The sequence below is a fragment of the Amblyomma mixtum genome, chromosome 8, assembly GCF_055824585.1.
Source record: "Amblyomma mixtum isolate Tamu chromosome 8, ASM5582458v1, whole genome shotgun sequence".
Classification (NCBI taxonomy): Eukaryota; Metazoa; Arthropoda; class Arachnida; order Ixodida; family Ixodidae; genus Amblyomma; species Amblyomma mixtum.
Genome location: NC_143019.1, coordinates 58,146,925 through 58,219,013, shown reverse-complemented (window position 1 = coordinate 58,219,013; position 72,089 = coordinate 58,146,925). Strand labels below are relative to the sequence as shown.

The window sequence follows — 72,089 nt, the reverse complement described above, 5'->3', positions numbered from 1 at the left end:
AAAACAACATGAAATAAAATAAACAACAATGTCTGTGTCCGCAAACTAAAATGCAGAGAAGCACGCGGGCCGCAGAAGGAAACGCTGTCTCGTCGTACCCTTAAAAAGGATCTTAACTGTCCTCAAAATTAATCGTGCGCTACATTTTTCATTTTCGTTTGAGCGTTTACCTTTTGTGTATATAAGCGCTTCCATTCGTAAAGTTCTGAGTTGTGTCGCAAGTGCTTACATGTGGGTGCGTTTTTTGCTGTACCGTATACGTTTTTTTCGCGCTATGGTTCAAGAAAAGTGCCTGCAAATTTCAGCTAGGCCACTCTGCACTGTGCACGTAACAACAAAATAAAGCGGAATGGAGAAAGTGCGGAATAACTTCATTTTTACCTAAGCGTGCACTCTAAGCTAGAATTAGCCTACATGGAAGCAAGAAGGGAGTAAGGTCCCATCTAGCTCACTCAATTTTAGAGGCAGGGTAGTCTGTCCAATCCTTGCGGCGACTGGGGTACCGTATGACTGGCAGCCTCAAATAGCCAGAACAGCAGCCTCAGATTGAAGCTCTCATATAGGCATTGGTTCATCATCGACGGCGTGTGCAGTTGTCTCCCTTTCAGCGCTGCCCCTCCTCCGCGCTTATCGAGGTTCTGCTTCCGATTTAAACCAGCCGGCACACGTGCATGAACCAATCGACACTGCTGACCATCGGTGGGCGTTTGGCTGGCGGCCTCAATGGCCACTTTTCATTACCTGCCCGGGGACGCCAAGTTGTTTAGAAAGGTGGGCGTGGGTGTCACGGAAGCTAGGAAACCCTTTTCGGTCTCCACGCTGGTGGAAAACGCGCGTTTTTCGATTGTTGGTTGAATTTACAGCGCCTCCTCGTTCGTTATAACCGAATCGCGCCATCAGAGTCATAACGGGTACAGCCATCATCACCACCATCAGCCTGACTGCGCCCACTGCAGAGCAAAACCCTCTCCCATACTTCTACAATTGGCCGTGTCCTTTGCCAGCTGCTGCCACCGTATTCCAGCGTACTTCTTAATCTCATCCGCGCACCTAACTTTCTGTCGCCCCCTGTTACGCTTGCGTTTTCTTGGAATCCGCTCCGTTACCCTTAGGGAACGCTCCTTCACGGTGGCTCAGTGGTTACAGCACTCGGCTGCTGGCCCGAAAGACGCGGGTTCGATACCGGCCGCGGCGGTCGAATTTCGATGAAGGCGAAATTTTAAAGGCCTGTGTGCTGTGCGATGTCAGTGCACGTTAAAGAACCCCAGGTGGGCGAAATTTCCGGAGACCTTCACTACGGCGTCCCTCATAGCCTGAGTCGCTTTGGGACTTTAAACCCCAATAAACCATAAACCGAACCCTTAGGGAACAGCGGTTTTCTTTCCTATGCATTACACGCCCTGCCCAAGCCCATTTCTATTTACTTATTTGTTTGTTTATTTATTTATTTATACAAATACCTCACAGGTTCCAAAATTGGAACATTGTTTGAAGGGAGGGGTTACGATATTTTCCGCACAAAAATGGTACAAAGTAGAAAAGCACAAAAGTAAGCAATATTAAATACATTGGGCTGGAAACAATTATTAAAATGTACATGAAAGAAAAACGTGTTATAATGACGCAGAAGAAAAAACAGTAAACGAATAACGGCACTGCGTGGATTCACTTTACACTTTACGAACACAATTTATGTACTACATCATCAATGCATAACGGTGGTCAATTTATTTTTGAACATTAATGGGTCACGTGTGGTAGCAATGCAATCCGGAAGACAATTCCAACAATTGATAGCACGTGGCAAAGCATAAGAATTAAACGCGAGTGTTCGGTCTAATAGACGTTGGAAGCTAAGACTAATATGTAGGCGACGTGAAGTGCGCATTGGGCGTGTAAGTAGCAGCGTGGACGCGTGACGACTGTGTATTAGTTTCTGTAGTAAGCAAGGAAGTGCGATATCTCTACGTGTCTCTAAACTTGTCAGGGATAAAGATAATTTGATGCTTGTTACGCTGAAATGACGGTTGTTAGTCGTGAGAAATAAAACGCGCTGCACTGTTCTGATCTGCTTCGAGGGAATGAATGAAATAAGCTCGATGTGGTGACCAGATAGCGGATGCATATTCTAGTTGGGGACGGACAAATATTAAGTATGCCAGCTTGCGGGTAGAAACAGGTGGACTATGAAGATTTCTGTTCAGGAAGCCAATCGTGCGCGATGCATTGACAGTTATGTTTTGTATATGTTCCGCCCATGATAGATTTGAAGTCAGATAAACGCCAAGGTATTTATAAGAAGACATGCGGGATAGCGTGACACTGTTAAGGGAATAAGTGAAAAGCGAGGTTGAATGCTTCCGGCTAACTGTCATGAGTTTACATTTTTCAGTATTATGCGTCATTTGCCATGAAGTGCGCCAGTTAGTTACGCATTCAAGGTCCTGCTGAAGAATAACATGGTCAGTGGTTTAGCGGATTTGACGATAAATTATGCAGTCATCGGCGAACAATCGGATTGTTGATGTAATATATGCGATGGGAGGTGATTTATCTAAATTGAAAGTAATAAGGAACCGAGAACACTTCCCTTAGGAACGCCAGAAGTGACGTCACGAAGGGGTGAAGAAAAGTTGTTGATTACCGTGAACTGCTTTCGAAAAGATATGAGTTGCGGACCCAGGAGACAGTTAGCGAGTCTAAATTAAGAAACGATATTTTAGCTATAAGGCGACAATAGGCGACACGGTCAAACGCTTTGGAAAAGTCAATGAATGTGCAGTCAGTCTGGTAGTTTTCGCCCATGTTCTTGAACATGTCACTAGTAAGTTCAATTAGTTGTGTATCACAGGAAAACCTTTTTCTGAATCCGTGCTGGCGTGGTAAAAAGAAATCGTTGTTCTCCAGATGTTACGTAATGTTAGATGCACCGATATGTTCAAGTAACTTACATGGCATACTCGTTAGTGATATGGGGTGGTAGTTGCTGTCTTTTTGTCGCCAGATTTATAAACAGGGATTATTTTGTCGATCTTCCAATTATCAGGAAATTCGCCAGTTGCTAATGATTGCTTGAAATTATGACAGAGTAAGACTAGAGGGATGTACAATGTGTTTGAGAATTTTGGTATTTATTCCGTCTACCGCTGATGAAGTTGATACCTTAAGACTGTTAATTAGAGATGCTACGCCTTCTGTTGTTGTGTCTATTGTAGTCATGAATGAGTAACTTAGTTCTTGTGGTTAAAGTAGGTTGGAATAGTCTTCGGTAGTGAATACTGATGTGAAGTAGTCATTAAACGTTGCTGGACAGTTAGTTCTCTTGAGGTTTTGAACATCTGTTTTGATTAAGTAACGAAATAGTGTCCGACGTGCGTGACGGAGAAAATGTTTTCCCAAAGTTTGCGGGGTTAGTTTTTATGAGCGATTGAAGGTCTTGGGATAAAAGTTTAAGTTTGGCCTTCCGGATGACATGGCAGTATGATATTTCAAACAGTCTGCAGGCAGCTTACGCAGAATCAGTGCTTAATCGCTTCGCGGCTGTGATTGGATTGGATTGGAAAACGTTTATTGTCAGCACTGAGCCCTAGTGGGCATTATACTAGGTGGCTTCGAGCCCATGGCTCTTGGCGACCTTGTGAGCCCACTCAGTGGCCCGGACTTGCGTCAACGGGTCTGAGCTGGCCAGTATAGCCTCCCACCGCTCTAGAGAAGGCACTGGTAGTAGGTCCGCCGGTGGCGGCGCCTTTTTGCAGCTCCATAAAATGTGGTCATATCCGGCTATCTCGCCGCATTGTTTGCAAGTAGCGTTGTATTGTGTTGGATACATGTGTGCTAGTCTCGACGGGCTAAAGAAGGCTCGCGTCTGGAGCCGACGCCACGTTACCTCCTGGCTTTTGTCGAGCTTTTTGTCTGGTGGCGGATAGATCCTCCTTTCCAGTTTAAACTGATTGGTGTATTCGTGAAATAATATGAATGCATCTCTCGTGAAATTTGGGGACTCAACCCGGCTCACTGCTCGGCTGACATAACCTCGAGCTATACTGTGAGCCAACTCGTTTCCCCTGTTCCCCGAGTGTGAAAAGGCGTTTTTTCTTGTTTTTTTAATGCTCATAAGGAACTGTGATACCAACGTTTAGATAAGTTGACCCGTGATGTTATTCGCGGAGTGTGTTTGCGCACAATTTTCGATATTTTTTCCTTTATCCTATTTTTTCCTGCCTGTTGGCTTCGACTAGAATGTCGATAACCCGCGTTTGTTCCCTCGCCCACTATGTTATCGGCACGGGTACAGTGCCATTACTCTAATACACATTTTCGCGGTACGTCCACTCGTTCGTAATAAGCGGGTGTTCGTTATAACTACTACGTTTTTAAGTGTGGTTCACCGTATTGCGAAGTATGAAAATATTAAATGCTTTTCACAAGAGCGCACATATTTAGAGGCAGAGGAGAAGCCATGCTGTTTGTTACCGCGCTACTGGACGCTGTTTTTCTCGGCGTCGCCGCGCCACAGGGGCGGGGAACCATCGAGAGTTTCTCGGTTGCGCCTCTCCAATCGGAACGTCATTCCGAAGCGTAAGAAGTGCTCGAAATGGTCCCACTCACGCATGTTGTCTAACGTGAATGCGCAAAAACTCAGTAAATATTGAATTTCAACGTGAAATTAAGACCGGGAAGGTAAGCCTCAAACTCGCGAAAGAGCCGAGCTCTCGGACAATGCACTTCGGCAGGCGATAGCGCCGCAGCGCCGCAGCGCGGTAGAAGCGAGCAGCGTGTGAAGCTCTCTGATAGCGTTAGGGAGAAGTTTCATCATCAGGAAGCATTCAAGGACTGTGATGTACGCATAGCTCTCAAAAACACCCTCCATTTACTCACGGTACGGCTTCCAGGTTGGCCACCGACGTCTGTCGTAAGGATCAAAACTGTCGCTGGCGCCGTCACCACTCCCACCTTCCACCGTCTTCCCGTAGTCGTCATAGCTGCTGTCATCTGCGAAGTCACGGGCAGTTATTATGCATTCTCTGCTCTGCGAACCCATTTCTAATTCGCTGTCTAAGAGAATAATTTTTAATCGAGGCAAAAAAAAATACATCAGGAAGTGCGCAGAATGGCTCCCTGGGTCAGTGGAAGCATGAATCGTGCTTATAGGTACGTTGGCTGATGAGAGACAGGTGTGGAGGTCAGGCATTGAGAACGTTGTGCCAGAAATGCATCGCAGAAGCCACAGGCCGTCGGCGTTCATTGTGTTCATTGACACTCCGATCATTTTAAGGAAAGAAAGAACGCATAACTGGCGCCCTGGGTCACCGTACGCCTGAATCGCGCGTACAGGTACGTGGGGTGATGAAAGGGAGATGTGGACTGCATGCGTTAGCGCTGAGAATGGTAAGCGAACTCTCGCGACCAACCATTAACTGCAACCTGCCAGAGTGGCAGTGTGGGTGGGGACTTTAATGTACGTATAAAGACAAACAGGAATTCTTTACCATTTATGAGAGAACATCCCGTTCCTCTCCCACGTAATATTTCATTATAAAACCGGTATCAATAGAGAAACCTATCTGAAAGAGCCTCACTATGTTTCCAGACGCACAGACCATAGTCCCAAAATTCGTGAGTATCACTCAAGGACTGGCACTTACGCAAACTCTTTTTTTGTTAAAACAATTCGCGAATGGAATCGACTCAGTGAAATGCAGGTGTGCTGTACTCACGAGGATGTATTTTTTTCAATGCTGTAACCCCCCTGCTGTAACGCCTATGGGCGCTGCGGGGTAACCTTTGAATAAAGAATAAAGAAAATGCCTCCTACGGTTGTGACAACCTCGCGAAATACTTCCGTAGACCTCATCTTTAGAAGAAGGCATTGGTGCAGCAATTTCAACCTATATCTATTTCTCCGGCCACAAAGCTTCCTTCAATGACAATCAACAACTGTTCGTGGAGTTTCTTGAAGAAGGATGATGCGCGAAAAATAACAAGTCTGTAGTTGTACATACATGTATTGCTCGAAATATCTGCGTAACTCTATTGAAAAGCTGAAACAGGTGATGAGCTGCGCTCAAATTTCGCATTAGGAAATAACCTAATTGTCGGCAGTTTTAAGCTGTAAAGAACATGCAGAACCACTGGATATTTTTTTTTTCTGGGTAAAGTTAGGTTTTGCTTTTGTGTGGAACTCTTGGCGTGAAATTCCTGACGTTCATCATGACGTCTACTGAATCGAAAACCGCGTGATCGCCTTGTCGAACTGCCTGGCGACGTGGACAAGCTGCAAAAATTTACAAAAATAGCTAAGTTCAAAATCGTAGGAAGTATCGAAAATAGTACGTGGCGGTAATACCATTTTTTTTTTTCAGAGTAATTGAAACGCTCTCTTAAATGAAAGTATCCTGTGCCGCAAGAAAGTCGTAATTTATTTCGTGTTGACACGTGGCTTGGATGAGATGACAGCAAGAATCCAGACTTGAAACTTACAGAAGAGACTAACGTAAAACTCGAATTATTTTTTGAACGAACATAAGCACGCATTTAATGAAACTCAGCGGCTGCGAAATTTGCTTCGCAGTCGACGAAGAGACAATGCCAGCTGCTCACCGTCACGCTCAGTTTAAAGGTGACGGACAGCAACCGAGATAATGCGCCTATAGCACCTGCGAAAATCTCGATCAAAGCGTAAGCAATTGGTCTCTTGCTATTATTCCAGAGACATGTGGTGAAATCTCGCGTAACAAAGTGGTAATGCGCCCACGTTTATCACAGAAGATAATCGCTGAAAGCGACGTCTTACGGCATCAGAAAGTTGAATTCTTGAGGCCCCATAAACGAAATTGATTATTTTTAGCAGCCTAAAATCACTTAGGCATTTACTTATTTTCTTTATTTTTTATATTCTAGTACGCGATACAAGCAGGTACTGGACGGAGAGGGTACGCTCTTTGATGCATCATGGTCCCTAGCGGTAGTCAAATATTTCCAGTGAGCAAGTCTTATCCAGTAAGTGTGGGTTAAGAAAATTCCATTCTGTAAATAGTTTCCTGAGGAATTAAAATTTATCAGCGTCACCTGGCGGCATGAAAAGGTAACTGCAAAACAATGACTAGAACAAAATGGCAGCCTGCCAGGTGACCGCAAGTACACGCTGGAGGCAAAATAGTGCTCCATTTGGTAGAGTGGATGAAAATACTTCGGCTTAGTGAAGTCTGCTTACAGACTACGTGTTCGGATAACAAGAAACTGTAAGCCTAATTGCCAATTTTCGAACATGCTACAGTTCAGTTGATATCTTGGGGCGGGCTAGTTGGTGAATCATCGTGGAAAGCGCCTACGCGAAGCACCAACTTCGGAAGAGAGACGCGAGAACACGGGACAAGGGCGGCTCCTCTGTTCTCGTCTCTTTCGTCCTTGGTGCTCCGCTCTGCCACTTTCTCGTGGAAAAGTTCCGTGTTAAAGGCATTGCTCTTTTCAATCCTTCATTAAGTTTGCTGGTTCCAGGGTTGGCTGTAATATTGTTTTATTTTCTTCTAGCGCGACATTGGACGGTGCGTCTTGGAGCTTGCGCCTTAGAAAACTGACTTTTATTTGGCTGCTCCACAGATATCTTGGAGAAGAGCAATCTGCATCAAGTGATGACAGAATGTAACCCCCAAATATTTATTTACCTTAACGCTTCGTTTCAATGTTGTGAATTCTCTAGGGGAACAATCACGATCATTCCAGTCGACTGATCGCAATTATTTTGGTGTGCAGCTTTCCACACCAATAATATATAACATGAAAAGCAGCTTTCTTTCTGTCACTATGGCAACCATACCATGGTCACACAGCCGTTGTGTTGCTAACATTAAAATCCACGTCCCATGAATGGCTCATACAATTCACGTACCACATTTTATCTCCCCTTTCCTTAGCGTAAATCTCATCGTATCTCAACATGAGGGGATACGCCCGGCTGCCGCGATGTGGAAAAAGCGGCTATGATCTGGCCGTCAGCCTTCGTTCGCGTCTGAGATTACTGGCATGACGGCGTCACCACTATGCTCCTCTGCGTGAAAACAAGTCTGCTGATAGCGCAATAAGCGGCAATGACCGCGGGGCTACTTTGGTCTACGGACAATGCCCTTTAAACAACGTAGTTCAGTTATTTAGCGCTTGTTCTGCTTCCCGTAGGCCCTAATATGTGTTGCTCCGTCTATAAATAATCCTGGCCCGATTCTTGACTTATACCAGAACGGTGAGTTCCGCTACAATGTCCGATTGCGAAATTTGCTCCTCATGAATATGTCAGGAAATATGCAAAGACTGTCGCCCTGTCATCGCCAAGTGCAGCGCTCAATTCAAGCTTTTGGGCGAGATGCTAGAGGGGGCTGTGTAGCATTCATGTCGACGCTCTTACCAGCGCGAGACATTTCGAGGACCACGAAAGTGGTCAGCCCGACAACTCCTACGGCGACGAGGGACAAGGCGATGCCCAAGGCTGCTGTCTTGAGGTCGTAGTCTCTGCAAGATATGTTTCGACTCACGCTCAAGGCACCCATGCTATGGCTTCGTGCTAAATGTTATGGCTCAGATGCGCAGCGGTCACTCGTCAAGGCATTTATTGTTAGAAAAGTTTTAGGGCCACCGTTATCATCCTTGTCGAAAGAACAGAACAGTTTGTTATTGCTAATTAATCTGAAATGGGACCATCACATTGAAGCCATCTGCCTGAAGGCGGGAAAGAAACTGTTATTCTTTAGTCACGCACAAAATAGGGCCAACCATCTAGCTCGCTCGAGGCGCAGGACAGCTTCAAGAGAAAAATTCTTAAACAGTCGAGACTGGTTAAATTGAAATATTATTTAAATCAACTACTCGGAGCATCCTCTTTAAAATTCCGCGCAAAAGTTATTGTAACTGTTGTAGACACTCCTGCTAGGGCCTGAGAAAGGCCTGCACTATGTGTAAACAGAAAAAGAGTCAAAGTGTGCAACAGTTTCGCCTTAGGCTGCGCATTTTTTTTTAACTTCCAGACATTTGGAGGTGAGCATGGGGGAAGCTGAGTCGGGGTCACATGAGCAATAGGTTGTGTACACACTGGGAGCTTGATATAGCCACTAGATTCTTGCAGCCCGTCAGGCTATCAAGATAGACCAGGTGTCACGCAGTGCTAATTTAACCAAAGACCGTCAACTGAGCTACTATGTGAAGTCCCCATCCTCCATACCATGTTGGAGGCTGATTGCTGTAGAATGTGGAATGAATACAGTGGGAGTTTTTTTGGTTTCAACACTCTTGTAGCGTATCAGGGTCGCAGGACGAACCTCGAACAAGAGCGCTAAAGTGAGCAAATATGTCAAGTCCACCCTTTTTCTGCCCTCTCCATTCCTCATCCACTCTCAGAAACTGAGATTCCTGGGCCACAGTTTACTATGGCCTTCCTGAATTATACCCGCCGCGGTGGCTCAGTGGTAAGGCGCTCGTCTACCGATCCGGAGTACCCGGGTTGGAACCCGACCGCGGCGGCCGCGTTTCGGTGGGTGGTGGTGGTGAAAACATTTATTCAGAAGGGACAGGAGGTATATTTGGATCAGCCCGTAAGGGACCGATCCTTAGAAACACTAGGTGGAGGTCCCTAGTTTGGGACCCCAGTGGCGGTGGCCGCCGCCCGGGTGCGCCCGACTAAGGCTTCTTGGGCCTGTAAGTCGTGGCAGCCGAGCAGGGTAGCCTCCCAGTCCTCCCGGGTTGGGTTGGGGATGGGGGGAATAGCCGGGTTGGAGGGGCAGGCCCACACTACGCGACATGTGTCCGAAGACACCGCACTACAGTGCGGGCAGCTGCCGCTCAAGGAGGGTTCAAAATGTTTCAGTGCTGCCGGGCCCAGCAATGTATTGGTGAGAAGACGTAGAAGGAGCCGCTCCGCCTTCTTGAGGCCTTTACATGAGCTAGGATAAAGGTGATGGCTATCTTGATAATAAGTTGTAATATCTTTGAACGTATAGACCGGATTAAAATCGGGTTCGGGATCGGGTGTGGAGGAGAAAACTGCCCGGTGAGAAAGCGCGCGGGCGGCTGCGTCTGCTGCCTCGTTTCCTGGACATCGCTGATGAGCAGGGGCCCATATAAGGTAACGATGTGCGGGGTCCGTATCCCGTATGCAATTTTGGTAGATTCTATAGGCTAAGAATGGAGTGCAGCCTTGTTCGGGGTTCCGACAGGCCCCTCGCGAGTAGGTGATTCTGTATTTTTAATCGGAATGTGAGGCTGTTAACTGTGTGTCTGTTGTGAACTACAGCGGCCGTGTTCCATCCCCCGTTGTGAGGGTCGTAGGCGTCCAGGTAATACACACCTGCTTTGCTGCCATACTGTCGGTCTAGGGCTTGCGCTCGTGCCATGCGCCGACCACTATGGTCTTCGTGTGACATGTTGACTGGAAGAGGCCGCACCTGGAGGGCACGTCTCCACAGATCTGGGATGTGAAACCTGTCTTCCATGGGAGCGGTGTGTTGCACAAGGAGTCAAGCAAGAAGGCGGCAACCCGACTCCGTCAGCGACATGCCTGTGTACTGATTTGTAAGGTGCGCCTCCCGGAGCTCCCAGAAAGTATCAACCACCCCAAGGCCATAAGCCGGCTGTTTCAAGTAGTGACGGTGAGGTCTAGGGCACGTTTAACAAGTTTCCGAAGGATGACCTCAAGGGCGTCCTCCTCTTGTTTCCGTAGGTGGAGATAAAGAGTCGAATAGAGAATTCGACTAGTTACGGAGGCGTTTGCCAGCCGCAAGGCACCCTTACTTCGTAACCCCCTGCGTTTGTTGGAAGCCCGGCGGACCATGCGGCACACCTGGCCCCCCACCTTACGGAGTTTGGCCAATGTAGTGTCTGGCCGTCTGTGTTTGTGGATGTAGAGTCCGGGAGATGTAGAGTCATACTTTCGCGTATGGGACCAATCTCAAGAGAAACATACATTTTAGTTGTGCACTTTTCTGAGGGGAGGAGGGGCACAAATTCCAATTTTTGAGGGGAACATTGAAGACCGCAGCGGCGGGCGTAGCGCTCTACTATCGTCACCGCTCTTTGCAGGCTGGTACCAAAGTCCTATGTGCTGCCCTGCGTGGCCCACAGAGTAATGTCATCGGCGTACAGGGCGTGCTGCACACCGGCGACACCACTCAACTGGGCAGTTAGGTGCATCATAGCCAGATAGATGAGCAGCGGGGAAAGTACCGCGCCGTAGGGGGTTTCCCCGCGGTGGAGGCGAAACGCAAGAGGCGCCCGTGTGTGCGATGTCGGTGCACGTTAAGGATCCCCAGGTGGTCGAAATTATTCCGGAGTCCACCACTACGGCACCTCTTTCTCTCTTCCTTTCATTCCCACCTTCCTCCCTTCCCATACGGCGCAGTTCAGGTATCCGCCAAGATATGTGAGACAGATACTGCGCCATTTACCTTCCTCAAAAACCAATTTACCAATTCACCTTCCTGAATGGTTTAACCGCGTTCTGGAAGGGAGACACTGGGCACCGCAAACGCACCTCCTAAACGTAAAAGAGCGTCAAGCATACTTCTCCGTGCGATAAATTATGCGAACACATATACGTGTACCAGAAAGAAAAGTATCAGAATTGTCCGCACCTTCATATTAATGCTATGTTTGGGCCTGAGGTTAATGTTGATAGCAACATTTGTTCCCTTTCATTTCCTTGCGAATCAGACCACGCTGCACGCTTATTTAGGAGTAAACCGCGGCACAAAAGGGGCAAGGTTCTTTTAATTGTAGTTCTCTGTCACTGATTTTGGAACGCAGCATGACTGATAAACATCGCCCTGGAAATGGAGCGAAGCCGTTTCGGTAGGCTTCATGTATGTCTTTAGTGAAAGAAAAAAAATGTTTTTTGAGAGAATGAAATGCACCTTAAGTGTCTCACTTTTCGATGGACACCTCAACAACGCCGCGAGGGAAGGATGGAGGCGGAGGTGAGAAGTACGAGTTAAAGCGATGTCGTAGTAGAGGGCTTCGGATTAATTCCCGTACCCTAGCGATGTTTAACGTGCACTAAAATTGCACAGCACAAGGTTGCTTTCTTACTTTTAATAATAATATCAATGGTTTTTCAGGAAAGGAAATGGCGCAGTATCTGTGTCACATATCTCGGGGGACACCTGAACCGCGCAGTAAGGGAAGGAAGGAAGGTAGGAGTGAAAGAAGAGAGAGAGAGAAAGAGGTGCCGTACGAGACGTCTCCGGAATAATTTAAACCACCTGGGGATCTTTAACGTGCACTGAGCTCGCACAGGATGCGGGCACCCCTAAGTTTCACCTCCATCGAAACGCGGCCGCCTCGGTCGGGTTCGAACCCGGGTACTCCGCCTCGGTACACGAGCGCCTGACCACAGAGCCACCGCGGCGGGTTTTTAGAGCGCAGCTCTTTGGCGTCCGTTCCTGGGTTTCGCGTCGTCGTCGGCGTCGGCCTCGTAACCAGCTCCGCCCCCCTTTCATCCCCCCAGCGCTAGCAGCGACCGACTGATAACGACCGACTGATACCGCTGGATGCCGCTGACGCCGCTAGAGAGTCAAGATAACGTGACTGCATAGAACACCGTCGCCGCCATGCAGAAAAGGAGGAAAGGGTCCCCCCCCCCCCCCCCCCCCCCCTGTTCTTGTGTGGCGGATAGGGTGCTCTTCAGTTGCCGACGCGCCGGTTATTCCACGTAGGCCCCGGCACGTCGACGAATACGTGACCACCTTCCCACGGCTAGACCTGGTTCTTAGCGCTGCGGAAGCGAGGGTATCATATTGTTTGTGTCGGCATCGGCGGCGTTGTCCCTGAAACCAACTCCGCAGCTGGGGTTCACTCACTATCGAAAAGGTGAAACAGCTTATTTGCTGCGCTCAAATCTCGGATTAGGAAGTAACGTAATCGTCGGTAATTTTTTTTACTTTTCGCCTCCATCAAAACGCGGCCGCCGCGGCCGAGTTCGATCCCGCCCACGGATTCTATGACCGACTGCAACACGATTAATCAAGAAATTTTAGGACAGACCAATACCCGAGGTTTTTTCCGTGCTCAGGTGTCTAAATGTGGGTGGCAAGGGGGATAGGGTGATGTAGGTACTAGGGGGAGAGGGAGAGAGGCAGCGGGGCGGTGGGGGTAAAGGGGGGGTGGTGGCGGGTGTCTTGATGACATCATAACTGTCTCAAGCAATCGGCGAAAATTATGAAAGACCACAACTTGAGTTTTCCGAATTTTGTCTTTTTTTCTGTGGAAAGATTTCTAATGCACTCGCATTAAGAGAAACGAACCAAGTAAGACTTACGTTCTTTTGGATTCTTCTGAAATATTGGAAAAACTGAGTTAGGCTTAAGACAAAAGAGTGCTTTCATATGAAAAGATCTTATCTGAGGCGATATGCGAATATCGGTGATTCGATATCCTGGCGGCTGCTTCACACAACAGTGGGAAGATAGCGCAAGCCATAAAAAAAACTATTCATCTTATGCAACTCCAACATATGCACACTATTAGGTTGATTTAGAACGCTGCATTGTTTGCTATGATTTCGAACATTCATGCAAGCGGCGTGGTGCCTACTGCTTAATCGTCTCATCATAACACAGGAATACTCATTACATGACCGGTCTATACTGCAGCACTCATTACGTAGACCAATCGTCAACTGAAGCTGTCAACCTTGCATTCACACGATATCTGACTACACGACGTATTGCAGAAGAGTTGAAATCTGGGTTAGTTGGTACATTATACTTAAGAAAAACCAGCCAAAAAGACGGGGACAAAGGAGAGACGAGGCACACACAACGACTGGACTATCAACTGTGCTTTATTGAAAAAACAGCCAGTCTCCAAGAAAGCACAGTTGATAGTCCAGTCGTTGTGTGTGCCTCGTCTCTCCTTTGTCCCCGTCTTTTTGGCTGGTTTTTCTTAAGTACGACGTATTGAACGGCTGGAAACAAAATAACAGAAGAAAAACAGTGTGAAAACGATGAGCACGTGCTGCTGTTCTTTTGCCATTTTATACAAAGAGTCGAGAATGCCACGTTCTGCCGACTGGGAGAGTTGCTCGCGTGATATATCCGTCGCAAGCTGGAATTAGTCACTTTTGCATAAACCAGCTCCCTTCCACGCTTACCTGCCCTTGCAGACGCGTTCTCTTCATAGATGAGCTGCACGTTCGATACAAGTGGCGAAGGATAACCTGCGACCGATAACGAGCACATAACAAAAATTTAACTGAATTTGTTTTACTCTGATTCATGGTGCCACCCCAGTCAACACTTCTAATGACGCGGCATTGCAGGCACTGCGCAAGGGTATGGGATATCAAGCCGCGCCACTGAGCAAAAAAAGAAACTATACTCACTCATTGTGAGGATTCTGTGGAAATTTTTTTTAAAGACACGCTCGAAGAAATGTTGCGGTCAAGCCACGAGTCGAGGATACGTCCGAAGCAATCCTCGTATCAAGGCCATCACGATGGAAAGAAGTCACACTGGGCTGGAAAGAAGTCACGCGATTAATACCAACATCGTTGGCATAATTTTCTACGCGAACGTAAAAAGTTGTAAACTGGAGATGGGGTTTGTAGCGCTCTATTCTGATTTAATTTTGCCATCGGCCATTTGCCGAAGCTACCGGTGGCATCGGCCATGGGGGATGGCAGGAAAACGACCACTGCGCCACCTACTACCATAAACACGCCCTGCATCCAATGCTCAGGGAAAAACCGGTGCTGGCGCCAACAGATGGCTTTCCACGGCGACACGTCTTAATGCATCCCGAAATTCTGCCTCTTTTCTCCGCCTCAGGAAACAAACTGTGCGGTGGCTGCGCGATGAAATCGGGAGACGTGGTCCCTTTGACACAGCCGGACTGCATGCGGTGGTAGTTGGGTTCCTAGCGGCGGTGACACATCCATACCGGCCGTGTCCACGATTGCATTTTTACTTCATCACCTGCTATTCTCGTCCTAGACTGACGTCACAACCGAATGAAAGGAAAACGAAACGAAGCGTTACACAACACGTTCTCTGACGTGTTACGCGGGATGCTGTCACGGAGCCTGAAATTTAATGATCATTGCTAATCTCGATGCTCTGTAAGGCTGAGCTCTTGCTAATCCCGAAGTTCTGCAAGACTGCGTGAACAGAAGACGATTTTTTTTTCATAATAGCGAACAGCGAGGCTAGGTTTCGGTGAAGTCATTTTCGTATAATACAAGAAATTGAGCTTGTTGAGCAGTTTGGGCTATAGTTCAAGGTGAATACCGGTCAAACAGCTCTGGAACAGCGGTGGTGGTGGTGGTGAAAACATTTATTAAGAAAGAATAGGAGGTATGTTTGGATCAACCCATAAGGGACCGATCCGTACAAACACTAGGTGGAGGTCCCTAGTATGGGACCCCAGTGGCGGTGGCCGCCGCCCGGGCGCGCCCGACTAAGGCTTCTTGGGCCTGTAAGTCGTGGCAGCCGAGCAGGGTCGCCTCCCAGTCCTCCCGGGTTGGGTTGGGGATGGAGGGAATAGCGGGGTTGGAGGGGCAGGCCCACACCATGTGATAGGTGTCAGAAAACACTGCACTACAGTGTGGGCAGCTGCCGCTAAAGGAGGGGTCAAAATGTTTTAGCACTGCCGGGCACAGCAATGTATTGGTGAGAAGGCGGAGAAGGAGCCGCTCATCCGCCTTCTTCAGGCCTTTCATGGGCTAGGGTGAAGGCGATGACAATTTTGATAATATGTTGTAATATCTTTGAATGTATAGGCTGGATTAAAATCGGGTTCCTGATCGGATGGGGAGGAGAAAACAGCCCGGTGAGAGAGAGCGCGGGCGGCTGCGTCTGCTGCCTCGTTTCCTGCCAACCCCTGATGAGCAGGGGCCCATATAAGGTAACGGTGTGCGGGGTCCGTATGCCGTACCCCTACTTTCTACTATTAATCATGTTCTTAGTTCTTGTTGTGTATCCAGTCATTGGATTCTTTAAAGCTAAATTTGAGGTGGGCTGTTATCTTGATCAAGGGTGGCCGAACTGCTGCAGGCGAGCCGCATGCGGTTCTCCGCAGGTCCAAGCGCGGCTCACAACTCTCTCATTCAATTTCCCCCCTGAACTTTCTCCTGGGTTTCTGCCTCTGAAGAGCGATTCCTGACCGACGCTAACTTTAGTAAAAGCAAGCTTGAGGACTCGAGAAACTTCCCATGAGCTTATACCTGTATTCTCGGTTTGAAGATATCAAATATTCGAGCCGTCTTTCTTGCTTCTAAACAATTCTTTCATGATCAATGTGTTGAGTAGCTGCTCTCCAAGCATGGAAAGCTTCGTCGGAGAGGATGCAGCGTTCGAAGTGGAGCTGCAGGAACTCGAAGAAAGCGAAGGTTGGAAGATGATAATGCTGTCTGCGTAGACTGCTTAATTCCAGCGGCACCAGGTGCCAGAAGCAAGGTATCCCTTTATCAAGCATGCGGGCCAAGAATTTGTCAATGCTTAGATTCATCTACTGCTGTTAGGCACTACCCTCAACAATGAAAGTCAAAAGAGTGTGCGACCATTACGGACGAGCGTATGAGCTGCTCCCGACTTGAACCACTTCATTCGAGACGGACTGCAAGACTTAACGAACAAGACTTGCCTTTCGGCCGGTGCGGATGCTGCGATGCGCGCCTTTTTTTTTAGTTCTCTCTCCTCTTATCTTTTAACTGTTCTCTATGTACTCGTGGCAGCGGTGGTGGCTCGGCTCGAGCCAGTCGCCAGGCCCGTGCACTTTCCTTTTCATCCTTCTCTCAGTCGCTCCAACACAACAACATAAAGAAGAGGCGCGCATCGCAACAACCGCGTCCGCCGAAGCGAAGACGCTGGCTTAAACAACAGATTCACCCGTGATGGTTTGCGCCCAAGTGTTGACCAACTGATGCGCGAAACCTTAGAAGCGTTACAGGTACTGAGCTATTGAGTGATTGGAGTTTACCTCCAATGAGCGCGTGAAATTGCCAGCGCCATTTTCTTTCTCTCATTGTATTATTTTGCGTGACTTGCTTCCTAGCTGCTACTTAAAATGCGCGAGAAGCGAACAGATGTTGAGTTCAGAGCCATCCGTACAAAAAAGCTGTTATCTTGGGTGAAACGCTAAAAATCACGCCGGAACTTGGTAGTTCTGTACGGTGCCGACAGCCTTACAGGGCCCTACCAGCCCAGATAAGCAGTGGGGACTGATTCACTCGGTTCTCACAAGGATGAAGTGACGCCAAAATCGAACGCAGAAGATATGAAAAGCTCTGAAGACGTTGTCTGCACACGTTAATCTCGGTTATACCGTAGTGAGTTAACTGGTAATAGAAAACGCAGCCCTTGTTTGGCGCCGTCCCCCGATCGCATTCCTCAGTAGCCCTAAAAGCTGAAAGGACACACGGGCTCTGTTAAGCTTACCGGAGCTGCAGCCAAGATGGAGATGCTGCGTAGCAGGAACCACAGAACAAGCACGGCAGCCTGGTAGTCGGAGGCAGCGGTTTTTCACGGCAGTGTCGCGGCCTGGCGAACACCTAGAAGACAGGAAGAGTACCGACCGTCAGCGATGAGCAAAATGGCGGAACTTCTTCTTCTTCTTCTTCACCATATAAAAATGGCACATACCCACGCGGGGGGATTGGCCAAGGCACGAATGCCAAGGGGGGAAAAAAAAGCGGGAAAAAAGCGAAGTAAAATAGTGACCTGATTGCAACGGCTCGCGGCACGAGCTCATTTCTCTTCCTTCATGCTGCTCTTTTCCTGCGGACTGTTGCTTGTTTGCTTGCAAAAAAAAAGATTCTTGCTAACATTACTTGCATCCTGGAAGAAATGTAACGCACGCCATACTAATACTCCAGTATTTACTAATTATAGAAAACCGCCATAATAGACTAAGACCACAGGACTAGAATGAGGTGTTTGAAATGAATTTTCTTTTCCCATTTTTTTCTTTAATTGAGAAGCAGGAGTTGAAGGAGGAATAAACGTATACTGAATGCACGGTTTTTCGTCTCCGGTCTAATTTGGCAGTGTTGAGGTTGTTTTGCACGCGAATACCGTATGGTGTTGTGTTCATGGTACTACTTGCATGTGGCTTGAGATTGGTGGTGGTGGTGGTGAAAACGTTTAGTTGATGAAATAGAGTTTGGGAGCCCCAGAGTGGCCCCGCTAGATGGTCGGCGTCCCTAGTCCGGGGCACCGCATGACGAGGCCCCGTCTCTCGCCCGTTTCACCAGAGCCCGTTAGTACTCAAGCGAGGAGCAGTTGAGGAGGGCAGTCTCCCATGACTCTCTGGAAGGTGTAGGGGAAGGGGGGAGGTGGGGATTTTGAGTACATGCCCACACCATGTGGAAGATATCACAGGTCTCCCCACAGTGCGGGCATCGCCCATCCCTGTTAGGATCGTAATGCTTTAAGATTGCAGGACAGAGTAGAGTGCCTGTCTGCAGGCGCCTTAAAGTTCGCTCTTGCGTCGTACTCAGCCCCTTTTCAGGGGCCGGGAAAAGGCAGCGGTTGTCGCTATAATGCGTTATTTCCTTGAATCGCAGCAGCGCCTGGTTAGTCTCCGAGCCAGAAGAGCTGGGATGAGGAGCCCGGTGAGTAAGCGCTCGGGCAGCCGCGTCAGCGTCCTCATTACCTCGTAAGCCCTGGTGGCCAGGAGCCCAAATGATTCTTTTGGGTGTTGGATCAGTGGCAGTCCGTCGTAGAATACAAGCAGCTAAGGGGGAGATCTCCCCTGCCAAGTAATGATCACATGCTTTTCGGGAGTCCGTGATGATGATTATCGAATTGGCGTGGGCGGCAGCAAGCGCTATCGCTACTTGCTCAGCTCGCATTGAATTCGGGGCTCGAAAGGAGAGTCCATCAACGTGGATTTCCTGGTGAGCGACAGTGGCCGTGTAAAATCCCATGGGCGATGGCCCTGCTACATGTACATAATATACACCGGGTCGGGAGCCGTGTTGTCTCTCAAGAGCCCGAGCACGCGCTTGTCGTCTGTTTTCGTGCATGTCGGTGTCCATGTTACGGGGGAGCGGCGAGACCCAGAGCATATGGCGCCACAGTACTGGGAGTAAATTTCAGGTTCTTTTTCCTTGCACCAGAGGTGCCCCGCCAGAGACGGTTTGTTCACTTGAATACTGAAGCGTTCCTTCGCACCAGGGGTGCCCCGTCAGAGACGGTCTTGTGATGAGTTGAGATGCAGGGGTAAGGCGAATACTTGAAGTTTATGTACAGATATTTAATATCACATACAAGGTTAGGCACTAGAAACATTAAGCACCAAAAAGGACAAACCAAACAACAAAAAGGTGGATCTTTTTCTGGCGCCGGAGCCCGGTTTTAAAGACCTCAAGGCCCGGCCCACATTTGGTAGCACCCAATCATTCTACACTCTTCATATGATTGGCTAATCGCGAGCATGGCCGCCCCTCCATCTACCGTAGGGTAAATCACCCGCTCCACCACAAAATAAAAATAAAAACAAACACAAATACACATTCGTGCCAGCACGTGCGCGAATCGGTACCGCGGGGCGGGGGACACCCGTACTTCCCGGCTCATTCGCGAGCGGCCGGGTTCCGAGAAAGGAGACGCTCCGCTTTGAGCGCCCCCAGCCACGTTCCAATGACCCCGCGTACACTACCGATCCCTTATACTGGGACACGCTCCGCCTCCTCTGGAGTGCAGTCGTGTTGGAGTGCTAAACCGCGTAAGCGGTTTAGCAGGCGGCGCCCAAATTCCGTCTGCATGTGCCGCGTGTATTGGTTCACGAGGTGGGTTGGTTGGTTGGTTTATGAGGTTTAACGTCCCAAAGCGACTAAGGCTATGAGAGACGCCGTAGTGGAGGGCTCCGGAAATTTCGACCACCTGGGGTTCTTTAACGTGCACTGACATCGCACAGTACACGGGCCTCTAGAATTTCTCCTCCAAAGAAATTCCAGCCGCCGCGGCCGGGATCGAACCCGCGTCTTTTGGGTCAGCAGCCGAGCACCATAGCCACTGAGCCACCGCGGCGGCTTTTCACGAGGTGGGCCTCCCGCAGCTCCTGGTAGGAGTTTAGCATCCCCAATGCCTTGAGTTTGGCATTAGAGGTAGCCACCGGGAGATCCATGGCTCGCTTAGTTGTCTTGCGGATGATGGCGCCTATTCGCGCCTCGTCTTGCATTATTACTAGGAATTACCTTTTTAAGCCCATTACACCACCGTTTATTTACAGTTTTGTATAACGTCTCATATAAAACAAATTTTTATACCTTCAGCTTGGCGCACGATAGCCTTAGCAGCTTATGCTCCTTTAGCCCAACACAACACAATCCTTCTCCGACCCGACAGCGCTATTTACGTAAATCCCAACAACTCCAGCCTACCAGTTCAATACCCGCGGCCGTCGAATCGACTACAGATCACGCTGGCCTTCACGGAGGCACAGAACTACGCACTTGTTGCTATTCGTCGTCGCTGCTTTCGAGGCGCCCAGCCGGACTGACTAGAGACCAAAGCTTTGCCGAGAAAGAGTAGCGGTGCCTTTCAATAAGAGTACTTTCGCTGGTAATTCATTACTTTTGCTGCGAAACTACTGGCGAAAAGCAAATAATTACTTTATTGAATTACTACACAAAGAAAGGATTCATTACTTTGCAAAGTATCGGCAAAAGTAATTAAACAACAGTAATTTTTGTACGTTAATTCAATTACTGTCATGTCAGGAGAGTATACCCCCTATGTCAACTCGCATTAGCGATCAGGGGTGCCGCCTGTGTAAAAATATATATGTCTATATTGCTTGGAAATTAATTCTGATTGATGGGTTCACAGCACCTGGTCATGGAGAGCACCAAGATACATTATCCGCACAGAAGATTGAAAAACAGATAAGTATCATAAGAATCCCCTACCAGCCCAGTGCTCCACCAGAGAGAATGCAGCAGCTCACCAAGCGGCCAGAGGGGTGGCCACCGGGCCCCATTCAAAGGGAAAAGTGAAATAGACGATGATCATGATAATGGCAATAACGGAAAACTGTCTCAGGAGTTGGTGACGCCTCGTCTGGTCACTACCTTGTGTTAAAGGGCCACAAGTTTGGCTTCTACCGCACGAGGCTGATTTCAGGTTGCTTGACGGTGGAACTTTCTCTGATCCGTCAAGGCACCTGTGGTCAACACCCTTTTCCCAAGCATCTTACCCTAGAAGAGACGAGAAAGAGGGCGAGGGTAATGTTGTGCCTATTAAAGAAACCGGTCGGTGCCCGGCGGCACTGGGTATCGAAGCCAGCACATCCGGAATGCGAGACGGATGCTCTACCACAAGTCCAGAGCACTGCAGGCTTCCCCGAAGTAGGGGTGCCCCAACCACTTAGAGAAACGTTCTGGAGCATTGAAAACTAGGAATTAGATACCCACACGGTAGGAAACAACTCAAGAAAAAAGAAGAAACAACGCTACAGAGGCCACATACCCACACGTTCTCCAGCCCTAGCATAGCATGCAGAATCAAACCTGACCAATCTCAAGCCACTTGCAAGTAGTACCACGAACACAACACCATATGACATTCGTGTTTAAAACAACCTGAACACTGCCAAAATAGGCCGGAGACGAAAAACCTTGCATTCAGTAAATGTTTATTACTCCTTCACCTCCTGCTCCTCACTGAAAGGAAAATACGGGAAGGAAAATTTATTTCTAACGACTCATGCTAGTCCTGTGGTCTTAGTCAATTATGGTGGTCAGTCTATAATTAGTCAATTAATGTGCGTTAATAGCGTGCGTTACATTTCCTCCAGGATGCAAGTAATTCTGTGCACCTATCTTTATTCCTATCAGTCTTTAAAGGTAGGCAGAAGAAGATTCTGTTTTTGTGGGTGGTCACCGACAAACCTATGTGACTGATGCGGGGACGTTGAATCTGCGCACCATTTCCTTCTCTGCTGTCCAAAGTTCGCACTTCAGAGAAAGATTTACCTGGAGGTCCCTCTCTCCAGGTTAGGGCTCCCGTTATCTCTGTCAGTGTTGTTATCGTTTGGTGCAAGCGTCAAAGGATTTGCATTGGGTTCAATTTGTGGGAATCTCCATGATTACATAATTGCAACTGGTAGGTTGATTTGCTAACTCCTTTAAAAGTCTCGGAGTTTTCTTTTTTTTATTTTCGCCAAAATGTTCTTTGCTATTTCACTTCAGATATTCTCCTGTCGTTTTTCATGAATACATTTTTCAAAATTCACGTTTGGCTCCAATATTTCGTCGCAATCCTATGGAAATTTCCCTATTTATACCACTATACCTTGGTCAATCCCCCCACGTGGGTATGTGCCATTATAAAGAGGCGAAGAAGAAGAAGAAAGAGGAGCTCGTGCCGCGAGCCGTTGCAATCGGTTCCGCCATTTTGTTCATCGCTGACAGCCGGTACTCTCCCGATCTGCTAGCTGTGCGCCAGGTCGCGACACTACCCAGAAAAACCTTCGCCTCCGACTACCAGGCTCCCGTGGATGCTCGGTGGTTCCTCCTACGCAGCGTCTCCATCTTGGCTGCAGCTCCGGTGAGCTTAATATAGCCCGTGTGTCCTTTGAGCTGAGTGGTCGTTTTTCTGCCATTCCCCATGGCCGGTGCCGCCGGCAGAGGCGAAGAATGGCTGATGGCGAAACGAAATCAGAACAGAGCGTTACAAACCACATCTCCAGTTCATCGCCTTTTACGTTCACGTAGAAAATTATGACAACGCGGTTGGTAATTATCGCGTGACTTCTTTCCAGCCCAAGCGGTGACGGCCTTGCTACGAGGATTGCTTCGGGCGTACCCTGGAGTTTTCACTTCACAACAACATTTCGTCCAGCGTCTCTTCCACTAAGAACTTTCTAGAGATTCCTCACAATGAGTGAGTATAATTTTTTTTTGCTGAATGGAGTTGCTTGATATCCCATCGTCTTGCACAGTGCCTGCAATCCCGCGTCATTGATTATCAGTTTTGTTTTGGATGGCACCCTGAGCCATAGTAAAACAAATTCAATTAAATTTTCGGTGTGCGCTATTTATTATTGCAGGTTCTTCTTCGCCACTTGATTCGAACGTGGAGCTCATGTATGAAGAGTATGCATCGGCCAGTGCAGGTAAGCGTGAAAGGCTGCTGGTTCGTGCAAAAGCGACTAATTTCAGCTTGCGCGGATACATCCCGTGGGCAACTCTTCCGACAGGCAGAACGTGGCTTTCTCGACTCCTTTATTAAAAAGGCGAAAAGACCACAGCACGTGCTCATCGTTTTCACACTGTCTTTCTTCTGTTATTTTGTTACCAGCCGTGTCAATGCGAGTTTGACAGCTTCAGGTGACGATAGGGCTACGGAATGAGTGCTGCAGTATAGACCGGTCATGTAATGAGTATTCCTGTGTTATGATGAGTAGATCAAGCTGTAGGCACCACGCCGCTTCCATGAATGTTCCAAATCATAGCAAACAATGCAGCGTTCTAAACCAACCTAATATTGTGCGTGCGTTGGAGTTGCATGTGATGCACAGGGAGCTTTTTACGGCTTGCGCTACCTTCGCTCTGCTGTGTGAAGCAGCCGCCAGGATCTCTGATGATCGTTATTCGCATATTTTCACAGATGGGATCTTTTCAAACAAAAGCATTTTTTTTCGCTCGAGCGTAACTCAGTTTTTTCAATATTTCAGAAGACTCCAAGAGAGGGTAAGTCTTTCTTGTTTCGTGCGTCTTAATGCGAGTGCGTTAGTAGTCTCATCACGGGGGAAAAAAAACTAAATTGGGAAAAAAACTCGACGTTGCGGTTTGTCATAAAATTTGATGATTGCTTGAGACAGTAATGACGTCATCAAGCCGCTTAAATAAGTATCCAACCTGGTGTTGGTTTGGTTTGGTTTATGGGGTTTAACGTCCCAAAGCGACTAAGGCTATGAGAGACGCCGTAGTGGAGGGCTCCGGAAATTTCGACCACCTGGGGTTCTTTAACGTGCACTGACATCGCACAGAACACGGGCCTCTAGAATTTCTCCTCCAAAGAAATTCTAGCCGCCGCGGCCGGGATCGAACCCGCGTCTTTTGGGTCAGCAGCCGAGCACCATAACCGCTAAGCCACCGCGGCGGCCCAACCTGGTGTGATTCGCAAGGAAATGAAAGGGTGCAAATGTTGCATATTACTGAATTCTCCTCAGGCCCAAATGTAGCACCAGTATGGAGGTGCGGACAATTTTAGTACTTTTTTATTCTGGCCCACATATATATGTGCGGCTAATTTGGGGCACGAAGGTGAAGTGACACCAATTTACTTTTAGGAAGCGCCTCTGGGCTACCCCGCAGTCTCCGTTCGAGAACACGGTTGAACCATTCAGGAAGGCCATAGTAAACTGTGGCGAAGAAATCTCCGTTTCTAGGAAGAGGTTGAGGAAAGGAAGGGCGGGAAAAAAGGGCGGACTTCACATATTAGCTAACGTTGACGCTCCGTGTGTTCGAGGCTTCTCCCGCGACGCTGATAGGCTACAAGAATGCTGAAACCAGAAAAGCTCCAACATCGCCATATACATGATCAAAGAATCAGTTTCTTTTCCCCCTTGAGGCAGATAGCTTAAATGTAATGGTCCCATATCAATTTAATTAGCACTAACACTGAAACTGTTCTCTTCTTTCGACAAAGAGGATACCGGTGGCCCTAAAGCATTTCTAACAATAAATGCCTTGGTCAATGTCTGCTGCGTATCTGAGCCGTACCATTCCGCACGAAGCCATATCCAGCGCACCTTGAGCGCGATTCGAATCAAATCGTGCAGAGACTACGACCTCAAGACAGCAGCCATGGGCATCGCCTTGTGCCTGGTCGCCGTAGGAGGTGTCGGGCTGACCACTTTCATGGTCCTCGAAATGTCCCGCGCTGGTAAGAGCGTCGACATGCGTGCAAGACAGCCCCCTCTGGCATCTCGCTCAAAAGCCTGAATTGAGCGCTGCACTTAGCGATGACAGGGCGGCAGTCTTTGCATATTTCTTGACGTATTGATGAGGTGCAAATGTTGCAATCAGACATTGTAGCGGAACTCACTGTTCTGGTATAAGTCAAGAATCGGGCCAGGACCATTTGTAGAAGGGGCAATACATATTAAGGCCTACGGAACGCAGAACAAGCGCTAGATGACTGATGTACGTTGTTTACAGGGCATTGTCCGTAGACCAAAGTAGCCACGCGGTCATTACCGCTTCTCGCGCCATCAGGAGACTTGTTATCACGCAGGGGAGAATAGCGGCTTCGCAGGTTCCCGTCACGCCGGTAATCTCAGAAGGTGACCAGGGTTAGCGACGAGAGCGTAGCCGCTCCGTACGCGCTTGTTCGCCCACCCACTTTTTATACATCGCGCCAGCCTGGCATATCCCCTCATGTTGAGATAGGATGGGATTTGCGATAAGGAAAGGTGATTAAAACTGTGGTGGGTGAATTGTACGAGTCATTCATGCAACGTGAATTTTAACGTTAGCAAAACAACAGCTGTGTAACCGTGGTACGGTTGCGCCTGTGACACTAAGAAAGCTGCGTTTAATATGTATTATTGGTGTGGAATGCTGGACACCAAAATAATTGTAATCATTCGACTGCAATGATCGTGTAAAAGAAGAATGCACCATTAGTGTTCCCCTATACCATTCATAACACTGAAAGCAACCGCTAAGCTAAATAAATATTTAGGCATTACAATGTTTCGTCACTTGATCCAGATTGGTCACCTGCAAGATATCTGTGGAGTAGCCAAACTAATAGTCAGTTTCCTAACGCGCAAGATAAAAGATGCACCGTCGAATGTCGAGCTAAAAGCAAATAAATCACTACTACCGCCAACCCTGGAACCACCAAACTTAATCAAAGATTGGCATCAGTAATATCTCGTAGACGAACTTCACCGGCAGCGCACAGCACAAAGGACGAAAGAGACACGAGAACAGGGGAGAAGCTCTTGTGCTGTGTTCTCGCGTCTCTCTTCCGAAGTTGGTGCTTCGCGTTTGCTCTTTCCACGAAGATTCACCAACTAGGCCATACCAAGACGTTAATTCAACTTTAGCTTGTTCGAAAATTCGCAGTTAGGCTAATACTTTCTTGTTACCCGAGCACGTAGTCTGTAAGCAAACTAAGTCCACTAGCAATGCTGCCTCCACGCGAAAAAATTTCTAAGCCTAAGCATTTTCGTGAACGCTACTACAAGGAGCCCTATTTTGCCTCCAGCTTGTACTTCCGGCCACCTGGCAGACTGCCATTTCGTTCTAGTCACCCCTTTGCAGTTATCTCCATGCCGCGAGGTGACGCTGATAAATTTTAATTTCTCCGGAAACTATTCACAGAAAAGAATTTTCTTAACCGACACTTGTTGGATAAAACTTGCTGACTGGGAATTTCTGAAAACTGCTAGGGACTATGTTGCACTCACTGAGCATACCCTCTCCGCCCTGTATCTGCTCAAATCGCCTAAGAGAATATAAAAATAAATAAAATAAGTAATATGCCTCAGTGATAAACGGCTGCTAGAAATAATCACTTTCGTTTCGGGGCGCACAAGAATTAAACTTTACATTGTAGTAAGACATTGGTTTGTGCGATTATGTTCTGTGATCAACGTTGCTGTATTATCACTTTGTTACCCGAGATTCCACCAGATCGCTGTCGAATGATAGCAGCAGACCAATTGCTTACGCTTTGATCCAGATTTTCGTAGGTGCTATAGCTGCGTTATCTCAGTTGCTGTCCGTCACCTTTAAACTGAGCGGCTGGCATTGTCTCTTCGTCGACCGCGAAGCAAGCTTCGCAGCTGGCGAGCTTCATTAAATTCATGTTTATGCTTGCTCAAAAAAAAATCATTCGAATTTAACGTTCGCCTTTTCTGTAAATTTCAAGTCTCGATTCTTGCTGTCATCCCATCCAAGTCACGTGTCGAAAGAAAATTCATTAAGGCTTTCTTGCTACACAGGATGCTTTCATTGAAGACAGCGTTTGAATTAGTCTGAAAGGAAAAAGGTATCTGCGCCAACGCATTACTTTCGCTACCTGCTACGATTTTGACCTTAGTTGCGTTTCTAAACTGTTGCAGCTTGTTCGTCGCCAGGCACTTCGACAAGGCGATCACGTAGTTTTCGAGTCAGTGACGTCATGATGAACGTCAGGAGTTTGACGCCAACAGTTCCACAAAAATGCACAACTGACTTATTTTACCCAGAAAAAAAAAATATCAAGTGGTTGTGCATGTTCTTTACAGATTAAAATTGCCGACGATTAGGTTACTTCCTAATGCGAAATTTGAGCGCAGCTCATCAGCTGTTTCAGCTTTTCGATAGATTGAGGCAGAGAATTCGAGCAAGACATGTATGTAGAATTACAGACTTGTTATTTTTCGCACATAATCCTTCTTCAAGAAACATTCCTGTAACAGCCGTAGGAGGCGTTTCGATTGAGAGGAATAGGATGTTCAACCACATAAATGGTAAGAAATTCCTGTTTGTCTCTATATGTACATTAAGGTCCCCTCCCACCCTGCCACTCTGGCAGGTTGCAGTTAATATTTGATCTCGAAAGTTCGTTTACCATTGTCAGCGCTAACGCATACAGTCCACATCTATCTCTCATAAAGCCGCATACCTATACGCACGATTCAGGGGTCCGGTGGCCCAGGGCGCCAGTTATGCACTTCCTTTCCTTAAATGATCGGAGTGTAATACGTTGTTGTTGGGTTCGATCCCGGCCGCGGCGGTTGAATTTCTTTGCAGGAGAAATTCCAGAGGCCCGTGTACTGTGCGATGTCAGTGCACGTTAAAAGAACCCCAGGTGGTCGAAATTTCCGGAGCCCTTCACTACGGCGTCTCTCATAGCCTGAGTCGCTTTGGGACGTTAAACCCCATAAACCAACCAACCAATCTCAATACGTTGTTAACGCCAACACCAATGAACACAATGCCGTAGTAGAGGTCTCCGGAATGATTTCGTCCACCTGGGGATCTTTAACGTGCACTGACAATCGCACAGCACACGGGCGCCTCTTGCGTTTCGCCTTCATCGAAACGCAGCCGCCCGGTGAGGTTCGAACCCGGGTACTGCGGCTCGGTAGACGAGCGCCTTACCACTAAGCCACCGATGCGAGCGAACGCGGCGAACCGCGCCGCAATGGCCTTAACGAAAATGAAATGAAATGAAAATTGCTTTTAAAGAAATGAAATGCCTCTCTCTCATATCTTGGCGCACACCCGAAAGGAATGGACACCACACATTCATTACACGCGTGTCTCCATATTCGCCTCCGTAGAGGCAGTGTGTGGACGGCCGAACGTCTCCACCGTTATCGTGCATTGTCAGCGCCATCTTGAATACTTTGGCACTGTGCGCGAACTGAGACAGCCATGACGTCAAACCAAGCGTAACTGAACCTTTGCGCTTGTATATCGAGGCTTGGCCACAGCCAGGACCAATTTTTTTTTGGCCTTGATTAAAGTTATTCTTTCAGAGAGCGAATTACAAATCGGTTCGCAGACCAGGCAATGTGCAATAACTTCCCGTGGCTTCGCAGATGACATCAGCTATGACGACTACGGGAAGACAGTGGAAGGTGGGAGTGGTGACGGCGCCAGCGACAGTTATGATACTTCCGACAGACGTCGGTGGCCAACCTGGAAGCCGTACCGTGAGTAAATGGAGGGTGTTTTTGAGAGCTATGCGTACATCACAGTCCTTGAATGCTTCCTGATCATGAAACTTCTCCCTAACGCTATCAGAGAGCTTCACACGCTCCTTGCTTCTGCCGCGCTGCGGCGCTGCGGCGCTATTGCCTGCCGAAGTGCATTGTCCGATAGCTCGGCGCTCTCACGAAATAGAGGCGACCCCTCCGGTCTTAATCTCACGTTGGAATTCGATATTCACTGAGCATTTGCGCGTTCACATAAGGTAACATGCGTGAGTGCGACCATTTCGAGCCCTTGTTACGCTTCGGAATGCCGCTCCGGTTAGAGAGGCGCAACCGAGAAACTCTCGGTGGTACCCTGCCCCAGTGGCACGGCGATGCCGAGGAAAACTAAGCGTCCGGTAGCGGGCCAACAAACAGCATGGCTTCTCCTCCACCTCTAATTATGTGCGCTCTTGTGAAAAGCATTTGATACTTTTCCTACTTAGAAATACAGCGAACCACACTTAACAACATAGTAGTTATAACGAACACTCGCATATTGCGAACGAGTAGAGGTAGCACGAAAAGAGGCATTAGAGCAATGACACGGAACCTGTGCCTTTGGAACATTCGGTGAGGGACTAAGCGCTAGTTAATGACATACTAGTCGGAATCAAGAGAACAACTGCACACGTCGTCGGTGATGACTATATGAGAGCTTTAATTTGAAGCTGCTGTTCTGCCTATTTGAGGCTGCCAGTCATACAGTACCCCAGTCACCGCAGGGACTGGACAGACTACCCTGCCTCTAAAACAGTGAGCTATAGGTTAGGTTACTCACTTTTTACTCCCTTATAGAGTAATTCATGTTTATAGTGTACGGTTATTTAAAAACCAGGTTAGTCAGCACGTTCTGTGTTCCGCTTTATTTTGTTCTTATGTGCACAGTGAACAGTGCCCTAGCTGAGGTTGGGAGGTTATTTCCTTCAACCACAGCAAACAACGCACACACATGTAAGCGCTTGTGACACAGCCCAAAACTTTGAGAATGTAAGCGCTTATGTACACAAAAGGGAAACGCTCAAACGAAAATGAAAAATTTAGCGCACGAAAAATTTTGAACGACAGTTAAGCTCCTCTTTAAGGGTATGACGAGGCAGCACTCGAGCAGCAGCAGACGAGGCAGCGGGCCGCAGAAGCGCTTGCTTCTGCGGCCCGCGTGCCTCTCTGGATTTTAGTGTGCGGACACGGACACTGTTCTTTATTTTATTTCATATCGTTTCTGTTTTAGTTCAGGCCTCCCTTTACCGGTGTAGAATGCAAGCTCCTCAGTGGTCTAATGACAGCGCGGCTCGGTCACTACCAAAGGGGCAGCGTTTTGGCTCGGCCATTCTTCTTCGCAGCGAAGTTGACCTAACGATGGCGGAATTATGTCACCGCCCTGTACACCAATGCGCAATTCTGTAGTGACGTGAACATATTATGTGTTATGTGGATGTTGTCTGTTGTTTTCATTACCTGCGTGAGGTCATGGGCTTTTGACGTCACGATCCACTCGACTAATGCGGATTTTCTCGACACGCCAACGCCGGGTTCAGTGCTTAAGAGGATCCTTCACGCTGCCGCGTGAAAGTCTGTGCACATTGCGCCGCCGGTCAGGTAAACTAGCGGAAGCAACCAACGTTTGGACGAGATTGGGTTTTATTTAAGAAAGCACTTTACGACTTAATCTATGTCATGGGGAGATTCTTTTTTATGGGGAGCATCTGTGTCTGGCTCCAACAGTTGATTTGCGGCCATCTCGTCTAGAAAGCTATAATATATCTAGAAATCATAATAATGACAATGATCACCATCAGGCTAACTACGTCCACTGCAGGGCAAAGGCCTCTCCCGTGGCCTCCCCAGTTAACCCTGACCTGTGTCAGCTGCGGCCACCTTATCCCTGCAGTTGTCTTAATCACATCCACCCAGCAAACTTTCTGCCGCCACCTGCTACTCTCTGCTATCGAAATCTATTCCGTTGCCCTTAACGACCAGCGGTTATCTTGCCTTCCCACTGCATGCCCTCCCCATGCCCATTTCTTCCTCTTGATTTCGACTAGTGTGTCATTAACCCGCGTTTGTTCCCTCACCCACTCCACCCGTTTCCGGGTTCTGAATGTTACACCTAACATATTTCTTTCCATAGCTCGCTACGTTGTCCTTAACTTAAGCTGAACCCTTTTCGTTAGCCTCCACATTTCTGCCCCATAAGTGAGTACTGGTAAGACGCATACGTTGTATACATCTTTCTTATGGGATATTGGTATTGCCGCACTTCCACTAAAAGAATCATTAGAAGATACTCTCATATGCTTTCCATCGGTTGAATTATTTCTGGCATGGTTTATACATGTAACTTAACCAGGACCTCGAGTTCCCCACTGCGGTTGCGTCGTGCAAACCGGGGATATTAAGCATGCACACTTCGTCCAAAGCCGAACTGGGCATGAACTTCCTACTGATAATATGAAAGAAGCCAACAGCCACAGAAACCAAGGGGCACAGGGGATATTTAATTAATTTATTTATTTTGTGGTGTTGATAATTTAGAATATTACTGAATATGTTATCCCTTAAAGCTAATTGATGAGAAAAGCAGAAGAAAAAACAACCACTGCCGCCGGTGGGATCCGAACCCACGACCTCCGAATTACGCGTCCGGTGCTCTACCTCTGAGCTACGGCGACGGCTGTCAAATCTTCTGCTTTCGGGGGTATTTATGTTTACAAGTAGCCTAACCTTGAGAGTGTTCATCAGCGCCACCCACGTTCATAAGCGGCGGACGTAGAACGTCCTGATAATAGTCTCTTCTTCCATGTACTCAGCTACCGCTAAGACCCGGAGGAGCCCACGAACCACGACGCCATATCCAATATACACATGGTGGCGGATTTTCACTACCCGGACTACTAAACGGTGGACAAAGTACACGGGTTCTCGAGTACCGGACTGGACTCTCGCAACTACCTCCACTGAACGGAGGTCGACAGAGTACACGGAGTCCCCAGTACCGGACTCGACTGCCGCAACTACCACTACAACGGTGAGGACTTCTACCCGCGGAGGAGGAACGGCCTCTGCGGACGCCCTCCGGCTGGCCGCACGGTTGATCAACCAGTCACTCTCCTGGAACTACCCGCCGTGCGACGATTTCCAAAAATTCGTCTGCTACAGACACGAAGGGGGTGGCTGGCTGTCGCTGGTGAGTTATCTCTCGGCTCACTACATTTAGAGAGGCGTTCGCTCCGCAGCCGGCGCTCTCCGTTCGCAGAAGGACCCTTCAAGGAGTGGAAGTCTACCAGACCAAATTCAACTACTGAGTTTTTCCGGTGCTAGTAAAAATGCCTATTACAGTCCGTACTTGAGTATACTGAATAACCTTTAGCTCTAGCTATAGTCTGGTCAAAACAGAGAAGGAAGCAGCAAGGACTCCTCAAGAGCGCCCAAAATGAACGGCTTAGATTGTTCAGCAACGACTCAGCCAGCGACTTCGCAGCTCCCACGGCCGCTCGTCATTTCTTGCTATGGGCGCAAGGCGGCTGGCCGCGTTGTTTCCCAGTAAGTTGGCGCCATTGCGTGGGGAGCCTGCTTTGAGAGGCATGTTCTGGCTATACTCTACTAAAACATAACATACGTTAATACATTTCGCCTTTCCTGACACTGCACAGATAACAAAACGCCGATAACTTTTAAAGCATATAGGCATATTCATAATGGAGCGCCGTGAACATGAAGCAGAAGAGTACGAAGGTCGACGAAAGGACTCATTAAACTATAGTCTAAATACGAATGAGCCCATGAGGGATTAAGAAAAGAGTAAGCAGTCCTCCAGCGCAATACAGTTGACGTGCGGTCCCCTGGAGTGGATTGCGATTACTAAATGTACGAAATTCTCACTCTTCGCAGTGGATTCATATTTTCAGAGCAAAACATAGCAATTTTTGGCAGTTAGCCATAGGAACAAACTTCTAAATGCGACACTTGAAATCTTTAGGTAATCAAAGAGAGCATTTCGCATGTTTCGAAGAGAACTTGTTTCTTTTTAGCCGTAAGTATTCCTTATTTTTACTGTTGGAAATGTACCCTACAAATTAGACAGCATACAATGCCCCCAAAAAGTATACTAAAGGACAGCTCATGTTTGGCTCTTATATAGGCTAATTCCTGTTTAGAGTGTAGCGCATAAGATGAAAACGTTTTCATGAGTGCATGTAATCCGACAGTTCGTGAGTGCTGGTTACAAAGGCGAAAGCTTTCTGTAGAAGATGAAAAAGCTTACTTAGGCACATTCACATGTTATTTAGTTAGTACAATATCTGCAAAATAGAGTCAAGTATAACCCAACGACTTCAGTTTTCTATCGAATAACATCGATGGTTGATTCTAATAGCCTCGTAACGGCTAACAGAGGACTAATGGTAGATTATGCGGGTTCGTTGGGGTGGGATTTTTGTTAGTTTTGTTATTATTATTGTTATTTTATTATTGTTTTTTTCTTGCCGTTTTCCTGTTGTTAATGCGTCTTGTCACTCCGCCCTAATTTAACTACTGAACCTGTATTACCACGGTACCTATTCTTATTGTGCATCGTTTGTACTTTGTGTCTTGCCGCTGTTATGTCATATCCTGATTAATGTAGGCCATTAATTTCTCCTATGCTTCCGCTATTGAGGGTATGCGAAATAAATAAATAAATGACAATATCTAGAATCCAGGCAACGTTCATCGTTGTCCTTGTGCAGCAGTCGGCCTCAGGTAGCCGACAAGTTAAATATAATGCTTGCCAGTTTTCCAAACAACATAACAGAGGCAGGTTGATTTTAGTCACTAACTCATAATAACGAACTCAGAAGCTAGAGATAATATCAAAGTGGGGAGGATGAATTTTTATGGCCCTAGCGCAACTGTGGCCTAATAGCATAAACGATTGGTTTTAGTACAATCTTATGAATTAAACTTCTCCGAATTCAATCCTCCTTTTTATTCGAACTGGCAGTTTGATCCAGTCAATAAGAAATGTTCTAAATGCTTACATTTAATTAATTCCAACGCCTTGTAATGAAGGCGGATGTTCTCTCCCATTCGAGTCTGAAATGCCGTCAGCTATGTTCTCCCCTTTTTCAGATTCACGAAAACACGCGCAAAGGTATCCTGGAAATGCTCCTAAATACCACTGGAATCCCTGCCACCGGACAGAGTGCGGGAGACAAAGCGACTGCCATGTTCCAGGCCTGTGTCCGCCTCGGATCCAGCCCCAACAACTCCGAGGCACGAACGAGCGCTCCATTTGCGACAATCGCTTAGCGCTGAGCGAAACATACTCCTGTTTTAAAGCGATGGCTTTTAGACTGTCGTTATGCAGTTCCGGTCTCTCCGTAACGAAATTCTCTGATTGGCCGTAACGTCACGCTAACCGCCCCTATGGGTCATCCTGATTGTTCGAGACAACTCACGTGATTTTCTGATGTGATCAAAAACCTGTCATCATGGAAGGCGGACACCTGGCCATCGGATTTTCTTCAATCGACCCAACCTGGCAGCTGGCAGGTGGACCCCAAAAACTGGGAACTTCGTGCACCCCCAAAAGTTCCAAAGAACCCCCGAATTTTTAAAGTTGGTCCATCTGAAAAATGAAATAGATTAGTGGACATTCCCAGCTCGTCAAGGTTGGATTAGTGGGTCGGACAAGTAGAAGCCTACAGGATAATCCAGTAGAAGGTACTAGAATATTGTGCAAGCTGATGACTCATTCAAATCATATACGGCTAATGGAACCGATTCCAACCAGAGTTCTGGCGGTAAAATCTCAGGAACAACAATACACCGAAGCAGGCAACCTAAAGGCCATGTGGTTAAGAAGGTCCCAAAGTTTTTTAGAGGTGCCGACACCCCTGGAGCAGTCGCACTGAGGGTTCGACCCCTAGAGTCAGGCTATTCGCTTATTTTATCTGCCCATGGTTCGGCTTTGATGAGTGTAGTACTCCCCGGCTTACCAAAACAGCTAAGCCCTGCGGCAAACATGACTCAGCTGTTGTGTTCGCTCCAATTGACGTTCGTATAGCCAAAATTCCTTGCTAGGAGCCTACGTCTTAGTGAAGTTTACGGCAAACATTTCGAAAGCATAAATTACGGACAAAGTTTGGAGCCACATTAGACAAAACCATGTCACTAAATCAAGGTTGGCTAAATTTAAAAGTTTCTTTGAGAAATCCTTAAATATAACAAATATCCTTGAGATGACAGCAGCACTATTCGTGGCTTTGAACTTTCGTTTAGAAAAATTTGGAATATACAACGTTTAGAGCCATATAACCCCACAAATTTGTTTAATGTGTGTTTTGGTCGTGTTAACATCATCTCTTCTACGATACCCTCACAGCCTTGATCAGCGGTAAAGCGGGATGCTTGCTTTTTCTATACGAGAGTTTCATTCTACTTTCGGCATGGCTGAGATTAGACACAGCTACACCAATGGAAAACTAAGACTGAAGACGAAGGATTATCGGCTGAAGGGGGGGGGGGGGGGGGGGGGTGCTCTTTCTTTAGACCAGGTGATAAAGCCCAGTGGCAGGCACAATGACAAGGTGTAGTGGTCTATGGAATTCAAGGTCCCAAATCGACATGGTCAATGAGGGACGCTGTACCTCAAGGCTCGGGAATAATTTCGGCCACTTGTGGTTCTTTAACGCGCACTGACCTCGCATAGTATAGACGGGCGCCTTGTGTACAGCCTCCCTCGAAACACCGCCGAAGCGGTCGGATGCCAATCTTCGGGCTCAGGAGCCGAGTTCCTTAAACACTTGATTCTCGACAGAGGACAGACGCAATGCAACAATAAGACAGTACAATGACAAATGTACACGGTGAACGAAAATACTATCCAAGGTTTATACCGAAACCAAAGGACATAACTATGTTTTTCTCTACGAAGTAAACTTTGCAACTTTATAATAACATTTACAAAATATATCAGTGTAGGTTAACATGACAGCAGACGACCTTAAGAAAAGAGAACCCAACGCAAACAGGCATAACTGCCAAGTGCCCAGGCATCACAACCAGCGAATATATCACATGCTGAATTTTGCTGACAGGCTTTATCATTGCACAGCTACTTATGTGCACAACAGCCGCATATACACCAAAGAGTTGAGTACAACGTGCTAGTGAGCAGATTCACAAATAATCAGTTTTATATTTCGAATCCGCATCATGCCCTCGTTTCACCTCTCCGCTGAATTAAACAATCGTTTCCTCCTGCACTAGACTGCTCGCCGCTTCTTCAACCCTCGAACCCGGGTGGCACGATGAAGTCACGTGATAATGAAACCTTCGAGCGGCGTGCACTGGCGGGCGCGGGTACACAGACTGAACGGCTGCGTTGTTATTTAACACGACCCATAAAATAATCGCCCTTTCGAAGTTGTAAAATTCGATACGGCAGTTCTAGAGGGCGAGCTGTAAATCTCAATTTATAAGGCACCCAATCATGATGGCGAAGAAGGTGCTATCAGAAAGAAATATTCTAGTGCTAGGCTTACCAGCTTAGGGCATGAGAGTTAGCAAAATATCTTATGGCTTTGGATTAGCTGTATACGCGTGACATCTGCCATGAAATCATTCTCAGGTTACGCATTCCTCCTCCATCGTTGTAACCTCCTTCTTTTGTGGTAGCCATCCTGGGGGTTCTCCCCGTGAGTCATAATCCGGTTGCGCATTTCTCTGCTCTGGTAATAATCTCCCAAGCAAATCGGCCACCCATGACATCCAAACTTTTAAGGCGGAAGCCTTTAATGCCTCATCGTTGTAAGCAGGAGCTGTCGACAGAAATGTCACGCTTTTCAATTGACCGAAACGGTCGTGACGTCACAGTGCGCGATTTTCAAATGGGGCCAATTGTACTTTGGCTACTACCCATGCAACCAATTAAAGGGATCGTATTGTGATGCTCCAAGTAAGTTTGATTGAGTTTTGTTAAATGCTCACTCAACCAATTAGTCTAATTAACCTTTCTAGTCAGACCAGATAAATAAATAAATCCGAGTAGGAAATTGGCCGAGCTTGGGAATCGAACCCCGGTCTCCGGAGTGCTAGTCCAGCACGCTACCACTCCGCCATGCCAGCTTCTTTTTTTTTTTTTTCAAGCATTTACCTCCACTGAGGCCGAGCACCAGGCCGGAGGCACGCTTGTACCCTTTAATAAACCGGTGGGCACCCGGCGGCACTGGGAATCGAACCCAGCACCTCCCGCATGCGATGGGGGTGCACTCCGCCATGCCAGCTAGATGGTTTGGAATGAACAAAGGTGCGTCTATATAGAATATACTGGCTAGTGTGCGCAGCGCGCGCGTTTCGTACGGGAGGGCGAGGCCCCCGCCGCGATGCCCGCGCGGAGAGGCCGCAAGGGGCGCTGCCGGTCGGGAAGGTGCGCGAAAGCCGCCGTACTCCTGTCGTCTGCTGTCGCGCCGATACGGCAGCCTCGCGCGATTGCTCGTGTGAAATCAATGTTTGACAGACATCATCTCTTGGACTGTGAAGCTGTAAGACGCTAAACGTGAGCAAAAACACCCTGAAATGTTAAAGGCTAAGCGGCAATGCAAAGAGAGGACGTGTTTTGTTCCGTTGTGTCGAAGCGGTTATCGGTGAAGATAAGATATCTTTGTTCACTGCACAGGCGAACCCAGCACGGCATGCTGAATGGGAAAATAATATGAAAACATTTCGAGAACGAATGCATCGAAAGATCTTTTCAAGATTACGGTGAACGGCGTCGTGAATGAGCTCACGCCTGAAGCCCGATGCTGTCCCTACAGTATTCGAAAATTATCCACCTCATCTTGTGCCTAAAAAGACGGTGAAAAAGAAGGTGCGAAACATTTGCGACCAAGGACCGGCACCTAAATAACGGAAGCGAAATGTTGAGCTGGTGGATCCCGAGTGGTGCTCTGCAGTCGACGGTGATGATACGCGGGTTGACCCTCATTGCGTCGCTCGTGGAGGCGCATCAGCGGAACTCCAGAAGCGTTCCGATTCCGAGCAGACAGACATTGCTACAGGACCGGTGTGTGATAGCGAAGCGATACTGCAGTGTCCGTGCCCAAGTGATGTTCGGCACCCATTCGATGGAATTCTGATTCCGGTGACATGGCTGAAGTTGCCTGCTGCGTCAAATAGCGCTTTAACTAATGTCTGTTGCGAGACCGAAACTGGTGACTTCTCGAAACAATTCATCGAAAGAATGGTGACTTTTGTAAAACCTTTGCGTGAGCACGGTTCTGTAATTGCCACAATTTACTTCCGAGGAAGAGAAAAGGAAAAGCGCGTGCTTACATCCCGCCATGATACAGATTAATCTAAGAAATTGCTCTGCGTGGCCTTTGTAATGGATGCGGCATGATTCCTGTTGCAGGCTAGCACACTTCATACAGAAGTATGCACTTTGCAAAGAAATGCTTGCTGACCACCGATAGAAAAGGAGAGTCTTGCTTGCAGTGCAAATTTTTACGGAAGCTCTCGCAGAACAACATGTACAAAAGAAAAAAGACGAAAGCTCCTTGCAGTGACAAAAAAAAATCAAGAATTTTTCTCGTGCTTTGAGAAAGACAAAGAAAAGCGTGGCCAATGCTCAGCAACATGTGACTCAAATGAAGGAGCAAAACAATGCACTGAGCGAAGAAACACTCGAGGCAAAAATGCAGTCACTCCCGAAGAAGCAGCAGTTAGCTCTGAGAGCTTGTTTCCTGGCCGCAAGACGAAAGTCTCTGAGAGGCATGCCTTATGATGATGCCTGGATTGTGGAATGTTTGCTAATGAGGAGCCCAAAGCTCTGCGAGCACCTTCGGAAGCAGAGCATTATGATTTTGCCTGGCCGAAAATACTTGCAAAAAAACACGAAGGTTTTTTTAGGCTTTAAGCGAAAAGACCAAAAGTATGGACACGTTCAGCCGTAATCGTAAGAAGTTCTCTTTACTGGACACGTTCAGCCGTAATCGTAACAAGTTCTCTTTACTTGGAACTTTTAAAATTTATATTTATTATAGGCTGCAATGGATTCATAATAGCGTAGTGTTTTATCTGTTTCCGTACTAATATACTCAAAAGCTGTAAGTTTGATATCCTGCCGCTTTGGCAAGTATAAAATGTGCTACTCTATCACACTCAAAGTTAATTTGTGTAGGTGAAGCCTACACAGTGTCTATCTGTTGCTGGCTATCTGCGACAGTGCCTATCTGTTGCCACTGCATTTGAATACGCACTTTATCGTACTTTCTGTTGGCCAAAAAGCCTTACCCCCACTCGCACTTCCCCTTTGATTAAACATACTGCATTCATTCTATTAAACCGAATTGTGCGTTTTGTGAAACGCGTTTTTTTTTAGCTTGAATCCCATCAACCGCTTACGCTCCCGTGTGCTTACACTTGGTTTGGTTAGCCCTTTCCAACCCTCAGAGGCGCGACGCGTGCGAGAAACCGGCTCGCCCCGACGCGCGCGCTCACCCTACACCCTCCCGCACCACAGCGCCGCTACGCGGCAGCCGCGGCAGGCATCACCGCGGGTGCCACCGCGCCGCCCGCGCTCAGCACACTAGCCAGTATATTCTAGGCACTATAACTGAGATAAGTGAGACAGTTACTGCGCAATTTCCTTTCCTCAAATACAATTTTCATTTTCTTCATTACGACCCCTCTTTCTTCTTTCACTCACACTTCCTCCCTTCCTGGACGGTGCGGCTCAGGTGTCCACCGAGATGACAGAGAATTACAGCCCCATTTCCTTTCCTCAAAAAGCGTTGCGTTCAAAGGGCAACGCATCGCGCCGAACGGGTGGTGGCGTTCCTTGGACTCCGTGGCAGCGCTACAACACGCTGTAGCGTTCCACTCCGAAAGGCGAAGCTTAAGCGTCATTAATTGGCAGTTAATTAATGCACCAACAAAATGTGCAGTGAACAATCGCGTAGCAGAATGCAGCACTCAGGCTTTCGCCTTTCACCACTTTAGCCGCTAAAGTTCCTCGTAATTTTTCTCTTTTCTCTCGCTCCTTCGCTCTCCTCCTATTGAGCCGGAGTAAAGGGTCCGGTCCCTGCAGCGACGGCTGTTTTCGATGGAGGCCAAGCGCGCACGGCAAAACTCAAAAACTAATTCTTTGTCTTTCCTTTCGCCTAGAAGCCGGGAGGGGGCTTCCCCCCCCCCCCCCTCCACTTTGATGTTATCCGCTCGTGCTTGGGTTACGCGGTGATGTAGTTCCAGTAGTTCCCATAACCCGTAAGTGGTTGCCATGGGAACCAGTATGAAGCTATGGCAAGAGCTGAGGAATGTGTAAATGGTGGGTGGTTGCTACGGGAACCGCCCGGAGGCAAGTTTTCCTGGAATGAGGTGGAGGATTGACGCGGAAATGTGAGGAGGGTATGGCGAGTGCAAGGAATGAGCAACCAGAGGTACCTTCCAGTGGAACAATAAGAACAGTGGTTAGCGTGGTAGGAGGAGGGAGGTTATGGCAAGGGCGTAGGAATGTATAGGCGGACACAACTCAACAACGAAGCGGCTTTTTCCCGACGGAGAAGCTGTTTCCAGCCAATGGCTAGTTCTAGTCTCACGGAGGGAGGGGATAATCTTGTTTCATCTCCTCCATCTTCCACTCCCTGCACTGTCGGGTTAGCCGATTTATGAGAATCGGTACACACCATGGGCTGAAAGGGGGTCCTTTGACGTCGAAAAGCCGCTTCTTTCTTGAGTTGTATGCGACTAAAGCAGGGTCCATCTGTGGCGGCTGCGGCGCAACTCGGCACCCGAGGATGGGGGGAGCGACGGTGGCGCCGCGCCCCTACGGCGGTGAACTGGGCAGGAGCGCAGTCGTGGAACGAGTATGTCTTCAAAATCAAATTAAGCGCTCTAAGCAACATGAATATCAATTCGCTCTCAATGTGTCCGTCAATATACCGTGAAATAGTAATTCGTGAAAAGCTGTCGCTGAATCTCGCATTACGCACCATCATCTGAGTTTTTTTTTTTCTTTTTTATTCATGCAGCTAGCATCGCTGCACTCTCTTATGCATCGGCTTGGCCTCGACTTCTCAACTATGCGCTCTGACCAGAATTTCAGCGTCGGGGAGAAGATGGCGAAGCTTTCCTTGGAGTACGGCCTCCCTGCCTACGTGAAAATTGAAGTATCTTGGTCGACGGATCACCTACCCCGCCGGCCTATTTTCAGTGTATGTAAGCTTATGAATGTTCACTACATTGCTTTCAGCGTGCCGTATTCGGAGCTCCCTTGTGATCCCGTGTTTCGTAATATAGGGCTTTAAAATTTCTCCTCAGTCTGGATATTAGCCAGCTGTGACGCCGCACGCAGTACTCAGGTAATAAACTGGCCACTTATGCTCAAAAATGGGCGGAGATGGCAAATGCGCTGTCAATTTTTTACGGTCACGCCCTTAGATTGCGCGTCATTGTTGTAACGGCCAGAGACTGGTACTTGGTGATGCCCGCATCTTGATTCGAAGCTTCCAAACTCTTTATAGAAAAAGAGCATTTCGGCGGTTGATATTCTTGTACGTTGGTCCGTACAGTGAAGCCGCGTTTGGTTGTAAAAGAAAAATCAACAGTGAAGAGACGACAGGGATAATGAACGAATAGCTCATAACAATGGCTGATTCGACTCCTTTTCTCTTGGGAAATCAGTAAGTCTATGTCGACTGCACGGGCGTCAATTTATTTATTTATTCATTTCAGAACACTGCACGCCACTGCTTGACCCAAGCAGGAGTTAATTGACATTGTTAGATGACCAAAAGAATAAAATTGTACAATATTAGCAGCACATGAATACAAAACATACATATACATCAAGAATGCGGTATGGCGTTCCCTCATCAAAATTGGTGGTGCTTCATGCACACGCAGTGGCAGTGTGGTCGTGGCGGCTACAGTCAACTTCGCGAAGCGCTGCCACCAAGATCCGGAGGCAATGGGCGGCACCTGGCCAACGGCTAACTGAACATGCGCATTTGTGCGTTTACTGAGCACGCATTCTTTGGGAAGTGCGCCGGCTGCGCTGTCGCACGTTGCCTTTCGTGTTGTGCGTCCTTGTATACTATTAGCGTCGCAACGTAACGCGAACTTGGGAGTGTGTGGCTCTTGCTAAGCCCGCGCCATCTAGCAGCTCTCTCTCGTGATAAGCCCCTGAGGTGTGCCGTGGGTTCCTGGCTTCGTTTCCAATCTTCCTCTACACTGCCATTGCTTTTCTTCACAGTTGGCGATGCTCGTCTATTGGCGGCGTCCCGCCAGACACCTAACTTTTCATTCCAACGGTTGCCATGAGCCCTCGTGTGGCAGTGGGATGACGCCTTCCGGTCCGGAACTCCACCAACCGCGCATCCTTTCAATGCAATGATGAAGCTCCGACTGGGAAATGAACGCCATGTAGAAGTGCAAACGATGGCCACTTGGCCGTGATGTCTCTACTCTTGCTGAAATTCGACTCGACATCGCTAGTCTTTTCTGATAAATGAAAAATAAAAATTGATCCCCCTACATGACCGGGCTCAAATGAAATCTCAGCAAAGCCTCATCCATACATCAGTTTCAGCGACTTTACCATCTTCAGGATGATGGCACCTCGGTGCTATGTACGTGTGCGCCTGCTTCACGTAAACAGGCAAGGGCATGAATGAAACGATCGGGGCGCACGTTACAAAGTTGAAACTTGCAATGTTGCTCGTGCCTTGTCCTGTCAGACAAACTAGTCCGTCAAAAACTCAAACTTCAGCAAGAGACAACTACTAGGTATACCCTCCTGTTACTAGCAGATTCGATCTCAATATTATTCTCCAGAACTTTCATGCCTTCGCCGATCACATGGCGTTTTCAGAAGCACGTATTTTTCAGGGCCTACTAAAGCAGTTAACTTGTACTCTTGCTGCACTGCTGTCACCTAGTTTTGTTCGCCGTCAGCCGCTCGATGTCTTAACCTTATTTACCTTATTGGTTTTTCCAAGATGTCTTGCAATAACAACACAGCGTTTCTTCATAGCATGCTCGTTCTCCGAAACTGCTCTGAATGAAAGGAAGTGTGGGCGCATCAGGTGTCTCGTTCTGTGGAGGCTGCTGCGCCTGGGACTTTCATGGGGTGAACTCCCCCCCCCTCCCCCCCCCCCCTTCTCCCCCCCCCCCCCCCTCGTCTCTTCCTTTTTGGTGTCAGCGTAGCACTTCGCACCTGTCATTGTCAGTACTCCTTAAATATCATTGCGCTTGTAACACGATTGCACCCATATAGGCGTTTGAAAAAGTGATACATCTTTCTCTGTCCAAAATGTGTTTGTGGAAAACCCTCATGGGCTGAGACCTTGCAGTCATGGAGTAATTTGTGATAATCTTCTACCCACATGCAGCCGTATGACTTATAATGATAATAACCGGATTATATAAAAATTTCTGTGTTCAGAAAAACTCGTTCTAATCTGGCATTCTAAACGGGGAAAATTTGCTATTCTGTGCAGTCGCCCTGCCATTTCCCAGCCTTTCTGATTAGGTTAGTTCTACACCCATTCTTTCTGGACATACGCATTTTTTTCACCGCGAAATTGCATGTTACCGCAGTTTTTCAATGTCTTAAGACTGCACTAAAAAAGTGAGTATACCCACCGATCCCTTCATGGGATGCTGATAAATTTCTGCGCTTTATCGCCTTCGACCCATTGGTTTTTTTATGCCAGTCTTAAACGGTCACTGTGAGCGCTGGACAACCTTAAAAGCAAGACGCGTTTTAAATCTAGGCCACTCACGTCAATATGTTCATAACAGTATCTTGCAATATTCCGCAGGTGCATCAGAATGAAAAGTGCAATCCAAAAAGTGTGACTTGGAAGGGTGGCTGTATCGAATAGGCGATAACCTCATGTTCCATCGCCGGACTAAACCTAATTTTTATTCAGGTGCGAAGCTTGTTGGGAAAATATGCTTTCCTTAATAGCCTTATTACTGCTGTTCGGTGGACGCTAATAATTGTTCTGTTATAAGTCTCTCTCTCAACACATCGGCTTTGGAACGAGAAAACGAGATTTTTTTTTCTCAAGGCACCTATTCGTTTCACGCGAATGTTGCACTGGCGTTCGTGTTGTACGAAATCTATGCCAGGCATTGACCAGACGCGTCAGGGACATGGGTGCAACTTTTGGGCAACTGAACAGGGCAGCCACTTCGCAGAGGCTTCAGTCACCGGTGAGGAAGTAGCTGACGGGGAAACTCGCACCGCCACTTTCTCCTTCGACCTACTGGAGCGGCCAGTTAATTTCTGATGCATGGGAGCTCGATTAGGTGCAAGTACAGCACGCCACCAGGAGGCGCATCCTTCGCTGTCTAGAACTCTCGACCTGCCTCGTTAACGCACTCATACTCAAATGCCCAGCGTGTATAAGCTCTTCATTAGGGCAAACGGGGGAAAGTAGCATCCTTTGTCCTCGGTAAAATTTCCCTTGCAGATGCAGCTGCCCGTTTCACGCGATATGGTTAAGGACCTCGTTACGCTGAAAATGCGGCGTCGGCGTTGTCTGCCTCGCTGTTGTGGCGTAGGTTGGCCCAGGCAACCTAGTTGGGCAACCTAGGTCGCGGCAACTTGAGGCGCCATCACAACCTACCCTCCGGATTCTAAGAAACCTAACCACACTGACAGGTGGCTGTTTAATTAATGGTTGATCGCGAGATTTTTCTGGAGAAGAGCAACTTGTGTCGCACAAGACCCACCAGTGGCAGCAGCTGCCATCGCAGGGCAGTGGCGCATTCCCTTAAGCGCTGCACCATTATGCAAGGAGTGGAACGAAGACTCACGGGGACATCTGAATGGGAAGTTTGGAATGGTCTATTCCGCATATATGGTCTTAAGTCATTAGCGCTTTATCGCCATGTGCTTAAGACGAACCTTATGTGTCCCCTCTAGTTTCTGCAACATGCAACTTACTCATTTTTCCGTCGCTTTGACGCAGATTAAAATCAACTCAAATGAGGAGGAATGGTTGGAGGACGGTTTTCTCTACGACGCGGACACCGCACAGCATTACGCCAGAAGACTTAACCTGTACGACCCGAATATCCAAAACACTCTTGGGGTTTCCTTTCGCATTGTGCGAGCCGAGCACCAAGGTACGTACACCCCTGTATGGCAAAGTTAAGTTGCATGAATTAAATTGCAGCGAAGTTTGATCGCCTAAAAGCAAAAGCGCAAAAAAATATCTCAACTTTTTAGTTGCTCTGACGGAAGCTGCTGAGTGCAACGCATAATAAATCGACACTACTAGAACCTAAGAGGCTTACATGAACATCGCGAGCAGGTCTGTGATGGTTGGAATGAAGACGCGGCGAGAGCCGTAGTTATTGGCCAAAAGTTGCAGTGCACTAAGATTCGAAGTCGATGAATGAGACGCTTAGGATGCCAGGAAGGGTCAAGGGCGTGAAAATCATCCCCAAAGGAGGACACTTAATCACGGATTAAGTGTTACAAAGCGCGAGCAAAGCATATGTCCATAGACAACTGTGCCATGACACCCCTAGCATATACCACTGCAATACATACCCTTGAATCTGTTCGTTGACGGTTCAACTCCCTACCGATGGCTGGCGCAAGTTGCGACTAGCAGTTCTGTGCGAGATGTCATGCAGATAAGAACGCAGTCAGTACCAACTTCTGAGATAATTTGGGGGCCCATAATCACAGCCCTAGAAACTGCCGTCTCACCTAGGGCGACTGCCGGGGTACAGTGCAACGGGTTCTTTATGCAATCGCTTAATATAACTGATTAACGCCCCCCTGAGCGCAGGCATTTGCTACAGGCAGAATATAACTAGTGTAGCTGCTCAAGAAAAATTCCTCCTGGTCCCCCGGGTCATTGCCAGGCAGGGGAAAGAATTAAAGTAGATTAATTATAAGGGAGTAACTAATTATTGGCGTTCACCCGAGTGCAGCCGTACGGCTACATTTGACCTAAGTAGATTAATGGGACAAAAATGAATGTCAAGAAAGCGAAATTGGTATTAATCAGTTAAAGAGAGAAGAAGCAAAACAACAGCGACGGCCAGAACTCTGTTCCAAGTGTTAAATGCACCTAACAAATGTAAGTAGTGCACCACAGATCGGGGCCACCTTGGGGGATTCCCCTAAAACATTTGACCATGTCTATAGACTGTCTTGACACCAGTTTTATAACGGGTAGTTAAAATCACTTCGCTGTATTGTGATGCACCACCGCTCAAGATGACGACCGCCGCTGATAATGCCATGCGGAAAATGGCTCTTGCAGCTCAAGATAGCAAGTTTTAAATATTTCTAACTGCACGCGTTATGGTGTGAGATCTTAGTTCCAGGAAATTATTGAAACAATACAGTATTCTTTGTTATCAGCTGTCATATGACATTGCGGTAGAGGGCGAACAAATTATTTGAACTGGTGTAATTAGTTTTATTAATATAAAGGCAGAGGTCATAATTTATACTGAATGGACTTTAGACTACAGTCGGGTCCAGTGGCGTGTGATTAGTTACGTCGACGTTACGGCTTTCATGATTTGTTCTTTGTTGGTGCAGTGCGGGATGTAATACGAACTCTCCGACGATTCACGGCCGCGATGGAGCTGAAAAACCTGAGGACGGTCGCAAATCTCACAAACAATTCCTTGACACAAGGTGCGTTGGGCTCTTCAAAGGAAATGTCACTCGGCCCAATTTGCTTCGTAGGCTGGTCCATTTCATTTAATGCGGGCCTCTTGGTACAGGTGCTGGCATAAGTAAGCGAAAAACCGGTCTTTTTTGATATAGGAATTATTTCGTGTGCTGCTTGGGAACGTCTTCTCTATTTTAAATAAAACAAATATTCTTTGTACTAGAGAATACGGACTATGATGCAGCTACCATAGCTGGAAATCTCATTACCTAACCCGTGAAAAATACCAGCAGCTACGTTTGCTGTGTTCTTCTTGACTGATTGTCTAGTTTCCTGCCAGGAGTATTGTTGTGCTCATACACTAGATGCTTGTGATCTGTCAACAGATTAGAGGCTATGGGGTTTGACTTCTGACGAAGACGTTGTGTTTCGATGTGCAGTTGTTTTTTCACATAAAAATCCACAAATAATCTATTGCAATGAAGGAAATGGGAATGCAAATGTCCTACCGGTCATTAAAAGTGAATAGGAATGCAAATCTTTATCTCCAGTTTGAAGGAAAGCACTTTTGACTCCGATGTGATGTCTTTGCACAGAACACTGTTTGAGAGTGAACAAGCAGCCAGAGCATTCAGGTTTTTAAGTTCTTTTTTGTGCAATACTTTAAATTCAGCTTCACTTGCGCAAATACGTGCATGCTGGTGAACATATCAGTATCAACCCGCATGCACATATCAATCTAGCAAAATAATTTCGTGGGTGTTTCTGCAACTTTGAGCCAAACAAGAGAAAAGCTATGTAATGCCCACTTGAAACATTTCCTTTTGCTTCTCCCAATTTCTGGGTGAGGCGCGCCGCGGTGGCTCAGTGGTTATGGTGCTCGGCTGCTGACCCGAAAGACGTGGGTTCGATCCCGGCCGCGGCGGTTGAATTTCGATTTGGAGGCGAAATTCTAGAGGCCCGTGTACTGTGCGATGTCAGTGCATGTTAAAGAACCCCAGGTGGTCGAGATTTCCGGAGCCCTATGCTACGGCGTCTCTCATAGTCTGAGTCGCTTTCAGACGTTAAAGCCCATAAACTAAACCAAACCAAATTCTAGCATAACTAAAAAAATCATTCATTCATTCATATATAGACAACTAAAAAGCGAGCTCTATGCTCATAAACAAATAGTGGTTTTGGAGAAAAAGAAAAGGCGCAGTAACTGTCTCTATTCTCGGAGGACACCTCAACCACGCGTGAAAGAAGGGGGCAAGGTATAAGTGAAAGAAGAAAGAGGTGTTAGGGTGGAGGGCTCCGGTCCGGAGTAATTTTAGCCACCTGGTGTTCTTTACCATGTAGGATTCTTCATTACATGATTTCTTTATTATTATTACCTTTACACTCATCTCGACGCAATATCAGTAGCTGTAGCTAGTGAAGAACTGGAAGCAGAGATAACATATGCCGCTTATGTGCGGAGGGAAGGTAAGTTTTCGAAACGTCTAAAAGTTATTTCGTTTTGAATGAATTTACATACAGAACCAAACTTCGTTTTCATTCCATGAATTCCCTCAAGCGCCTGCAAGACCGGTTCTTACGCAGTTGAACATCCGGAATTTATAGAAACCGTTTAAAATTAACGCAATACTGAAAACATCCCCAGAATACTAATCGAGGCTAAGCTTACTTGGGAACAACGAATACCACGAATACAATTGAAACTCTGTCATGGTTATTGGGACTGGTCGTCCATGTTACTTGTCAAAACTTGCAAAAACAGAGGAAGGATCAGAGTGTGTTCCAGCAAGACTGCTGGGCCAGCATTAGGATCTGAAGATAGGGGCGATAGAATAGGCAGGGGCTTCTTTGGGCACTCTTTTTTGACTGCATTTTCCCAGCAGTGTAACCCAGGGTTGAGTGTATGTCTCCAATTTAATTAATACCAATCGTGTTTTTCAGTGAACACAAAATCGCTGCGCAAATATGAGCAGTACCATGCGATGCGAATACCATTATACAGAACCGACATACCCGTACAATTAGACTTCGCTTCCTCTAGCTGTCATTGTGTGTGCTGTGCACGAACGCGACGCGCGGTCGCTGTATTGAAGAAAATTGATGGTTGTCACTGCGGGTCTCATTTACAGCTCAATTGCAGGGGTTGATCCCGAACTACACTCTGAACCCGCGCAATCGTGTGTGGCTGTGGCACAACGCGACTGCAATCGTCGTTCTCTTTGCTGGCGGCGTTCCGTTGAAATGGTACTCCCCCATGAGTCTGGAAGACTCTCGCCTTCTGCTGGCTTGGAGCGTTGTCCGAAAGCTTTTGGAGCTTTCCCACGGCAAGGAACTGATCCTGGCATCAAAAAATTATCGTGAGAGGGAGCCAGCAGCGGTGCCTGCACACTGCTACAAGAAGATTGTCGCCGTCATGGCACCGGCTATCCAAAGGCGATACTTCGAGAAATGTTAGTATTTCTATTTTTATTTCTTCAGGGTACAAACGATGGTCTGGGACGGGGGGTTTCAATGTACGTGTTTCAGTGTCGGGACTTGTGAAGGCAACCGTTGTTTTTTTGCCGCTGGAGAAGCGAAAAAATAAAAACAAATTGTTTATTTGTAACATACTAAGCGCAACAGATATAACATAAGCGTTATTATTCTGGATAGTGAAAACGTGGTGCATGCTTCAAGGGTTTGCTTCCCGGCATATCAATACTGAACCACGTGATGTTCCCGGCCCGGAGTAACCCATCGATGCACGGAACGCAAAAAAAAGTTAAATCTTGCGGAAGTAGGTTCAGATGGGATCCCTGATACCTGTTTACCTTAGAATTTCCCAGGCCGTAAGGTAAGCCTTTGAGTAGTACAGTCGGACACTTCCTTCACCTATCGAACAAACATCGTCCTGAGGAGTGAGAGAGACATCGTCTTGCTGTGCAAAGATTTTGAACTGTGGCGTGTGACAAATGCCAGACTCCCGGGGGCCGGGGGTTCTCTGCCAACCCATTTTGAAGCTGCAAAAAACCACCTTGGCCCAAATAAATGCACGCATAAAAACAAGCGATGAGACAACGGACAGGCACCAACTTCCAACTGGTTCTTGCGCGACAAAAGCACATACATTAGTAACCTCAGGTTACGCCCACGTTTTCACGAGAACTCTCCTCCCGGACCCCGGATGATCAGGCCCCCAACCCTGCGAAAGAGGCTTCATTGTTCCTCTATACATATAATCAAATCACAACATTCTACAAACTCAGCCGCATGACACTGCCACCACCCCACAGTGCCTTGTCGCCCTCATCCAGCGCCACATGGCGACAATTACAGACAGGCTGTTTTATTTCCCCCCACCGTCTCTCATGCTTTCACCAAACCTTTCCCCCTGAATGTATCACCTGTGGCGTGCCCATATCCGCACTTTTCCACTACCTTTGGGAATGTCCTACCCCAAAGGCAGTACCCCCCATCCCCAATCCCACTCATTCTTCCTGGGAGGCTGCTTTACGGACCGCTCAGCCCGCCGGCCAGAAATGGCTGGTGGATCGGGATTCACGCGAAGCACAAGCCCGTGGACTCGTGGACCAGTAGGGGACCACCCTCGAAGATTTTTTTGTGTCTGTGTGCGTGTTTAATAAAGTTGTCTCCATCCATTCACTCCGTGTGCCTTTTGGCAGCCGTGACTTATCGTCTCGCGCTATCATTATTGCACTAAAAACCGTACTCTGCCACACACAATTTAACTGAAGTGTGACACACAGGTCTGCTCTTTTCTTTATGTGAACGGCTTCCGGTAAAAGCCTCGCCTGCTTGATCTTGCTTCTGCATAGATTCCTAACCTTTTCCAGTCGAGGTTCACAATTGCACGTGTTAACATGGCAGATCAAATTGGCATATTTGGTCAGCCATCTGGTATAAAGTATATTTGCAACTTTATTTGGTATAAAGTTGGGGCCTGGCTCCTGTCTCATCGTCTCTTTTGTGTATATGAATTTATTTGCGCCAAGGGTGTTTTGCCATGTTTCAAGATGCTGAACGAACTCTCCGGCACATGCCTTGCTGACCAACCCATCTAGTCTCGAATGTGCGTACATCACCATTCTGTGAGAGAGGGCGCCATCGCGATATTCCCACTTGCCGCAACTTACATCCGTCCTGAACACTACCAGCAGATGACGACTCAATGCCTCATCGTGTGACCGTGCTAGTCCCTCGCTTGCAGGCCTCCCATTCTCTGCGAACAATTATTCTTACAGTCGTTCCCGGGCCAGCACTCTCGGCAGCCCGGCAAATTTTGCTGAACGTCAGGTCATCCATCGTCCGGAAGATGCAGACGACGGACTGGATAAAGCCGCCTGTGCAGAACGTCACACTGGAAAAGGCTGAAAACTTTGGCTTTATCGTTGGCTACCCGGAGGAGATCTCCACCGAAACCGCTGTGGAGGCCTTGTATGGTGAGCACGAAACTGTCCGCTGAGCAGCTGGAATACTGAGCTTCTTTATATAAGTTCACTTCTTAGTCGCTTCGCTTCGGTCGGTTCGTCTAACCATTGATGCAGTGAATGGTCAGTCGACCCTTGGCATATCATTTTATTCAATATTTTCTCGGAATTGTTTCTACTGTACGGATCAACAGTAACCACGTTCTAAAGATGCTCTGAGTGAGCCGATAGCTTTGAACTGACCCAGAACGGCCAGTGACACGTTGATCTTATTTTGCAAGTGTGGTCGTTTACAAACCAATAATATACAAGCATCTTACCCAAACAATTTTTCACCTATAAAAAGAATCAAAAGTATACTCACCCGAATATAGTGGGCTGATAATACTAGCTAAGATATGTTACCCAGAACGGCCAGTGACACGTTGATCTTATTTTGCAAGTGTGGTCGTTTACAAACCAATAATATACAAGCATCTTACCCAAACAATTTTTCACCTATAAAAAGAATCAAAAGTATACTCACCCGAATATAGTGGGCTGATAATACTAGCTAAGATATGTTACATAGTTAGGATGCACTTGAACTAAATATGTAGGTCCCATCAGTATAGTTCCTGGTCATCGTGAAAATCAGGCTGTATATTTAAGAAATTCCGATTAACGCTACAGCGTTAAGACCGCGTGTCGCAGAACAGCCGGAGTCATCGTTGGTGTCCGCGGCCTTGGCCGTGAGCAAGAAATCCCAGAAGCATTGATAAATAAAACCCAATAACAAATTGGTCGATTTGCGGAAAAGAACCACGGCCTCCGGAGTACGAGACGAGCACGCTAACCGCTCCACCATGCCAGCTTTATTGCTCAGGGCTTGGAACGAACAAAGGCGCGTCTAGTGAACACGGTGTTTTCTTAGAAGAGTGCTTTAGAGAGATGTACTGTGGTGTAGATTAGTAATTATGAGCATATAAATTACAGAAGCCGCAGCTATGTTAGTAGCAAAGTACGTTTCCGCTACTTTTTTCCTTCGCTTCACGCACACGTAGCGCCATGAGGCGGCGCCCACTAAAACCTCCTTCTCGCAATGCACGACACTGCCGCGCGACGGCAGCGCCTCCCGCTGTTCTCGTTCGGGCACAGTGGGGCCGTGCGGGGACGCACGAATCACGCGGAGAGCGGCGATCAACGCAGCGCAAATCCCAGGCCCGTTCACCACGAAGCTTGCGGCTTGCTGCCCGTTCGTTCGGCGAGGAAGCTATGCTGGCATTCGTGGCATCGGATTTATTGAGTGGCCTCCTAGGGAGTCCGAACGATGTGGCCAACGGGCAATGCGTCGCGCCGGACGGGCGGCAGCGTTCCGCGCACTCCCTGGCAGGCTGCGACACGCTCTCCCGTTCCACTCTTAAAGGCGAAACTTAAGCGTCCTCCAACTTCCCTATGCATGTTTGTGCGACTGTATGAGAGTACCCAAGACATGTCTCCAAATAAAAAAATGGCTGGCGGTTTGGCATTTCGAAGCACGGAATATTGAACCACTATTGAGGTGTCCACTAGCCAAGACAGCCAGTTATGATCGTCCTAAACTTTTTGATCGTCAATGTAAATTTACCAACGCACGCCAAAGCCTACTGCTCTACTGCCGTGTTTCGGCAGCAGCGTTGTCCACGCCAGGGCATCCAGCACACATCCCCCTGTAAATACCACAACACAGCGAGAATATTAGTTTGTTCGTATTTTTACTAGATGAAGAAACGATGTGCAACACATTTCCGCCAAGCGCAAGAAAGGGTTGTAGCTTTGGACGAGGCGTGGTCTGCTGCGGCGATGGCGTAGCTGGTGCTCTCGCGCAGTTGCAGGTCTCCTCGCGCCGCCCCAGGTTCGAAACCCAGTCGCGGATATTCATTTTACTTACTTCATTTGTCACAAGCCCACAAACGTCGCAGGATCTTGCTCGCGGTTTATCCATCTGAATACTTCTTTCGCACTAATATGTGCTCTCCATGTTTGCATATGCCTTCTCTATTAGAGTGCTACCTGCCTATGTATCAGCGCGTTGCTCATGCATATTCTTGGTGTTGATCATGCGGCTTATATTTGAACACCTAGGCCAGTCCTCGTTTTACCGTAGAAGCTAAGGGTGCCAATGGACTATGCGTGTCATTTTTTGCAAATAGCAGTAAACCTGTCTTTTTTCGTTACAAAGGGATTTTTTCTTCAACAAAAGCTTGGTTTGGGCTAATTGGTAGCATTCTTTCAAAACATGGCGCAATAAAGACATGGACGGCACAGGATAGCGCCTGTGCCTGTGCCGTCCGCTTTTGTGTCGTCCGTGTCATTTTTGCGCTATCTTTCCAAAGTATTTTTCTGATTAATCATGTGTGGGGTAATATATCTTTCGATCACTTAATTCTGGCGCGGACATGTGTAATTCTTTTTTTGACGCCCATATAAAGGCGCCGCTAAGCGCTGCATCTTTTGGGCTGCCATGCTAGACCTGAGCAGATTCCTCTGAAAAGACTCTCCTACAGTCGATATTGCTGTCGGTGTTTTCCGCAGTGTGTCGAGAAAGTTCTTTGTCAAATTTAAATTCAGCGAGACCAAGAAAAGAACTGCGCTTATTCTGTCCTTCGACACGGCCAGTACAGCTGATGCTCTCACCGCTCAGTTTTCAATTGGTTGAGGGCGCGAGTAAGCCCAACACACCGTTTCAGCTCTTCCCTTGCCTGGTTGTCCCTCGAATGCGACCGGGTCTGCTGTCAGAGCAGCGCCACAATACGCTCTTCGGATCTTCTTGCAGAATCACAAAAATTGCTCAAAATATCTGCAAATCCTGCAGAGTGTTTGTAAAGGAGCTCAAGAATGGCGCCTGGGCGCCAGTAATCTTAGCTAGCTCTTTGTTATCCGTGCGAAAGTTGAGAATGCATTGCTGAAGCAAACAGCACACGCACCTGTTGAGTCACTCTTTGATGAAAATGACTGAAAGTTTGCATCTTTCCCGGTGACTCAATGGTTCTGGCGTTCTGTTATTGTTCCCGACACCGCGCTATCGAATCGCGGCCGCAGCAATCGAATTTCCTTTTAAACTAATTGTAAAAACAGTTTTGTGCTGTACGATTGCGCTCGTTACAGAACCCCGTGTGGTCTAAATTAATGCCTAGCGCGCCCCTACAGCGTTCCTTAAGGTTCATATGTGCCTTCAGGATGTTATGAACATAATTTACACCAACCGCTCCACTTTAAGAAATGTTTTTTCTTTAAGGCAGTGTTTCGATTTTCATTATAGCTGAATAGTCTGTTATGTGCATGTTTAAACTTCTGCACGTTTCGTTTCCTAATAGCTTCCATGTAAATAAACAGAGAAAAACCTTTCACATATTGTGCATCACAAGCAGATGAGTGCGACGATTACTATATTCTTCATCGCCGACACTCCCATAGATATGCATTAAGCTTAAGTGCCCACCTGGTCTGCTTGCGTATTTATGCGCCTGCAACCACGGATAGGGGGGGGGGGGGGGGGGGGGGGGCGCTTGACTGTTAGTCTTCCGTAAGCCGCGACTAAATATGCCTTCCTCATTTTGGACCGCCAGAACCGCTTGGCCGGTGACTGCGCTTTTCGTGTTTGATGAAATTAACGAAAGCATTTCTAGAAGTGGGCGCTCTGGAAACAAAAAGAAAGCCAGGAATGCCCATTTATATTGATCCCCTTTCTGAGAGGAGGGCAAATCTCACAGCCAACAATGTGACTTCTTTGCTAGCCAGAAGGAATGGGAAAAATCCTTTTGTTCGTTTCCAAGTGCTGTCATTGTCGGAAACTGGACGGGTGTGAAGCACGAAATGCAACGTCAAAGTAGATTTGAATGAAACATTGGCCCTTTAAATATCCGATCTGTACACTTATTCAGTCATTTTGACGTTAATGACTGCTATGTGTCGTGGTCCTGTACGCTATGGTGAGGTCCCAGGTCCGTGTATTCCTTTCTCGCGTTTGCCTTTGAAGTGCTGCTGCCTCCGAAAGCGTCTCCACTGCTCGCGTCCTGTTCGGATCATTCCACTATGGGATAAGTTATTGCCAACTCTGTTTTACTGTGTTATCTGTATTTATTGGTGCGAAGGGGGGGTGGGGGTGGGGGGGTTAGGCAAAAGGTTGGAGTCTATGTGTTCGTACAGCTTCCGCCCTTCGGAGACACCTTCGGTGGAGGCACCCAACCACCCTCAAAACCCTCGACTCGTCAAAATCTCACGCCAGTTCTAAAAGGAAAATCGACTCTAAATGAAATTCATAGGGGCAGTGGGAACGCTATCAACGTAAGAAAGAAATATACTGCAAAACAGCAGCCACAGGTTTGTCGCGTAACATCGTACGATCAATGGTAGATTGGTCCTTTACCGATATTTGCATATTAATATCATGTATCAAATGTTGACGAGCACTATCATTTCCTTCCTGCCGTTCCCAGCTGACTTGCCAGATGTCGGAGTGGCTTTCCTCGATGCGTACCTGCAGATGCTTCGCCTCCTGGCAGATCAACAGGTCAGAGGTGTTGGCCTCAAAATGCCCTTCGATACTGACCAAGTGAATGCTAGATATGTGCCTGGCACACACAGCGTCATTATCTATGCTGGCATTCTGCTTCCGCCAGTGTACATCAAGGACGGCCCGGCTGCGTTCAACTACGGTGGCTTCGGCATGGTACGCTCTGCGAATGCGTTCGTGTTTTCAGGCAACCGCATGACGAGAAATAACTAAAGATGTTCTGCATTTCAAGTAGACTACATTTTCAGAGCCACTCTGAATATCGAGTCACGTCACGCTGAGACTGAATCTAGGGTGCCCTATGTCATCATATCAAAAGTGACTAATTTGTATTAGTATTCTCTCCTGGAAGGCCGTGCATCAGAAGTTATGGCGAGAACTTAAGGGCCTTACGTGCTGTTACCCAAAGGCTCTGACCATGAATGCATTTTACCTGAAGTCCTGTGCCATATAGGCCTTTGACCTCAAGGCGTTTGCCACAAAGGAGTTTGAACTATATGTCTTCAACTTAAATACCTTTAGAACGCCTTAAAAGAATGTTGACCCAAGGGTCTTTATCATTGCCATTTTCATTAGTAACCTTCATCATTATTTAGTAACTTTCTTTATGGAATCCCACTTTGCTTTCATATTTTTTGCAACAGCGCTACACAACGAGGACAACGAGCAGAGGTGCCTCGGGGAACGCACCTTGATTTGTGGTGATTTTATATGTGATAGGCACGTTTGGGTGTGACGCTTTTAATGACGTTGCGTATGTTCGTAGATTCCTGGATTGTGCAAAAAGATGTTTTTTTTCCCCAATAAATCAGAGTTTTAAGTTCAGCGCCGTCTTTGTGTCACTCTTTGCTCGTTGTCCTCGTTGTGTAGCGCTGTTGCAAAAATTATGAATCAGTACCAACTCGCCCAGACTTCCATTCTTCTGCAGAAACTTTGCTTTGTCACCCAAATAGAAAAATAGAACCATTCCATAGGTACCACTATCAATTTAATTAACTATCGCGATCAATAACTGTTAACTATCGCCATCAAACACTCTTAACTACTACTTTCTCGTCTAATGTTCGTTGTATTGCCTATGATCACGCATTATTACCTTGTAATAAGGGAGTAATTACTCACTGACGTCCACCTTAGCGCAGCCATACGGCTACAAAGGAAAGCTATACAGCTTTCTCAGAAACTTCGTAGTTCAAGAAAAATTTGTCCTGATCCGGGGTTCGAACCCGGGACCACCGCTTCACCGGAGCAGTCGCTGTACCAATTGAGCTAACCGGGACGGCAAGCTTATGGTAGGGCGAGAGCGAATTGATCAATAACTCGAAGTGGGAACAGTGTTGACCAAATGTTTAGGGGAATCCCCCAAGGTGGAGTAGATTTGTAATAAGGGAGTAATTACTCATTGACGTCCACCTGAGCGCAGCCATACGGCTACAAAGGAAAGCTATACAGCTTTCTCACAAACTTCGTAGTTCAAGAAAAATTCGTCCTGATCCGGGGTTGGAACCCAGGACCACCGCTTCACCGGAGCAGTTGCTCTACCACTTGAGCTAACCGGGACGGCAAGCTTATGGTAGGGCGAGAGCGAATTGATCAATAACTCGAAGTGGGAACAGTAGTAGATAAGTGAATTGCGCAACAACTTAGACAGGACACAGAAAGAAACACATACAACAGTTCACGAGCGGAACAATGTTTAGGGGAACCCCCCAAGGTGGACTAGATTTGTAATAAGGGAGTAATTACTCATTGACGTCCACCCGAGCGCAGCCATACGGCTACATAGGAAAGCTATACAGCTTTCTCAGAAACTTCATAGTTCAAGAAACATTCGGGACTCGGCTCAGGTGGCCATTGTTTTTGAACACAATACGGCGCTTACCCAGCACGAGTTTGACGGAGAGATAGAGGCTGTTTTGGTCGAAATCCATTCAGGAAATAATAAGAAAGAGAAACTCTTTGTGTTCAGTACATTGCACTGCCCACCGAGACAAACCAGTGCGAAATTCTCGCCCTTATTCAAAAAAGCACTTCCGGTCGCCGGCTGCGAACCACTTCTAATCTGCGGGGACTTAATGCTGAACAAAAACGAATAGGGATATAATGCACACTGCGGGAAGGCGAAGACCCCGCTCGAATCGATATTATCCAATGGGCACTCTGTAATAACAGATGCGGCACACCCACGCGCATGAGGAACAGCGTCTGCAAACACACCACGCCGGATCTTGCACTAACTCACAGATGCTGAAACGGAAGAACAGGCAACGAATCTCCAAGTGCCAAAATTAGACAACCACCTCTTAAATCTCATAAATCGAAGAGAGAATTTGAGGGCAGGTGGAGAACTCAAAAACGGAACAGAAATCTCAGAATGGGGATTGCTAAGCTGAATAAGGAAATTCGGAGGTACGCAGCCAATTTGTCCGAAAGGAGCTGGGCCGAGGTGTATTATGCGATAAACTTCAACATGAGCCTTCCCAAGACCTGGGCTATCCTCCACTACCTCATAGATCCCAATCAAATCAAGAGACTGACCAGACTAGACCAGATTAAGATCAAGCATAAGCTCAAAGGAGAAACCTGGGAGCTGCTGGATACAGTTAGGACAACATACACACGTCAGGATTCCGGCCCTTCTCCACCAAGCTATTCTGGGCCCGAGAATGAGGCCCTAGATGCTACATTTGAGATGACAGAAATTAGGGCGGCCCTGCAGGATCTCAAAAACAGATCTGCTCCACGACCAGACAGTATCCCAAACACCATGCATAAAAATATGGATGATAACTCCTTACACTTCCTTTTCGAACTAATGAATAAAACTTGGGAGGGGGCTGAAATCCCACAGGAGTGGAAAATCTAGAAATTTTTCCTTATTCCTAAACCGGGCAAGAAACTTAACTATCCAACATGAGGCCCTTATCCCTCAGCTCTTGTCTGGGAAAGATCATGGAAAAAACGGTCCAACTCAGAATCTCTCGACATATAGAAACCAAGGAACTCTGGCCAGTGGAGATAGTAGGGTACAGGCCGGGATTAAGTTCCCAGGATGTTATGCTCAGATTAGGCACAGCATACTGGACGCTCCTGAGGGCGACAAATCATATAGAGCCATCTTGGGACTTGATCTCGCTAAGGCTTTTGATATTGTTGAGCACAAAGCGGTTCTCGAAGGCCTCAACTCGACTGGAGTAGGAAGCAAGTGCTTCAACTGTGTCGAAGACTTCCTCACCTGCAGGAAAACTGAAGTTAGCTTCGTGGGACTCAGATCCGAGCCCATCAGTACCGGGGGCAGATGGACGCCCTAGGGATCTGTCCTCTCCCCGGTACTTTTCAATTTTGCAATGAAAGATCTCTCGCCCCAGCTGAATACAATAGAAAGCATCACACATAGCATCTATGCCGACGCTCCACCGCCGATATTTCGCAAAGACTACAAGAAGCGGCGTCTATAGTTGAGAGCTACGCCCTAGATAGAGGACTATCTGGCTCTCCTCAGAAATCTGAACTGTTGTCAATGGGCAGCAAAGCGAAACTAACCCGAGAATCCCGCCTACTGCACCTACATAAACCAGTGGAGGTATACGTGGGAGGGAGTAAGGTACCAAGAGTCAGCACCATTAGGATTCTTGGGTATTTCCTACAGCAGAATGGGAAAAACACCACTATCCTTAAAAAGCTTCAGACGTATATCGACCAAGTAACGGCGATATTCAGGCGAATCTCCCTCAGGAACAAAGGCCTCAGAGAACATTGCCTAATAAGGCTGGTTCGTGCCTTCATAATCAGCAGGATAGCTTATGCCACATCATTTCTCAATCTCAATCCTGTCGAAGCGGAGAAGTTCGCCACAATAATCAGAACGTCATTCATAAGGGCTTTAGGCATCCGCCCCAACTCCTCAACAGAGAAGCTTCTAGCTATGGGAATGCATAATACCTGGGAAGAGATTGCCAAAGCGGTCAGGGAGGTGCAGATATGGCGGCTCAACTCCACTGTAGTAGGCCGAAAAATATTACAAGAACTATGGCTTCCGTCAGGAGAACCAGCCTATGTCGCCCAAACCCTGGAGCTTAAGACATGAAAACTATAGAAAAATGCACCGATTCCTAAGAATAAGCACCCGATCCATGGCAAGGAGCGAAGGAGGCATAGAGCAAAATTTATTCAAAGTAAACTAATGAAAGACCTCCTCAAGAATCAGCCTGTTGCGATGCTGCCTGCGGGCTAGAAGGGACCGCAGTCATAGCGGTGGTAGATGGGAACCACTCCGAGAAGGTAATTAGATTCCTTAATGCGCGTAACGCTTTAATAGCTGAAGAGCCTGCAATAGCGCTAGCTTGTAAAGGTATCAGAGCCAAACCTATTCTCTCAGACAATAAGGCGGCTGTAAGGAACCCCAGCAAAGGTATAATTTTTAGGCAAGCGGCCAGTCTACTGAGGAAGCACACGCTAAACCAGGAGGTTTCAGTCATCTGGCTTTCAGTCCAGCTCATGAGGGTCTACCAGGCAATGAGGCTGCCCATCGCCTCGCTCGAGATGTATACACCGAAGCGGCCGTAGAGACCCTGCTACCCGGAAACAAAGACCCCCTCATCACCTACAAGAAGCTCTGAGGCTCCCAGACTAAGCCGAAGGATCTGTCCATCGCCCGACAGGTCTCTAACACCCTCAGAATGTAGGGCATGGCGAAAAATTAAGGCCAATCGCTTATACCCTTATGTTACTCTGCATAATGAGCTTACAGGCCACACAGAGGCTTGCAATCTCTGCAACGTACCTCTGAGGCAAAATCATCTAATCCGGCAATGCTCCGAATCACCGGGGGCTAAACAGAGTGATACCCTTGATTAAGTTTCCTGGGAGTCCTACACCCGAAGCCCAAATGCGGATGTACAAAAGATCGTCCTACGTCTGGCGGAGGAGGCTTACTCCAAGACTTTTTCTGCGGTCACGGCGCAGGAGGGCCGGCAATGCGGAGACCACCCGCTCTGGCTGAGCCACAGCCCCGAGGTTCATGTCAGTGTCAATAAAGTCCCTCTCTCTCTCTTTTCATGTATGGGCATTACCCTAGCAATCTAATGACGTCATGCCCTCAAGGTGGAGCTTAAGTGAGCCTCCGAATGAAGACTGAGCTCCGGCTTTTTCGCACGTCTACTGCCAGTTTTCTTATTCTTAAGTAAATCCTTTGATCTGTATGGTAAACGCTTGAAGGGATACAGACACGAAATGCAAAGCGATATGATTATTTTCATCGGCTTCGGGAAATCCGTTTAGGAAAGCTTTAGTCGCAGCAGTTGAGTGAAACAGAATTTATTTCAGTTTATTTTGGACGTTGTAGGTGCAGCCGCTCGGCTTTTCCACCGGCATCCAGTGACGTCCAGGTGCATTTGCACCAATTTATTGTGACGTCACCGGACCCGCTGGTCTTTAACGGGAACAATCAGTGCTTGTCGGTGACGCTGGCGTGATTAGGGAATGTGTTAGTACGGGTTAGGTGGCCGGCTGCGCCGCCACGGTGCTCCTCAGCGCTGTCGCCGGCCGAGACCGGAACTGCCTGTACAAAATCGTTTGTGATTATTTATTCACGCTGAGTGCTTGTGTTTTCAGGTCATTTCCATGATTACTAGAAATTTTGTCATTTTCAAGGCACAACAGACCCCCCCCCCCCCCCCCCCCCCGGAATATTTCTTGTCTATACCGCCTGCACACTAATTGCTTGGGCAGCCAGTCGTAGACTAGGATGCGAGCATGAAATGATCCTTAAGATTAGAATTTTGAGCCGACCACCAATATTTCTTCATGCAAGCTTATTTCTTACCCTTATATGGCGTTCATCTGGCCGTCTCAACGCCGTTTGCAGATCGCCGGCCACGAGTTGATGCACGCCTTCGACGTCGATGGCATCGCTCTCGGCTACACAGGTAACAAGCTCAAGTTCGAAGCTACGAGCACAATGAGAGAGTATGAAAGGAGGCTGCTCTGTCTCCGGCGCTCATACCAAGAGGTAAGGAATCCTGACGCCGATGCGACGTACAATGAGCTTCTGTTCAGTGCAATTTCTCAGTGGCGCTCCTACGGGCTAGATGGCTTAACATGACAGAATGGAGCAGGGCCGACACAGGACGACCGCTCACCTCCATCTATACCCGCGCGGTTCCGTTCTGTTCAATATGGCCAGGGATATTCCTAAAGAATCGATAGATCTTGGACAGTACAGAAATAACATTTACGGAAGGAGAGCTATCTCATGGTAGACAAGTGAGAGGCGGAATTATGAAATAATGTTGGAAATACAAAGGCTGGCAGTGGGAAATATTAAGACAATATTAGTAAATTTACTTGACTGGGCGATGAATACAATTGCATCAAAAATTTATTTAATTATATCTATCGGTTAGCATTAGGGTTAGTACAAGCGGAAATGGCGACCGCCGTCTGTTAGTAGCCGGTATCATGTGGCCCACATGCCGCGGTGGGCCACCTATAGCCGCCTATAGCAATTTACTACCTACAGTAACTCAGTATACTGCCTTGGATATAACGAACCTTATTATGCCACCTCGGATGTAACTTATTTAGCAGGTTTACTTCAGATATAAGAGCCTACGTGTACCAGCTCGGATATTACGGACTTTATTGTGCCACCCTCAGAGATCACAAAAGTTTGTCCGCTAACGCATACAAAAGATCGACAGAGGATCACAAGGAGGTTTTTGTAACAAAAGATTATTTTGTAGCCTATTCTGGATATGTGCATTCAAGAAGTTTCCATCAGTAAATTTAAAGTCGACTTCAGGTCCAAAAAGGAACTCCGGGATCACCGTTTGCAACTGAGTTATGGTGTTACCTAGATTCATCGATCCGCTCAAAAAGCTCTATGGAGGTCACCGCAGCTTGCTTGTGGATTTCCACATATCATTTCTTCAGAATATTTCCTGAAAAAAAAAAATCCGTTAAATAGGCTGTTCGTCATCGACGGCAATAATCATTTTATTCAGGGCAATTTGAATTTTAGGCGGTGCACCCTCATTTGTCTACCGGGGCTAAACAAAACGTAAATGCAGGAATTGAATTTAAATGGAAAATAAAGTGATTAATATTATTATGAAATTAACTGATCAGTACAAGTTAACGAGCGGCTGCATGTGCAACTTTCAGAGAGAGTTTTATTAGTAGCGAGCGTCAAGTAATCAAGTTTTCATCCTTCATTAAACTCCCGTCTGTACTAACGCCACCAGTTTCGCTTCACGCACAAGTGGAAACCACCTGGGTGTTTGAGGGTCTGGTGAAAGACGTCAGAATGACGGCTGACATACGCTGTGCGGCTTGAGTCGCCATATGTGCGTGTTACTAACGCATGCGTAACCTTACCGCGCGAGCAGACCGAGTCTGAAGCACGGGCGAGGGCCTTGGACGCGACGATAGACTCTGAAGGTTTCGCCGACTTCTCGGGCACAGTGCTGGCGTACGACGCGCTCCAGCACCTGCCTCTGGAGCAGCGCACAGAGACCGTGCCAGGTGTGGGTCTCACCGCCGAGCAGACCTTCTTTGTGGCGCAGTGCTTGAAGTGGTGCACCGATGACAAAGTGGTTCGGAAGCGGGATGGTGGCCGCTACTGGACCAGCCGGTCCCGCTGCCTCGTGCCTCTGCTGAATATGCCCGAGTTTGCCCAGGCATTCTCGTGCAAACCTGGAGACAGGATGAATCCGAAGGAAAGGTGTGATTTCTGGTAGTAGACTGGCAGACAGCCCCAATATAAACTATCGATCTCAGACTCGACGCAGCGTGTCAACTCGATACGATTTGTACCGGTACGAATAAATTATTAAGTACACAATTGTTTGTGAATCTTAAATGCTGGAGACACTGGAGGGTGTTTGGGAGGCATCCGTCTGATTCGAAGCTTTTCTGAAAACACTCTCAAGCGTCCTAGACAAGAACTACGCGTTAGCAGGAAGTAGCGTAGCCATTAGCTCGCTCGGCTGCAGGACGAAAGGATGGTGGTTCGAATCCCACCGTACAGATTGTTTTTCTGGTCTGACTAGGAGCGTGACACTTCTGCTGAGAACCTTCTACTGACAACCTTCTCTTTACAACGATGAGGCATTAAAGGCTTTCGCCTTAATATTCTTGAAGGTTGAGTGCATGCTTATGACGTGTTCTTTTAATGGTGTTTATGCGAATAACGTCTGTGGGAGACATCTTAATTCCGTTATTAAGCAGTAAATACAAAAACTTCACTGTACAGCGTGTGAAGCCCTGCCGTGGTTAAAAGATCCGTGGCTGAATGCATGCGGCCGTAGCAGTCGAGGATAAAGCGCACGGCTTTCGTTTTAACCATTTCGAGTGTTTTAACGTCTTTTTAGTTTGGAGGAATCAAGCTAGGCTTGGGTATTCTAAGAGCGTGCGTATCAAAGTGACGTAAGGAAGAAGTTTTATATGAGATGTACCATGACGAAGGGTCCTTTTAAGGAAAAATGACTTGCTCACTGCTTTGTAGTTGTCCTTTGAACATGCGTAGTACAGTTTAAGCCAGATGCGATGACCACACCCAAGTATCGATATTCTGTCACACTACGGATATTTCACGTTATTCGAAGATTATACATGATCTAATTTACACTTTTCCCTTGTAATGGACATGAAGACTGTTTTTTCGAAATTACCACCTGCTATTTATTACACTAATCTGCAAATTTTCCTAGCGCATTGTTAAGTTTTTCTTCGTCATCAGAGTTTATTTCGTGATATAGCGAGCAGTTGTCCGCGTAAAGTCGCATTTTTCTTCAGTTTCATTTGACATTTCATTAATAAATTGTAGAATAAATAGCGGGGATAAAACTGTACCTTGAGGTACACCTGAAGGAACAGGTGCAAACTTGGAGGCATGAAGGTCGTACTGCACAAATTTATAACGGTCAGAGAGGTAATTATAAATCCATCGTACTAGTGCTACGTCATCAATTATAGTTCTGAGTTTAAAGTTTATAATAAGAGACTCGGCCAAAGGCGCCGATAGATCTAGGAAAAGTGCATCGATTTGTGATTGATTGTTGAGGCATTGTGCAAAGTCACGCATATTTTCTACTAGTTGGGTAGTTCGAGTTCAACAAAATTTGTCAAATTTCAAAATAATGTGCTCCAGTAATTTGCAGCATGTACTATCGGCAGCAAAAGTTTACAGGACGTGGGCATGTGGAAAAAAATTTATTCCGCCGCAGTTGTCCCAAGCCAGTCGCTGAAAAGTATGAAGATGTCAAGAAACATACGTGTTCCTTCCTCTGGTATTAATACCAGGCGATTTGGTCGCGAGGTAGAGCTGTAATAAATGTTCTTCCGAAAACTCGCGTCCCGCAGACTTTTGCTGCCGATAGTACATGTCAATGATATCGGTCGATAATTAGCTGCAGATAAAATATTTCCAGATTCATGGACCGGAATTACTTTCGTTACTTTCCACTCAGGAGGAAGGCTACTCTCGTCGATTGATTTTTGACATATCAGGCAGAGGTAATTTTTCACTTATAGGCTCGGCATACCGCTTGCGAAATCTGTTCGGGATTCCGTCTGGTCCATCACATTTCTTATTGTCCATGTTTAACACCGTCTTAATAAGCACTCCCGCCTCGGATATTGATGGACTACCTGACAGTGTAGTCTTACATTCGACTGGGAGAGCAATATCTGTGCTACACGGGAACGTTCGAATGACATTCGATAATTGGAATGGCATTCGGACTCGACGGACTCCCGCGGTGCTACACGACACTTTCCGAACGCATTCGAAAGCCTCAGCTCGTTTTCAGTGTATACGACGACGACGATGGCGACGGTGACATTAGTCCGACGACACTATCGCGGCCCACAGCTGCATGTGATTATAGAGCTATTTCTATCTATCTAGTTTGCAATATTATGGTTGTAGTGGGATAATGTTTTCAGGCCAACGAAAACGACGAATCCGATCGGCGGACGGTTAGCCTTCATGTCCACGGCAGGTCGGCGGCTGAGCGAAAACACGGTGATGAGGCGACGATGTGAATATGTTCGCGCTTCTACCTTATCCGTCTTGGAAATAAGCGAAGCGAACGCACATATTTCCCACGTGCTCACCTGAACGCTCACCAGAATAAGAGGTTGCCATATTAATTTCAGTCGACAATGACTCCCTTCCCTGCAGCGATGACTAAGTGGCCTAGTGTATCCTCAGGGTTCGATCTGTGATTGCGGCGGTTGTGAAGAGCGAATGAGACGTTTTAGCGAATGCAAATGGTCAACGAGTGCAGTTCTGCCAACGGTGACCGGAAATCAACTATTGTTTACATTGTATGGCTCGCATACGACAAACGGGAAACACCGGTATGACCCAGATTGCCGAGCCTTGCTTTCAGGCCAGTAGCTGTCGTCGCCGTCCCTAGCTTGTGGATAACAAGTTCGGCCGTTTCAGTTAAAGCGAACGGTCACCAAACATACTTCTCGATAAAGTAGTTTAAAATATAGTACTGGTCACGTCGGAGGAAGCCAGGGCAAGAAGCGAGAAGCGCCGGTCCTACGCCATGTCAGCAACCAGGCTGTCAAGTGTTTCCCAGGCGGGCGATCGCGTCATCGCTTCTCACACATTGTCGCACTGCGTAAACAAGCACGGGTACAACCTGTAAAAAAGAAAACAGAAAACAAGCACTAGCTGTTCGCACGCAACGATGTAAACAGTATGAGTGCAGTCGTCCTCATGAGCACACTCCTAGGGAAATTTCATGCTGACGCGGTAAGTGTTCATTGATTTACTATCATCTTGAAGCACTCACTTAGAGAGAACACGAGTTATTTGTTAAACAACCAGAACAAAAAAGCGAGCAGCGGGTGTCCATATTAACAGCCACAGAGCCGAAAGCAGTCGCGCGGCTGTGGCGGGGCGAAGCGATGGCGGCGCCTATTGTTGGTCGGTTCAGGATGTGTTCTCAATTCGTAGACATTATATATATATATATATATATATATATATATATATATATATATATATATATATATATATATATATATATACAGGGTGTACCAGCTAAATGTAACCAAACTTTTAAAAAATGCTAAGTGTCCTAGTCCAGTAAAACCAACTCAGAGTTATTCATAGTCGCGTGGCCTAGTCTTGAGTATTTTTTTCGCTCTTCAAAGTTCATTAATTAGTTAAGTTTAATTAGCTAACTTCTTAATTATTCACTTCAGGAAGAAAGTGTCAATGCAAAAGTTTTAGATCACCTCAAAAAACCGCTAGTAGTGCTATTTCCGTCAAGTTACGATTTACGTAGTTTCATTTATTGGCCTTAGAAGAAAGTTGTCACGTGACCAGCTGCTCGCTCACTTCTCTGCCCCGATGTGCACCCAAAGTCTCATCGAGGAGCGGACTTCAGAAAAAAATGGATTTTATTATTTAAGGCGCGTCTTGGGACGTTGAAGTGGCACAGTTGTCATGTGGAAGCTTTTTCTTATTTTGCGGGTTATGGTTAAAGGCCGGTAAAAAAACTACTATACGTAAGTATTACTTTGCTGCAAATGTCTCAGTAAGCTGTTTCTCAAAGCGATCTACAACTTTTCGATTGACACTTTGTTCCTCAAGTCAATAATTAAAAAGTTAGTTAATTAAGCTTCACTGATTATTCAACCTTGAAGAACGAAAAAATACTGCAGACTAGGTCACGCGACTCTAAACAACCCTCATTTGGTTTCACACGGCTAGGACACCCCGTGTTTTTTAAAAGCTTGGTTACATTTAGCTGGGACACCCTATATATATATATATATATATATATATATATATATATATATATATATATATATATATATATATATATATATATACGGTAGGGCAGTCTTTGTAGACGCTGCAGACTATAAAGACAAGGACGCATTTGCAATTGCAGTGGTCGAAGGGCGGGGATGCTCAGTCGCCCCTGAATAACTCAAAACCCGACCCTCAGAAACTGCATAGCTGGCGGCGATATCGCTAGCGATAGCTAATACTATAGCTGACCTGATTTTAAACGTTCAGAAACAGCCATCCGAAATTTGATGACTGGCAGAATATCTGCCCGAGTGGCCCGATTGCTGCACAGGCCAAGGGATGAGGGCCTATAGGGAGGTGGAAAATTCCTTGGTACCGGCACCATCTGGGAACCGTGGGAACGAGGCGACTCACATAAATGCAGGAGGTTTCGCCCGCCGAGCACGTGAGCCGACTGTTCAGGACAGGTACACGAGAGATGGGCTGGTGTCCATTCATGACATTACAAACCATTATAAACTGGAACGGTGTATTTATCCGCCCTTGGACAAGCTGTTCCTCAAGGCACACGATTGCGTCTGGAGAAGATAGCAGACTACATCTTTCCTCAATCCACACGTGTTGTAATATATCCGAAGGAGATTAATGCAGAGAGCACATTATGACAGAAGCTAGCTACCTATGACTATATCAAGGAAAAAGAATACGGTCACTAACCAAGTCAAGAAATTTTGAACCTCGATCAAGGAACCTCGTACGGGTTCCTTGATCACTGAGCGGGACAGGAAGCGCCGCGACTTATATACGCATCACGTGGCGTAACGAGCGTGCGTAGATTTGTGGTATACTTCCTTGCATCCGGTTCATGGTAGCTGCTGTCGAGTGGATAATTATAGATTTCAGCAGCCGCCGAGATGACACGTTCCTTTAATACGCGATGACAGTGGCGTGGTGCCAGTCAATCGCGTGACCATGTTCTTGCACATGCTGTGCAATGGCGTTAGTCGCGTGATTATTATTTCTTACGTCACGTTTCTGTTCATTGAGCCGTCTTGTGAACTTTCCCGTCTCAACAACGTACACCTGGGGGCAGCCAGCACATGGTGTCTGGTATATGACGCCTGGAAACTCTTCAATCTGCAGTCTATCTTTTACGTTCACGAGCTGGTTGCTAAGCTTGCTGGTGGGGATGTGGGCAACGCGCAGGTAGTATTTTGAAAATACGCGCGATAGTGTCTCGCTGATTCCCCGCACGTAAGGAATGGCTGCACGTGCCTGGAACGTCTTGTCGCTCTGATTCCGGCTTCAATATCAGCTGCTCCATTTTGCAGATAAAGTGACAAGGATAGACATTACAAGTCAGCTCACGGTGGGCCGTCCTCAGTTCGTTTTTAATGAATTGTCATCTTAGCAGATGCGTACAGCACGTGTTATTAAAGATGATACCACTGACGTCTTGTGGCCGGCCGGATGACAAGACAAAATTGAGGTAGCGACTTGTGTGCGTAGGCTTCCTATAGACCGACAAAGTCCTCCCTTCATCCCTGCGGTCCGCTGGGATGTGGGCGCCGTCACCTTCCCTACCAATCCCGTACCACCCCAGTGCTCCACCTGAGAGAATGCAGCAGCACACCACGCGGCCAGAGGTGTGGCCACCGGGCCCCCTTGAAAAGGAAAAGCGGAACTAGAAGGTGATGATGATGATGATGATGATGACGACGACGATGACGGAAAACGGTCTCAGCAGTTGGTGACGCCTCGTCTGGTCACGGCCTTGTGGTAAAGGGCCACAAGTTGGGCTTCTACCGCATGAGGCGGATTTAGGGTTGCTTGACGGCGGATCTTAACTCTGATCCGCCAAGGCAGCTGCGGTCAAGACACTTTTCCCAAGCATCTCACCCTACAAGAGCCGAGCACCAGGCCGGGGCAAATCTTGTGCCCGTTAAAGAAACCGGTCGGTGCCCGGCGGCACTGGGGATCGAAGCCAGCACCTCCGGAATGCGAGGCGGATGCTCTACCACAAGTCCATAGCACCTCTGGCTTCCCCGAAGTAGAGGAGCCATAACCACGTGGAGAAACGTTCTGGAGCATTGAAAACTGGGAATTGAATACCCACACGATAGGAAACCACTCAATAAAGAAGAGGAAACAACACTACAAAGGCAGCAAACTCACAAGTTTCCCAGCCCTACCGTAGGATGCAGAATGAAACCTGACCAACCTCAAGCCACATGCAAGTGGTACTAAGAACAGTACACCATACAGAATTCGCGTGCCAAAACAAGACACTGCCAAAATAGGACGGAGACGAAAAACCTTGCAATCAGTAAACGTTTATTTCTCCTACACGTCCTGCTCCTCAACGCAAGGAAAAGTTGGGAAGGAAAGTTTATTTCAGACGACTCATGCTAGTACTGGGGTCTCAGTCTATTATGGTGGTCAGCCTATTCTTAATCAATTATTATGGTATTGGTATGGCGTCCGTTACATTTCCTCCAGGATGCAAGTAATCAGTGCCCTAACTTTAGCGCTATCAGTCTTTAAAGGTAAGCATAAGAACAGTCTTCATTCTTCGCAAGCAAGGAAAAGAGCAGCGTGAAGGAAGAAAAAGGAGCTCGTGCCGCGAGCCGTTGCAATCGGTCCCGCCATTTTGCTCATCGCTGACGGCCGGTACTCTTCTTATCTGCTAGCTGTGCGTCAGGCCGCGACACTACCCTGAAAATCCTTCGCATCCGACTACCAGGCTCCCTTGCTTGTTCGGTAGTTCCTGCTACGCAGCATCTCCGTCTTCGCTGGAGCTCCGGTGAGCTTAATATAGGCTGTGTGTCCTTTGAGCTTTTAGGAATACCGAGCAATGCGATCGGGGGCCGCTGCTAAACCAGGGCGGCGTTTCCCATTACCAGTTCACTCTGCTCTGTACAACCGAGATTAATGTTTGAACACCACGTCTACACAGCTTTTCGTATCTTCAGCGTTCGATTTTGGCGTTACTTCATCCTGATGGCGGAGTGAATCGGCCCGAACCGCTTATAGAGGCTTGTAGGGCTCTTTAAGGCTGTCGGCACCGTACAGGACTACCAAGTTCCGGCGTGATTCTTAGCGCTTTGCCCAAGACAACGGCTATTTTGTGCGGAGTGCACTGAACACGACATTTCTTTGCTTTTCGAGCAGTGTAAGTAGAAGCAGTAAGTGAGACCTTCAGTTTTGGGGATAGAGCTTAGAGGCACACGATATACAAGCAGCTTTTTCCACGACTCAAAGCGTGAGATCAGTACTACGTATTTGCTGGCCTCTTTTAAAGGACGCATTAATGCTTGTTAAAAAGCAGCAAAAGACTTACCTGACTATGGAGGCAGCTGTCTAGTCAACATGCCCACGGCACTTGTAAATGGCAGTTTGAATTAGGATGGAGGATCCATTTTTCTCGCCGTTTTGTCGCACTAAAAAGATGCCGCGTCATTTTTCTTACTTCGTCAAAATAAGTTGCTCACAGTGGATGCCAACCACGCAGCGAATGTTCATTGTGCCTCAGTATAATGTGCTGCCCCATTCGTTATGTCTTGAAGTCCGTCTCAAATGAAGTGGTTCCTGTCGGGAGCAGCTCAGTTCGATGTTCTTCGGTAACAGTCGCCCACACGTTTGACTTTCATTGTTGAGGGGAGTGCCTGACAGCAGTAGACGAATCTAAGCATTGACAGAAATTCCTGGTCCGCATGCTTGATAACCGGATATCTTGCTTCTGGCACCTGGTGCCGCTGGAATTCAGCAGTCTACGTAGATCGCATTACCATCTTCCAACCTTCGTTTGCTTCGATTTTCCGGAGCTCCAGTTAGAATGCTCCAACATCAGCGACAGTGATTTCCATGGGTGAACACATTTCACGCAATACATTGCCAATGAAAGAATTGTTTAGACGCAAGAAACATGGCTCGAGTCACTAATATCTTCAAACCGAGATTATAAGTTAATGGTAAGTTCCTCAAGCTTGGTATTTACTAATGTTAGCTTCCGTCAGGAATCGCTCTTCAGAAGTAGAAATTTAGGAGAACCGCACGCGGATCTCCTGCAGCAGTTTGGCCACCCTTGATCAAGATAACACCCAACCTCAAATTTACGTTTAAAGAATCCAATGAACTGATACGCACAAAGAGCTATGAACATGGTTCATAGTAAAAAGCAGAGCAAATAGACTCTTGCACATGAAAACCAGTGCACAGGGAGGACGCTGTTCCGCTGTTCCGGCGCTGTTTCACCGGTATTCACCTTGAACCATGCCCCGAACTTCTCAACAAGCTCCATTTAATTTTATTCTAGGAACAAGATTTCACCGAAACCAAGCCTAGCTTTTCGCTAGTATGAAAAAATAATAATCGCCTTCTGTTCACTGAGTCTTGCAGAACATCGACATTAGCAGGAACTCATCATTACAGAGCGTCGAAATTGGCGATGGTTACAAAGTTTCAGTCTCCATGATAGCATCCTGCGTAAAACACCAAAGAACCTGTTGTGTAACAGTTCATTTTCTTTTCGTTTGATTCGGTTGGGACGTCAATCGCGACGAAAATATCAGCTGATGAGGAAGTAAACATGCAGTCGTGGACACGTCCGGTATGGATGTGTCGCCGCCGCTAGGAACCCAACTGCCACCGCATCCAGTCCGGCGGTGTCAGAGGGACCACGTTTCCCGACTTCATCGCTCAGCCACCGCACAGTTTGTTGCCTGAGCCGGAGAAGCGAGGCACAATTTCGGGAGGCATTCAGACGTATCTCCGTGGAAAGCCATTCGTTGGCGCCGGCACTGGTTCTTCACGGAGCATTGGGTGCAGGGCGTGTTTATGGTAGTAGGTGGCGCAGTGGTAGCTTTTCTGCCATCCCGCATGGCCGATGCCACCGGCAGCGGCGAAGAATGGTGATGGCGAAACGAAATCAGAACAGAGCGTTACAAACCACATATGCAGTTATCGCCTTTTACGTTCGCGTAGAAAATTATGACAACGCGGTTGGTAATAATCGCGTGACTTCTTTCCAGCCC

General features: G+C 47.3%; 1 protein-coding gene across 1 annotated transcript; it reads left to right on the top strand.

Annotated features, from left to right (window-relative positions):
• Positions 1–16,296: 16,296 nt before the first annotated feature.
• Positions 16,297–63,013, top strand: LOC149332581 (neprilysin-like). The gene is made up of 15 exons (XM_089557532.1): positions 16,297–16,363; positions 23,029–23,094; positions 23,656–23,671; positions 24,766–24,869; positions 28,528–28,641; positions 31,656–31,867; positions 33,790–33,933; positions 40,692–40,874; positions 44,643–44,799; positions 46,238–46,336; positions 48,443–48,763; positions 50,555–50,752; positions 55,198–55,430; positions 61,141–61,284; positions 62,663–63,013. Exons 1-15 carry the CDS (start codon positions 16,297–16,299, stop codon positions 63,011–63,013), a joined length of 2,409 nt encoding a protein of 802 aa, XP_089413658.1.
• The last annotated feature ends 9,076 nt before the right edge of the window (positions 63,014–72,089 follow it).

What these genes read in the sequence shown, in the direction of transcription:
- LOC149332581 (XM_089557532.1), top strand. Translation starts at nt 16,297, where the DNA reads ATGGAAAGCTTCGTCGGAGAGGATGCAGCGTTCGAAGTGGAGCTGCAG. An exon ending in GGAACTCGAAGAAAGCGAAG is followed by an intron (nt 16,364 to 23,028) that starts GTTGGAAGATGA and finishes TTATTATTGCAG; the next exon opens with GTTCTTCTTCGCCACTTGAT. An exon ending in AAACAATTCCTTGACACAAG is followed by an intron (nt 46,337 to 48,442) that starts GTGCGTTGGGCT and finishes TCTCATTTACAG; the next exon opens with CTCAATTGCAGGGGTTGATC.